General features: G+C 34.7%; 6 protein-coding genes across 11 annotated transcripts; 2 read left to right on the forward strand and 4 right to left on the reverse strand.

Moving 5' to 3' along the window:
• Positions 1-11,331: 11,331 nt before the first annotated feature.
• On the forward strand, positions 11,332-13,258 carry LOC103935568 (extensin-like). The gene is made up of 2 exons (XM_009345336.3): positions 11,332-12,636; positions 12,935-13,258. The coding sequence occupies exon 1, from the start codon at positions 11,355-11,357 to the stop codon at positions 12,606-12,608; it is 1,254 nt and encodes a 417-aa protein (XP_009343611.2). The 5' UTR covers positions 11,332-11,354; the 3' UTR covers positions 12,609-12,636; positions 12,935-13,258.
• Positions 13,259-19,541: 6,283 nt separating this feature from the next.
• Positions 19,542-32,848, reverse strand: LOC103957768 (serine/threonine-protein kinase STY46). Of its 3 annotated transcripts, none has more exons than XM_048580876.1 (16): positions 32,383-32,844; positions 30,949-31,063; positions 29,476-29,594; positions 29,204-29,317; positions 27,414-27,486; positions 26,370-26,480; positions 25,831-25,881; positions 25,616-25,755; positions 25,424-25,531; positions 24,673-24,746; positions 22,571-22,746; positions 21,768-21,863; positions 21,349-21,429; positions 21,194-21,244; positions 20,490-20,630; positions 19,542-20,142 (listed from the first exon to the last, which is right to left on the reverse strand). In XM_048580876.1, exons 1-16 carry the CDS (start codon positions 32,562-32,564, stop codon positions 20,101-20,103), a joined length of 1,674 nt encoding a protein of 557 aa, XP_048436833.1. In that variant the 5' UTR covers positions 32,565-32,844; the 3' UTR covers positions 19,542-20,100. The 3 variants fall into 3 exon arrangements, with proteins under 3 accessions (XP_048436833.1, XP_009368247.2, XP_048436834.1); XM_009369972.2 differs by having other exon boundaries at positions 19,542-20,408; positions 32,383-32,839; XM_048580877.1 differs by lacking the exon at positions 29,204-29,317 and having other exon boundaries at positions 32,383-32,848.
• Positions 32,849-41,472: 8,624 nt separating this feature from the next.
• Positions 41,473-43,380, reverse strand: LOC125475674. Of its 2 annotated transcripts, none has more exons than XR_007257029.1 (2): positions 42,000-43,380; positions 41,473-41,863 (listed from the first exon to the last, which is right to left on the reverse strand). XR_007257029.1 is itself a non-coding variant. In XM_048580670.1 (2 exons), exons 1-2 carry the CDS (start codon positions 42,386-42,388, stop codon positions 41,700-41,702), a joined length of 519 nt encoding a protein of 172 aa, XP_048436627.1. In that variant the 5' UTR covers positions 42,389-43,377; the 3' UTR covers positions 41,473-41,699. The 2 variants fall into 2 exon arrangements, 1 of the variants encoding a protein (XP_048436627.1); XM_048580670.1 differs by having other exon boundaries at positions 41,473-41,829; positions 42,000-43,377.
• A 1,642-nt stretch (positions 43,381-45,022) lies between these two features.
• On the forward strand, positions 45,023-48,725 carry LOC103957765 (SKP1-interacting partner 15-like). The gene is made up of 2 exons (XM_048580878.1): positions 45,023-46,221; positions 48,592-48,725. The coding sequence occupies exon 1, from the start codon at positions 45,093-45,095 to the stop codon at positions 46,176-46,178; it is 1,086 nt and encodes a 361-aa protein (XP_048436835.1). The 5' UTR covers positions 45,023-45,092; the 3' UTR covers positions 46,179-46,221; positions 48,592-48,725.
• LOC103935570 (carbonic anhydrase 2-like) lies at positions 47,294-50,392 on the reverse strand. 3 transcript variants are annotated; one of them, XM_009345339.3, is made up of 9 exons: positions 50,241-50,374; positions 49,532-49,592; positions 48,998-49,138; positions 48,844-48,892; positions 48,642-48,758; positions 48,410-48,463; positions 48,211-48,296; positions 47,867-47,975; positions 47,294-47,691 (listed from the first exon to the last, which is right to left on the reverse strand). In XM_009345339.3, the coding sequence occupies exons 2-9, from the start codon at positions 49,573-49,575 to the stop codon at positions 47,518-47,520; spliced, it is 774 nt and encodes a 257-aa protein (XP_009343614.1). In that variant the 5' UTR covers positions 49,576-49,592; positions 50,241-50,374; the 3' UTR covers positions 47,294-47,517. The 3 variants fall into 3 exon arrangements, with proteins under 3 accessions (XP_009343614.1, XP_048436837.1, XP_048436838.1); XM_048580880.1 differs by having other exon boundaries at positions 50,261-50,344; XM_048580881.1 differs by lacking the exon at positions 49,532-49,592 and having other exon boundaries at positions 50,241-50,392.
• Positions 50,393-55,395: 5,003 nt separating this feature from the next.
• On the reverse strand, positions 55,396-58,374 carry LOC103957766 (carbonic anhydrase 2-like). Its single transcript, XM_048580882.1, has 9 exons — positions 58,226-58,374; positions 57,466-57,526; positions 57,216-57,353; positions 56,905-56,953; positions 56,711-56,827; positions 56,488-56,541; positions 56,287-56,372; positions 55,949-56,054; positions 55,396-55,787 (listed from the first exon to the last, which is right to left on the reverse strand). Exons 2-9 carry the CDS (start codon positions 57,507-57,509, stop codon positions 55,614-55,616), a joined length of 768 nt encoding a protein of 255 aa, XP_048436839.1. The 5' UTR covers positions 57,510-57,526; positions 58,226-58,374; the 3' UTR covers positions 55,396-55,613.
• Between the last annotated feature and the right edge of the window lie 2,574 nt (positions 58,375-60,948).

Genomic DNA, 60,948 nt, shown 5'->3' on the forward strand with positions numbered 1-60,948 from the left:
GTGGTAAAAAATGAGCTAGGGTTTGGTTGGAGAACAAGTTTGAGTGGTATCATCACTTACATTACATGCAATGTGGGCTGGAGGGTTTCATTTGGTGCCATTACTCCTTTTTCTGTTTCTATCATCCTTTTGGAGCTGGAAGAGAAAGTGGAGGGGAAAAGGTAGTTTAGGGAAAAAAGGATATTGAGTTTATAAACCAGAAAAATGTCCAAGCAATTTTTTGGCAATGTGATTGTTATCGGAATATAGAGTAGTTGTGGAAAAAAGAAAAATGAAGGGGGTAATTGTACATACACATTGTACTAAAGTGTAAATTGCCCCACAACTTGTCAAGGGACCAGAGCATTAAGTTGTAGCTGCAAGTGCAAGGAGAAAGTTCTGGATTAGATAGACCATGGATTTGGTTTGGTTTAATTCCAAGTCGTCGTTGGTGTTTCTTCTTCTATGTGGCCCAGCCGCCCAAAACTATAGTCCTTATTTGGTAGGTACTTATTGCAAGGTTAACCATGAGATTGGAGATAGATAAAGGGAGACGGTAAATGGAGAATGGTTTGTTAAGTTTGTTTAGAGTGGATCCAGATCCATGACTGTTGGATCTCTAGTAATTGAATCTTTAGTTATGCTATACATTTGTCCTTACGACTTTCGTTCATTGTGTATCATGTAATATTCTTGACTCTGTTATATGTGACTTCGGCCGACTTCCATCCCCGATATCGTTGTGTAATAACTTGATGAGCTAGCCAATGCTTAGGCCATCTTCTATGGAAAGGCTAAAGGTCCAAAAGTAAAAAAATAGTCTAATTTGTTTAAAAACTCATCTCCAACCAATGTCTGGGTTATAATTCTATAGAACCCACCATGCCATTATTTGGCTGGTGCCCTTTTCTTAGCTCCTTTTTTTTGGCATCTACAATGGAGAGGGCTAAATGTCTAAAACCCAAAAAATGACATGATTTACCCAAAAACTCATCTGCAACCGATGGCTAGGCTATAATTCTATAGATTCAATGACTCGATTTGGACACATCCAATGATAGTATAATTAAATTAACCAATAAATTAAAGTATAAACTTAAAACTAATAAATTATTAAGGAGGCTATGTTTTAGCTAATTTAGTTGGAGATAGTATATGAGTATAGCCTAACACTATTCATTTAAAAATATTTTTTTGTAGGACTATAATTCTAGACGGGGCTATATCTAGCTCTTTTAGTTGTAGATGACCTTACAATAATTAATTTAAATTTAATGACTAGATTTGAAAATATCCAACAAAACATCCAACAATAGTTTGATTAACTGAAAATATGACTTTAGCTCCTGAAACTCTGTTTTCGTTACATAAAACCCGACATAATTTTTTTACTTGATTAAAACCCATTGACTAAGCTCCACACAAACAAATTCATTAACAATGCTTGACTTCACCCTTGTACATTTTTTGAATGCCAAATATACCCTTAATTACATTTTTGACCTATACGATTAATTGTATACGGATTAAAGGTGGATTAATGATTCTTGAAAATAGAAATAAGCATTAATATTCATACTGTGATTCGATCACAATATATATGATGTAATTTAACAAATATGTGGGGAATCAATAAATGTCCCTAATAGTTGTGCTAATATATGGAGAATAATTTACCTAGAACATAAAGAAATGTTATTTGCCTCAAAGTTATTTTACATATAAATATAGGTAAATTATTTTACACACACACATATATAATAATAATAATAATAATAATAATAATAATAATAATAATGTGCTTTATATATATTAATAGATGTAAAATCATTTATCTACAACGTGCAGAAATGTTGTTTTATTCAAAGTTAATGACCTATATTTTACATATAGATATAGGTAAATTACTTTACACAGATATACATATGGTAACAATAAAATGTGCCTAACATATGTACTTCTTTTTTTTATCTTAATTTACCCACAATATTAATTTACCTATATATTACATATAAATATAGGTAAATTATGTCACACACCATAATAATAGTGTTATGTAATGGTTTATCTACAAAATATAAACTAAAAAAACGTCAAGAGGAGTAATTAGAATTTAATGCCCATATTTTGTGGGCATGATTGAAGCCAAAATTGGAGGGTTGTGCATGAGAAAACGTTAGAAGGGTTGTGGCATATGTTGTAAATTATCTAAAGTAATAGGTCATTTAATTTCTAATGTGGCAATATATTTGAATTTTGGGTTTATATTGGATGATTAAAGATAGGTGGGTTTTAATCTAAAAATTATGAGTTGTATAGGTCTATATCTAAAGAATTCTTAAATTAATCAATAAATTTAAGTATAAACTAATAACTAATAAATTATTGAGGGGGTTATGTATAGTTTGAGATGGTAAATGAGTATAATTTGATACTATTTATTAAAAAATAAATTTTTTTTTGGTTATAATTATGAACGAAACTATACTTAGTTATTTCGATTAGAGATTACATAGTATGTAAATTTTGAAATGTGAGTTGTCGTTCACCACGGAAACAAAGATCGAAAGCATTCATGTACCGAGGGTCCCACTCCTTGAATCAGAACAAAAGTGCTTTGAAAAAGTCCCTTTAATTATGTCCAAGTTCGGATATACTTTGTCCATGCATGCACTCCCTAACTCAGACCCGGTCCAAAGATAGGTTCAGAGCGATGTAAAAAAAAAAATGTGCCCTTATTTCATATAAAAAAATTATTTATTTTTACACGTAAAATATCAATAAAATTATATTTAGAAACGCATTTCAAACATATTAATTTAAAAACATAGAAAAACTAATTTATTTTATATCGAGAGATGGAAACCAAAAAACTTCAGGCTCACAAGTAGATAGATTATGAGTTTTGTCTTCCATCTGAACGTTTAACATTTTTTTGTATAAATCGTGAGGTGTTTTTTCTTATTTACTAACTTCGTCAATATAAGACTAAAAAAATAATAATATTTTCGAGTTTTTAAGGATATGTATAAGTAATGAATGAGTACCAAATTAAACATTTTGATGACACGTCATATAATTTGCAAATTTGGTTTAAAAATTTAGTCTACACATTACCTTTTATTGAAGATTAGACTTGAATTGGAACGAATGTTTAGAAATAGCAACCCACATAATTACTAGCTAGTAATTAAAAATAAATTAACAACTAAACAAAAATTCGTAAACATTGAAAAATAAATAAACATGCACATAACAACTTAGGATCTCTCATTAATTTTAAATATAAAAAGCATTGCTTCTAATTAAACTTCTGATCATTTAGCCAAATTTTATAAATTTATACAGTTATGAAATTTTTTTTTGTAAAAATTGGAATTTAAATAAGCACATATGGTGTTTTGAACCCAAGATCTCCTCATTAATATCAAACAACAAAATCACCAGTTCTAATTAAATTTCTTTGTCATTAAACCAAATTTTATAAATTTATACTCTTATGAAAACGTATATAAATATATTACACTAATAATTTTGATGCCTTTAATTTTTTTGAACCCCAGACGGTTACCCTGCCCGTACTGGGCCTGGGCCGCCCTGTCCCTGACTGATCCCGTCGTCTTGAAGGGTAAGAGAGGTAGATTCCAGAATAACCCACGAGGCACTGTATGCAGCATGTCAATTTACATCAACTCATCAAGTTTTCAATCTTTTCATGGCATCTCAAAGCATCTGCCCAACTTGTTTGAAATATGCTCAACATTTAACATTTTGTAATCCAAAAAGAGAGTAAGAGAGAGATGATTGAATTATAAAAGTAAGAGCGAGATGCATGCATTGATAAAAAGGAGAAAGATGCATGGAGAACTGTATTTTTTTTTTTTTTTTTAACAAACAATAATATTAGTGGATGAAGTTATTAGTTTGTTAGGGAAGAGGATGATCAATAAGAATCAAACTAGCAGTAGAATGTATAAGTATAATTGTTTTCTGAAACTACAATAAAACGTCACTTCGCCATAAAAAATGGAAAGAAAAAAAAAACTTATTGTTCCTTGTATGATGAATTGCAATCTCAATATCGTTCTTAATGGAACGGCCACAATTAGTTGTTCAGGACATAAACAATATGTATTGTCTTTATATTTAGGAAATTGGCTCTGTTAGCCTTACTACAAACCCAACAATTGCTCCAAAATTATAATCTCTATTAGCCCTCTTTTCCTTAAATACCACTAACTTAAAAGATGAACTGTTGTTCTATTCTATGTCTCAACGTTGGATCTCGATGGCATCCACAAAGACCACTCAACTTCCTCCCGACTGTATCTCGACTGAATCCCGATGGCATCTCAACGGCACAGAATTGAATTACTCTTATATTTATGAGTTGATCAGACACTCCAATTAAATAAAAATAACTATAATTATGTCAAAATTAAATAGTCGGTGTCACGTATATATAATTAACTCATCAAACACATAAACAAAAAAGCTCTTGTATGTATGCTATACTTTGATTTGTCTCAACATGAAATGACTCACTCATCTTTTTCTCTATGTCCATTACATTTATGGAGGGCAACATATTGAGATCTCAAAAATCTTATTCTCATACAACACACTTTTTTTTTTTTAAACAAATGATATTATCTACACTAAAGGGAAGGGGTGGGCTAAGCCTCATAATAGGCTAGCAATAAAGTGGTTCAAATTCACATTTGGCGAGAATCAAACATAAGACCTCTCACTTACAAGTGAAGAAGAATACCATTAGACCGTAGTCCTAAAAAAATATATAGATCTTATAGTGTTGCAGTGTTTTAGATTAGCTAAAACGTTGGTATCCATATTAACTTACCAAAAAAATATGTTAAATTTGCTACACCTGGAATTTGTAGCAAATTTGTCGTTTTATAAAGGGGTTTTTAACTTTAATTCTTATAAAAAAAAAAACTGAAATTTAATAAAAATCTGGTATTAGATCATATATTAATTATAGTCCTTTGAAGTGTTATTACCTCAAATTAATTAATGTGTAGTTTATTCAATGTCTCTCATTAAATATTTGAATTTATGAAAATGAAAATTATAATAAAATATAATTAATACATCAAAATTAGGAAGAAAAAGAGAAATAATTAAAACATCAAAATATAATTAATAAATAAAGTAATTAATGTATCAAGAGATTAAAATTAGATTTTAATCTTACTCATGTTTTTAATTTAAAAGCTATTTTTATAAATAAAAAATTAGAATGAAGTTTCCTATTTTGTAAATTACAACAATGAAAAATCACGCGTTGCACGTAAGAAACACCATCTATATTTTCTCTTTTGTTTAATATGCCATCAACGCATCCATCACATTTGAAATTTTGTGGAAGTCCCTCTCTCACATTAATAAAGTTTGGTTTGTGTTGGACAGCTGTCCAAGAGACGACCCAATGGCATAAACAAAATTTTCAAATAATGAGATCGTAATATCAACTGAAAAAAAGTTTTATTGGGCCATTTCGTCGAACACTTAATAGATATTTGTCAATTCTTGTCAACAATGCCAAAAGTATATGCTAACATATGTCAACAACTACGACAATTTGTAGAGGCTTGTCGAGAGTGATATAGGATTCTGTGAAGTAATGTTGAGAATTCTCAATGCTTTTCAACTAAAGTATTTCATATAAGTAGAGAGAAAAGAAAAACAAATATGATAGAAGAAAATAGAATAAGTAAGAGGAGAATGTTGTAATTTAGTTTGCATTAGCTGTTTATAATGGTCAAATACAATATATATACAAATATACATGAGGTTTTTAAAGTTATTGAGATCAAGGACAATCAATGATTTCATAGTGGCTCCACCATTGCATGGGCCGGATAGGGATATGGCTAAAATATAAATCTATTAATTGTGTTTTGGGACTTAGTCTAACAACTTGGCTTTCTCTTGACTTGGATGCCATGGATGGCTCGTGAAGTTTACTAAAACTAGTATCGTATAATTTTTCAGAGACTGTAAGTATAATCTATCAGGAAAATTTGATTTCCATGTTTTCCCCTTCACGTCGGTGACTTGGAGATAATATTGTTTCTTGTCCGAAGATGAAATAAAATAAAAAGACTTGCATGATCATACTGCATTATATATATTACACTATATATTCTAAACATCAGGAAATACCCCAACCCTAAACCTAATGGATTTTATGAAGCCACTGATTTGGGTACATTAATCTAACCTAATTGCTCTACCACATTCTAAACACAAAATTTGTTAAAAATAGGATGATTAAATTTATTTTCTCAAGCGGTAGAGTAGTGAACCTCACAGCGACGACAATCTTCCTCCCCCAAATTCGGGTATTTTTGTACTAAAATGGTCTTTTATGTATAAGAACTTTAATATAAGTTTATTAAAATTGGCTCTGTATCTACGGAATCTCAACATCTGTACGTTACAAAATGGATTAGAACTCCTAGGAAATAAAATAGAACATATGATGATCCCTTTAAAGGGCCTTATAATGGGGAAGACTTTTCACAGAATATAAGAAGACGAAGAGGAAAACTAAAACCTTAGAACTTCAAGGAGAAGTGCTGGAGCAGGGAGAATAGTAAAAAACCGGAACCAGAAGACCCGCAACGAAAAAGAAAACACTGTACTTTTCTTGGAAGTTTTGTTTTCACATTTCTTCTCGGCCTTACAGCCAAGTAGCATTTTCCGACCCCAAATAAAGATAGAAGGAAAAAACCAAATTAAGGTAAATAAATTCTATAGCAACTTGGCAAACAAAAACATACTAGAAGAAAACAAGGGAAGTACAAAGAAATTAAGGAAGTATGGGAAACAAAATAAATTTAATACAGGACCAACTACAACGGTGCAAATGTATATTGTTCAGGAAATAAACTTTTAGCGAAAATGTGCTGCAAAATTGACCAATTTTGCTTCATATTCACACTCAAATTTTTTAAGAATTAATATCTGTAGAGTTTAGACCAAAAATAAAATAAAAAACAAAACCAAAATCCTACTGCACTTTCTTAGTACTCAACTCAGCTCTCCACCTCCTTCCATTATTACAAGCTTCTAGATTTAGATTTGTCTCAAATCACATGCCAACTAACCTGTCCAGCTCAATTTTTATTTTTTCTTTGGAAATTCCAGTACGCCTCTACTTCTGGTTTTCTAAATCTTACTTACTCCCATTATAATTGGAATTTTATATATTTATATAGATGCTTTGTCAAGATATGGGAGACATAGTAGTGATTCAAAAAGATCATTAGGAGTCAAAAATATTTATTATTTTAGATTGGTGTGACCACATTGCACATATAGGTAAGTTTTTGAACAGTTAAAAACTTTTTTGGTCATTATGTTTATGTTTAAAATTTATTTTGGTCACTGTATTTTATTTTCTGCTAATTTAGTTATTGTGTTATCACAAGTTAGCAATCCTAGTCCTTCTCAATCCAACGTTACAAAAAAAACACATATGACATGCAAGTGCAGGGGCAACTATGTATTTTCACCTCAATTTCGCACTAGCCTAAAAACTCTAACTAATTTGGTTCATTTCACACAAAGAAGTGAAAATACATCTTTGCCCTGCACGTAACTGTCACATGCATTTTTTTAGTGGTTGACTTGTGATAACATAGTGACCAAATTGACAGAAAATAAAACACAATGACCAAAATAAATTTTAGAAATACACACAGCGACCAAAAACGTTTTAATTTAACCCATTTTTAACAGTCCAGCTAGCTACCCTGAAAGCTACAACATGAAAGCTGACCGTCATATTTCCAAGGGTTTCCAAATGAAAAGGGTTAATTTCACTTTAATTAGGTGATATTAAACTAAAACAAAAGTATTACTGGTTGAGAACCTTCCCTTCATGTTCTGTTCTGCAGACCCTAGTTGCATCTTGCATGCACCTATGCTCTTCAAAACTTACAACGAAAATCTTTTACGAATTTTTAAATCATACACGTCAAAATTTTGTTTAAAAATTCATACACAATAATCGTCATAAGAACGTTCAATAGGCATTTTGAATTCGTAAATGCACTGCATGGTTACCCTTTCCTTTTGTTTTATACAGAGAAACCTTGACAAACAGTCAAAAGTAAAATTTTGTTCTTCGAGTGATATCTGTGTGCTAAAAAGGAAGTACGTAGCTAAATTCAGTCTTCACCTAACACTCCTATTTGCACCTAAAAGATGTGGATAACAGAGAGTTTGACCAAAATCACATTGACAAGTACGTGCCAAAGGATCACTAAAATTATGATTGTAAAAGATATACGTGTTGGGTCTGATCGACGTTAATTAGTTGTTCATATTAATTTAAGAAATTTGATTCAACGAGGAATAACAAATCACAATTGCTAAAATATTAAAATGTATTAACTGCAATATATTGGTTAAATAATTATTGCACGTCGATCAAATATTGACGAGTAATTATGAATTTGTATTTTCATTATTTCAGACATTTTTCTATTTGGCATCAACTTTTGGTGTAAATACACCATATAACCCCCACAACAGAAAAGCATGGTGTACTAGCAGCTAAAAGACATAAAAAAAAAACGTTAATCTCAGTTTACTACTCTAAAATTTCTTAGTTTTCAATACTTGATACAAGAAGTTTTTTTTATCCCAATATGTACATAAAGTTATAATTTTAGAACACTTTCATACATCTGTTAAGATTGTTGTTAAATTTTCCGTTAACTGATAACATGGCATTCACGTGAACAATAATTGGACGTCACGTGAATATTATAAAATAATAAAAACTAAAAAAATTTAAAAAATAAAAATAAAAATTTGGGCGTCGTCTCCCTCACCCCTTCCGACCCCCCTCCCTTCTCTCCTCTGCACCCACCCTTCCCCCTCCCTCTTCGACTCCACCCAACGCTGCACTCCGAGGATTGTTGTCATCCTTTCGAGCCCAATTTCGCCCCCAAATAGGCCCGGGCAGTACTTGGCCATAAACTTCAAGTCGTAGACCCTCTCGAACAAACAACCTGCCATCTTTGCGAACTCAGTGGGGGAGCTGAGGATGGTCTTCCTCGTCACCTGCTTCATTACATAGGCCGAGTCGTAGAGGCCGTGGAAGCTCACCCATACGAGCTGCCCTTAAAATCTCAACGAAACCCTCCACAAAAATATCCGAATCGATGCTGAACTTCCCAAATTTCTCGAGATCCAAGCCATTCGGTTGGAGGAGGGCGATGGATTCTGGAACATGGGGGTCGGTTTCCTCGTCAAAACCCCGAAAGTTGAACTCCTAGGTGCCGCGGACATTGCCGCGGTCGTCGAACACGGTGATACCCAGTTGGATGAGTTTGAGAGAATCGACGTTAAAGGCGAGATCTTGGTAACGGAGGCCCTCGGAAGCGCCTCTGGGGGAGTTGCGGAGAAACCACGGAAATTCGGTGTCGAACGAGATGATTGGCAAACGGCAGAAACACCGATCGACGGAGGGAGGGGGGAAGAGTGGGTGCAAAGGAGAGAAGGGAGTGGGGTCGGAAGGGGTGAGGGAGAAGACGCCCAAAAATTTTATTTTTTTAAAATTTTTTTAGTTTTATTATTTTTTATTATTATTTTTTTAATATCTACATGGCGTTTAGTCATTGTTCACGTGGATATCAAGTCATCAGTTAACGACAAATTTATCAACAGCCTTAACGAATGTATTAAAGTGTCCCAAAATTATAACTTTATGTACCATTCTGGTATGAAAAAAAATTCATATACCAAATGTTGAAAATCAAAAAATTTTAGGGTAAAAGAAACTAAAAGAAAAGGTGAAAGAAAAAATTATTAGTTTGTGCCGTTCTTATGGTAATAGTGGTTTTTTTATTGTGACGATCATGTGTTACATTTTATACATTATTATATGGATGAATGAAGAAGTTATTTACATGATTACATCGCATGTCATAGGGTGAATATTACATTAAAAAATTCTTCGTACTTGTCATTCATCAAATTAATGGTTGTGCATTTGTACGAGGACCTAGATCTGTTTGGAAAATAATTGACTACAGATGATTAGACAAAAAGATAATTAATATTATCTGAACAGCTCACCTTGCATGTTGATTGAAGTAAAGCGGATTTGTTTATTCATTGTCCAGTTCAGACTTGGGGAGCTTTTTCTCGTTCTTGCGGTGATCAGAATAATGTGATTTAAGTCCAGTTAAACATGTTTAATTATACATTTAAGCATCTTAAATTTATTTACTTTCATTCTTTTTCCCTTCTAAATGTGTTGTTATTGTTTGGAACAACTAGTACGACAAATCTAGTCAGTCAGCATTCACTGTATGATGAAAGATTATTCATATTTGGAAATGAATAATTAATTAAAAAAAGAAATTGTTATTAGCACTTCAAAAATCATATTTTACTCTTCAAATTTTCTATATTAGGAAAGAAAAATACACTTGTGAGGGATGTAGAATGAGATTTTTGGAGTGTCAATAACACTTCCCTTAAAAAAAAACTGTATTATTAAGGCAAATGGGCACTTAATATTTGTATCTTAAACCTTCAGAGTTAGATATTCGAGTAAATTAGTTAAAAGCTATGCAAAATGTGAATGTGACAGACTACGTAGTAAAGTTTGGGTTATGAGAGAGAGAGTGAGAGAGAGAATCGCGCAGCCGGCTGGTCCCCATGTACGGGAAGAATAATAGAAAGTTAGGCAACTAGACACATTTTTCAAAGATGTCGATCATGAAAAATATTTGATAACAAATCCAGGGAGGACATCCTGCTTAAATTATTAACCTAGAAATAAAGTTGGATCTCTTGCTAGCTAACCTTTCTGCTACGTACTCTTATTGCATGAAACAAAGCCTTATTAAAGTAAAAATGGTCACACCCTTAGCCCTTTAGGTGATACGCTCAGGGAAATGGTTAATGATTTTTACAAGCTCTTGTTTATTTTTATTTTTTAATATTGTCAGAAATTTTTACAATCTTTTACTGCGCAGTAATAGAGTGTAAAAATCATATCTATGTATTTATTGTTATCTATGTTTACAATGAACCTTCTATTCCATGAAACAAGATATAAAAATAAAAATAAAAAGGACAAGGGCATAAATTAACAAAATTCGGTCAAAGGCCTCATTGGTCCAAACATTAATTGATAATCTATTTAAATAGTCTGGCCCCATTAGCATTATTTTTACAGTAATCATGTTTTTTACTAAGATAATTCATGATTGACAAGTGAAATTTGGCATGAGTACCATGGTGAAGGGTAAAGACCAAGGCTATATAAAGGGTGAGGAGGTTTAGCTTCAGAAGCAGAAAACCAAAAAACCCATTCTTAACGAAGGATGGGAAAAATGGTGCCTTCACAAGTGACCTCTCTTGTGGTCACTCTCCTAGTGGCAATAGTCTCTCTCACATTGCCTTCAGAAACTTCAGCCAACTACCCTTACTCATCTCCACCACCACCGGCCTCTCCTCCCTACCATTACAAGTCACCACCGCCTCCTTCTCCTTCTCCTCCAGTGCACTACTCACCACCTAAGCATCCCTACCACCCTAAGTCACCACCACCTCCTGTGTACTCACCACCTAAGCATCCCTACCACCCCAAGTCACCACCACCATCACCAAAGCCTTACCACTACAAATCCCCACCACCACCTCCTCCTCCAGTGCACTCACCACCCCCACCTAAGGAGCCCTACCACTACAAGTCTCCACCACCACCATCCAAGAAGCCCTACCACTACAAATCTCCCCCACCACCAAAGAAGCCTTACCATTACAAGTCTCCTCCCCCACCAGTGCACTCATCCCCACCACCAAAGAAGCCCTACCATTACAAATCCCCACCACCACCGCCACCACACAAGAAGCCTTATTACCCTGTTCACTCACCACCTCCACCTAAGAAGCCTTACCACTACAAGTCCCCACCACCACCTTCTCCTACTCCTCCTAAATACTCACCACCTAAGCACCCCTACCACTACAAGTCACCACCGCCACCACTACCACCCAAGAAGCCTTACCACTACAAGTCCCCACCACCTCCTTCTCCTACTCCTCCCAAATACTCACCACCTAAGCACCCCTACCACTACAAGTCACCACCGCCACCACTACCACCCAAGAAGCCTTACCACTACAAGTCCCCACCACCTCCTTCTCCTACTCCTCCTAAATACTCACCCCCTAAGCACCCCTACCACTACAAGTCACCACCGCCACCACTACCACCCAAGAAGCCTTACCACTACAAGTCCCCACCACCTCCTTCTCCTACTCCTCCTAAATACTCACCACCTAAGCACCCCTACCACTACAAGTCACCACCGCCACCATTACCACCCAAGAAGCCTTACCACTACAAGTCCCCACCACCTCCACCTCCTCCAGTTCCCACATCATCTCCACCCAAGAAACCTTACCACTACAAGTCTCCCCCACCACCCCCTCCAGTCTACAAGTCTCCTCCACCACCAGTTTACTCACCACCACAACCACCTAAGAAACCTTACAAGCCACCAACTCCTCCAGCAGCTCACCCACCACACGGTTACATCTATTCCTCACCCCCACCTCCTCACCACTACTAGATATTGAAAGCTTAATTGCATCAAGCTGGTAAGCTTCTCCATTCTATGTTATTATTCATTAATTAGTTAGTACTACTGTTGTCAATTTGGAAATCACCATACAACCAAATGCACACTATGACAAAATAACATTTTCCCATAAATTTTTATTGACTAGGGTTTATTTCCTTTTTTGGCTAATAATCCTTATTGGCAAATGCTCAATGTATTTCCAACATATCGTTAATTACTCAACTAATATTTCTTTTTCTTGATATTCAGTAGTCGTGTGTAACAAATAGACCAATGACAGAGACCTAACAAATAACAATAATATGTCTGTGCAGGTAAGGGAAGAAGAAAGGTCAGAATAAAGAAAGGGGCTGTTGAAGTCGAACAGCGCGCCTTATCACCACACAAGGAAGAAGAGAAAGAAAAAACGAGTCTCCACGCAGCTGCTGATGTAACGTGTTTTATATATGCGATATTCGATAGGGTTTCATATTTACCTTTCCGTGCAATATTAGACAGTTGTAGGGCACTCATGTTCCATGTATTTTATTTCCTGTTTCTCAAAAGAGATGGTATATGTATGTTGTTTGTTTCAACCTTCCAATGGAGAGGTGATCATCATAATACTAAAATAAATACATTCCCCAAATTTTACTTAATTTCCCATTTTACTCTCTTAATTAAATTTCCAAATAATGTTATAGAAACCATGTATACCACATTGGTGTACCATTTATTCTCACAAGTAATATATACATGTCACGTCAATTAATCAATTTTATCTTATTGAATATTGATTGACTTGCTTACATTATATGGTAATAATGTGGTGTAAATATGTGGCATCATCGTCCTTAACATCACTCTAAATTTCCTGGTAATAATATATGCGAGTAGTGTTAACAAATCAAAGGATGAGAAAGAAGAAAAACTATTTGCAAATTCTTATTCTTAATATTTCATAAACACAAAATAGAGAAGATTATTAATTGTTAAAATGCCTACTAAGTGATCTATTTTGTCAAATCATCTAGTATTGTATTATTTTCTTCAATTAGGTGACCTATTTTTTTTCAATTTGTTTTCCATATTTCATAGCTTAAATTTGTGATTACTTTTTCAACATAAATGTAAAATACTTTTTCTAAAAGTTAATGTTGTCGATTATTTATCCGTTGCTGGGAAAAAAGTTAAAGTGGTAATCTTATTGATAAAACTTAGTTCACTACACTATATATACAATTGTCTTCCAGTAGACCATCGTGGATAAAAAATCAGAAGGATTATCAAAACTCCAAAAAAATCTCACTTGTAGGAGAAATTTTTAGTTGTGACGGAAACACAGATGGTACACCATGTGTTTCTATGTAAGTGGTGAGAAATTTTATTTTTTATGTTATTAACATTTTAACACACAAATCCACCATTTATATAACGACACGTGATGTACCATCTCATGTGACGATCACACTGAAAAAACTCTCAACTAGTAGAAAGATTGTTCAAATTCTACAATGAACCACAACAAGTCTAACTCACTGGGTCATTGCTGATTGACTATCATTTTATAGTGATCTGAGAGTTTTTTTTTTTTTTTTTTTTCCAAACAAGTCATTACTAGAAGCAACATTTTAAGTTTTAACCTAAATAGGTATCTCGACAACTCTACGGTTTGAGATTAGCATTTTAGGTGACGACAGAGCTCTTTCTTTTCTTTATGTTATCCAAACTCTTTTTCTTTTTTCTTTTTTCTTTTTTATCAGGACACTGTAGGTCTCTCTCAAATTTATGGATTTTGGATTTTAGTTATGTATTCTTAGTGTGGAAATTTGACTATAAAATACATTGACACTTGCCCTTTGAACTAATGCAACCGAACAAACTTGTAGTTAACAATTTCATGAAATCATAACATGGTGGAGTGGGTAAGTGATGAGGAAAGACAATTACGTCGCTCATTCTAAAATTCGAACAGAGTTTGGTTTATATTCAATGCGTGGACAAACCTTCCAATGGATGCAATGGTGGTCACGAATTATGATTTGTGTGTAGGGTTTCGAGTTAAGAATTGACCGTTATGCAAAGTGAGTACGTAGTGTTGGAGTTTTGAGCTCCTTTAGTTCCACATCAAGGAACTCAAGGGAATTTGAGGTCCTTATATTAAGTCAATCACCTTTATTAGCGATTAGGTGTTGTTGTTGGACCATTTGGAATGAGGATTGAGGTTTGGGCAACTAATTGTGTGGATTAGGCTTGATGATTATACCATAATATTAATATAATATTTATATTAATTAATCAAGACAAGGGCCTTGGGGGCCTAAGAATTAAAATTAATCAGATCATTAATTTTAATTTTGAATTAAGTTTTTAATTAAAATTAATTAAAATTTTTTTGATTAATAGACACAACTCTTTCAAAGAGTTGTGTAGCTTCAGATACATCCAAAAGGTATTTAAAGAGGTATGAAATATCCTATATAACTAGAGTCTCAGTTCCATCGTACATCATCCTTTTCTTTTTCCCATCTCTAGCATACAAAACCTTATAGAGAGTAAACACACAAAGCAGTTCGCTAGAATTCTATAATCCAATGTGGGTTGTAAAATTAGATAGTTGTATCCTGGTTGAGCAGACATCGTAGAACCACAAGCACAAGAATGAGACGGAAATACTGTTCGAAGGGCATAGCTTTTGCTCTAGCCTTTATTTGTAATTCAATCAAGTTAGTATCAATTTAAATTCCTGTATTTATTTCTGTAATATTATTCTGTATTGCAAGTATAGTTCATTAATAAAGAATTAGTATTTCAGTTTTTGTTATTTTATTTATTTTCTGAATTGTTCTCCAACAAGGAAAAGAACAATTTTAAAAAATGAGCGAGTTGAATTTGAATTGATAATAATTAGTAAATTATTTAAAGTTTGTTAAATAGAAAATGCTATTGAAAATGAAAAGGTGAAATGAGTAATTAAAATAGTTTTTTTGATACGTTTCATTTGCTAGTTTAACAAAAATTTAGAGTTTGTCCTTGAGATATTCTTAGGTCTGGTTTGGTATTGAGGTAATTCTGAAAAAAGCTGGTATCAAAAAAAGCTGGGAGCTGTTTTTGTGTTTGGTAAACATTCAGCTTCAACTTTTTTTCACAGTTTTGGGTGAAAAAAAGCCAAAAACAAGAAGCTGCAAAACCCAGCTTTGAAAAACTGGCTTTTTTTCACATCTGTTTTACATAAAAGTTTACCAAACATTATAATACTGCTTTTTTTTTTTTTTTCAAAAGCACTTTTACAAAAAAGTTTACCAAGCACTTTGCTGCTTTATTTCACAGCTGCTTATTCTCACAGCACAGCAGAAGTAGTTTTTTTTCAAAGCACAGCAATACCAAACCAGCCTTTACTCCTTTATTTAAAGGACCCGGCTTTTCTATTTAACTGTCGTATTCAACATAGTTGCAATTAATTAACTCAAACCATTTCGTTATGACCCATCATGGACATGTAGATTAGGTAGCTAATTCTGATTTTGACTCGATCACATCAAGGTATCGTAATTAGTGTCGGTTAATTTTATATGCGTGTCCGATCTGATTACATTACCATGGTACGTAAACACGTGTATCCATCTGTAGGACTCAAGATTTATAATTTTGTTTTCTTTACTGTTTTTATGAAGAGATTAATGATTTGATTTGGCACAAGAAATACAGTACACGAATTATGAAGTTCAGCTGAATCTGGCTGGAATGTGGGCGATGTTACGATTGAGATATATGAAGGAAACATAATTCTTCTTTTATAATAAAAATAAAAATTTTAAAAAAATCAGAGCAAAACTGCATCATGGCCAACATTCCAGCCAGATTCAGTTCAACTATAATTTTCGCCATTTTTTCAAAGCTGATGGATGTTAGTAGATTGTGACCTGGTTTGGTACTGAGGTGATTCTGAAAAAAGCTGCTATCAAAAAAAGCTAGGAGCTATTTTTGTGTTTGGTAAACACTCAGCTTCAGCTTTTTTTCACAGTTTTAGGTGAAAAAAAGCCAAAAACAAGAAGCTGCAAAACCCAGCTTTGAAAAACCGACTTTTTTTTCACATTTGTTTTACATAAAAGTTTACCAAACACTTTAATGCTGCTTTTTTTTTTTTTTTTCAAAAGCACTTTTACAAAAAAGTTTACCAAACACTCTGCTGCTTTATTTCACAGCTGCTTATTCTCACAACACAGCAGATGCAGCTTTTTTTCAAAGCACAGCAATACCAAACCAGCCCTGTGTGGGGAACACTGAAAAGGTCAGATTACGAAATACCAGAAAACTATTGACATTTCAATTGCTTAAACCAACCATGATAAAGAGTGCTATGAATTATTTTTCAAAATTTGATTAAATTGTTTCATCCAGATTATAATGAACATAGTTTCATCGAAATTAGTTCATCAAGATTGCTTAACTGGGGTAGCTTTAACACTGTATTAGAATACGAAGAGGCTCTGCTTCGCAAGAACGTTCAAATTGTACACGTAATTTGACTGTCGTACACACTTTTCTTATATCTCTCCAATCAACTTTATTTTTCCTTTTGAATAAATTAAAGATAAAGAAAGAAAACCATTTTGCTTTAAATGGCAAGAGATTGATGAAAATCTACTCTAAAGAAGGGACAGGATATATATAAATTAAAATTCATCATGTGCAAAGTAAGCGTAGGACATTTTCATCATTTTACTTTGTTGTGCCCATAATTCTTTGCTCTGCATATTTTATCTTTGTTGGTGGTCGATGCTTTGGTTGGCTGTCAATCGCGACGGACTGTGGTAAAAATTGTCGGCAACCAACCATGTGTTCTTGCATGCCCGATGTTCTCGCCACCTCACGTGGAAATTGCCAGTTGGAATGGGGGGACCAAATTTCAGTGTTTTATATCAATTTTTTTACGTTAAAATTTTCTTGTGATACAAGTCAATGGTTGAATTTGCAGTAGAAACAAACAAAATAAGTGGACGAATTTGATGAAGTACAAGAAAAAAAAAAAAAAAAAACAAAACTACAACTTAAGTGGGTGACGTGATTATTCACCCGGACAACAAGGAAGAAGACATGAAATCGGAAACATTGGATGACGAAGTACACAAATTAAACTTATCTAATCCATTTTAATAAATCGTGGCTGGTGGTCGGGAATAAATCACAAACTCGCATTCCGGATACCTCACGAGCTCGATTCATGTTACTGACAAATTACACGATAATGACCAAGAGAAGGTTGAAATATCATTGTGAGACGTCTTTCTTACTCCCGAAAGATGAACTACCGTAATGAAACCACCAACTGATCTTTTTAAAAGGAAAGAAAATCTAAGCCGTCCTAATACATGTTGTCACTCATGGGAATTAGAGAAGAAATATTCATTAGCCACTTACAGCCGGATGTTTATTATATTAACTAGTTACAAAGTCAAAGGTTTTTCATTGAATGGAATCATAAGATGTAAACATCTAAGATTAATATTTGGAAAATAATTAAACTCAATCCGACCGCGTAGTTCTGTAACGAGTCTATATGTATAATAAAGTTTATAGATCTAATAGTTAGTTGTGAGTATTCATTCTTACTCTTGAATTTTTTTTTATTGATACTCTCCCTTTAACCATTGCTTGTAATCACTACTAGAATTTGGATTCTTTTAATCCTAGGAGTGCAATACTAATTCTTAATCTTTGTGTTAACCACAATATCATGACTCATATCACCAAATATGATCAGCAACTAGGAGAATGAGAGAAGATGCGTGACCTAAGAAAATAGATGTGATTTTGGATTTTTTTTTTACTTTATACACACCCGCTCTTTAAAAATCAGGTAAAAGATGTGTGGAAGGTGAAAAACGGCCATTTCCAACAAACATAATTCACTTTCTAAATGTGTACTCTCTATTTTTTTTTTTTTCATCAAGCAAGGAAATGGTGAAAAGAAGAATGTAAATTAATCGTATCTTAAGATATATTGTTCTTCTCAAGACAACTAAGAAGTCAAACTTAATGTCCGTATTTTGTGTAAAACATGATCTGGATTTCAAACCCCTAGACTTTTTGTTGTCCTACTCACGCAGCCCATTTCCAAGTTCCAACCCACTCAAGTCCCAACAACCCTATCCAGGAAGGCCAGCCCAGAAGTTAAGGATGTGACCAGGGTTGTAATATCATCTCAAAGGGATAATTCAAATCGTAAATGGAATGTTGCATAATTAAATTTAAAAGTAAAAAAGAAGTTCCCACTAATAGTCTTTTCGGATTCTGAAGGAGTAGATAACTATAGCTTGTCACCACTTACCTTATTTTTCGAAGAAAAACAAATGTCAATCCTATATGGATTAACATATGAGCTTTTGGTATCAAATTTGACATGAAAAATGTGTTGGCAATTAATTCTTTAATTATTTTATTGTGCGGATCCTATTAATGGATCAATTCTAAGCTTAAAAATTATTTTAATTGATTTCTTTTTCAAAATGGACCCTACGGATATTAATTATAAATTTGACATTACCAAGTCAATCATTAAAATTAACATTTGACATTTAGTTTTTGACTTCTCCTTTGGAGATGTTCTAATTAGCTTCAAATGCCTTCGAGTTGAACTCATGTTTGGGTCATTTTAGGCATGTTCAATCTCAACTTGTAAGTAAAAGGAGTCGGGTGCGGACAAAATATTCAGTTTGCTACAAAGAAGAGATAGAATTTTAGTATGTTCAGCTCGTAAAACTCATGAACATCTCGTATCATTTTATATTGGACGTGCAATCATTTGAAAGTATAGAGCTATGCTTAAAGCACAAAGGATATCATTTGAACCAAGCACCTGGTCCTTTGCGCGACTCATCAATGCAGCTCTTGCATTTTGTCCTTCGATTTCTTCAATATAAAACCATAAATAAATAGAAATGTGCAAAATAAGACGAGTCTGATAAAATTTCAATAGAAGTGCTCCATACGAACATTGTGCCAAGCACTTTTCAGCTGTTGGATCGACGGAATTTTACTACTGCTAGGCTAACAATATAATTTCCGTTCGATCTCTTTCATAAACGAAACACTAAAACATGAATCGTTTTATCAATCACCCGATCAACATACTCCAAGAAACAGGAAAACAATCAGTCACAACTTACTCGCAAATCGCAATTAAAACGAAAGAAATTGAGAAATCCGGACTAGGCTACAAGCAAGTCAAGTCAAGATCGGCAAAACATTTAACAAAACCCTAAAATCTGTCATATTTTCTGACCATTCGAGTCCATAACAGAATGACCAAGCTGAAAACCGTAGATGAAATATGCACAAAGGGATACAGCACCAAACGTACCTCCATCGCGAGAAAGATACACTGCGTTTTGTGATCGCATCTACACCAAGCTCTTCGTCCGACGTAACCATCACTATACATGTAGGTATAGAAAATATCTAGCATAGCGTCTTCATCTCATTTCCCAAACAGACAATATTATACAATGACATTCAACTGGGTGTTTGCTTCAGATGAGTTCTACAACAGACAGGAAATCAGATCATCAAGCACTAATCACTAATGACATCGTCTTGAGCAATCTCTCTAATTTTCTCTTTCCTTGAGTGTACAGTATAACCTCTATATCCATATGAGAAACAAACGAAAAACACAAAGCCTCATCCATATCCCAAACGCCTAAAAATGAGCCGGTCAGAATGTTGCAAAAAGAGAAGTTTCGGTTATTTCAGAAATTTTCTGAGTCGTCATAACTCTCAAGTGCCATTGGAGGGTTCCGAAATTTCCTGAGATTTCATGCATTTATTTCAGTGTGGGGCTGAGAGACGAGAGAACCAAACATCAAGAAAGACAGGAGAGTGTCCTACCTGGACTTCTTGGAGGAGAGATTCAAGTTCAGCTGTTATATCGGAGAAGGAAGGCCGATTGGAAGGAACTGAATCCCAGCATCTCTGCATTAATTCCAAAACCTTGGGGTGTCCATTATTCGGAATTTCCGGTCTCAGCCCCTGGGAAATAGAATGTCAAACAAAACATAACTATTTAGGCACAAAAGAATTTGGATAAAATACTACGCTGAGTGAACAGCCAAACCAGTTGGTATGTACCATTGTACATGATTTCAGAGGCATAATTTATACTTATTTATATTATAAGCAACAAAAATGTCATCAGATAATACCGAAATTTGTTATTCACTAAGTTTTACCCTTTTCTTGCGTTTATAAAATATATGCCTGTTTTGTAACAGCTTTTTTTAGTTTGAATGGGAGGATATTCAGACCACAGGGTTACAAACATAAACTCAAGCACGTCATCAATTCAAACTTTAATTCCACATGTAGAATTGTCAACATCTGTAAGATACACACATGGCAGGCAACAGGACGAAACAACATAGAGGAAAATTATAATCAAGTTGCATGAACTGTGGATTAACAGGATTTCTTAAGCAGCAAATACAATGCGGGCTATAGAAAAAATGTCTTCATGCATCAATATTCAATACACAGACGAACAGATATAAATAATACATATGTACTATAAATGGATAAACGAATAAACAATAAACCTGTCTAACTCCCAAGGCAGCTTGCAATGGAGTCATGGTATCATATGGAACCTGCAATACAAAATCATACGAGTTTGAAAATAAATAAATAAAAAGATATTAAGAAGTTAGGTAATGTCCACATCCTAAATTCCTAATACACAGAGGAAGCATACTTTGGCTGTTACTAGCTCCCAAAGTACAATTGCGAAACTGAACACATCTGCTTTCTGATCATATGGTTGATGGTTGATAACCTTGCAAAATACAAGAAACCAATAAGATATTGAAATAAGAATGTAAATCAATGTTGTCGAACTACGGTGCATTTGCTATGGTAATGATGCAGTAACAAAACTAGAATGTTGACATCCGAAATGTGATTAACAAAACAGGAAATTCAATGAACCATATCCCGCTTGCCAAAACAAAGGGATATTAATAATTGTTAATGATAAGCTAATCAATCCATGATCACAACGAAGGACCAATTTGTGAACCAAGTCCAACGGTTTAAGAGTTGACAATAATTTTCGCGAAGAGACAAAGCAGGAAAAAAAAAGCAGAGGAAAATATTGAACCAGAGGAATCAGACCTCAGGTGCCATCCATCGATAGGTTCCAGTCTCTGCTGTCATTACTCCCTCTTGATTCTGAAACCGAGCAACACCAAAATCTGCCACCTTTACAACCTGGAGGCAAACAAGAAAATGATTTTCAACTGTAAAAGAAAAGAAAAACCTATTTGTTTTTCCTAAACAGAAAATAGAATAGCCAGGATATGAGAGGAGATTTCAACCATTTTTACTTGGAAATCTAACCAGGAAACAGTTTACCCATTATCATAAACAAAAAATACTGTGTTTAGCTTTGAACTGTACTTATAGTAATTAGAAAATATAAATATACTTGTCGAAAGTAGAATTGCATTACCCCACATCTTTAAACACAAATCTAACTTCATCATTCATGACATCCTGAAAGTATCAAATTCACCATTGACAAAAACTTAGAAGACATCAATTCCAGTATGTCCATGAGAATTTTGGTAGAATTGAACTTTTGACATGCAGATATACGTCTCCCATAATCAAACTTCATACCTCAAAGCACAACGCACAATTACCCCATATAAAACAATAGACGGTTTGGTTACTCAAGTCCAATAACTACAACTTATATCAACTAAAGCAGCAACAGATCCACTGAAGACATTAGCCCCCTTAAAAAAAATTACAAACAAATCTATTGAACTTTATCGTTTTCCTGTCACCTAAGTAAAGCTATACATGTACAATGACAAATTAAATCAAAATACAGTTATCATGAATATGCGTAGGTTACATTTATGCAGAAAGTGAAGCTGCCAAACAAGCAAACAATAACCTTTAATTCTTACATTGTTAGTGTCCATTAGCAGATTTGCCGTCTTTAGATCCCTATGAATTATGTTATTATGATGCAAATACTCCATTCCTTTACAGACATCAATTGCAAACTTTAGCAGTTCTGAAAGCTTCAAGATGTTTTGATTCTTATGCAAATAATCATAAAGACTTCCACCGGGCATATACTCTGCAAAAAATAAAAAACAAATGAATTTTCATAATTATTAACATAAGAATAGAGAACAAAACGACAGAAGAGTGGAAAAGGGAAGATAAGATGTGTGTACAGTCAAAACAACTTTCAATTGTTAGAAGCAGCAAGGCACTTACTGCTAGAACATGTATCTGTAAGCATTAGACACCAAAAACAAAGGTACTAATATGCATAAGAAACATATGATTAAGAGTGGTAGCCATAATATCGAGGATAAAACCCATAATTTCCAAAGCGCTTTAACATACAGAACTGCCCTAAGCCTTGGTACCATTCTGACTTGTTAAGGTGATCAATGACTAATTTCAACATGATAACTAGGCCAACTCAAGGAGGGAATTGCGTTAAACAACCAGGGATAACGAAGCTTAAACTCCTGAACCAAATAGTCTACAGCAAACAGAAATCTACCCTAGCTCTTGGTGCCATTTTAAGGTAGCCTGATGATGAATGACTACTATTAACACTTGAAACTGGACCAACTTTCTCAAATAAAGTTGATGACCGAGAATCATCATCTGAGCCGTTTTCTTTCTTAATTGGAAGATGATGAACCAACTTCCTTAAATTTAGAACTTTCTAGTTTATCCTCTGAAACGCCGTCCCAGTTCTGTTTACTTTCTTTATGAAGTTGATGTCTTGTGCTACATGGATATACAAAAAACCAAAAAGAAACAAAACAACCAAACAAAGCTGTACTCATGACATAATTTTTGGCATCCATTACAAACAAGACATTTCTGAACAAAAGAAGAAAAACAACAAGTGTTAATAGTACAATACAGCAACAAGTTGGCACTGGACTAATTATACTCATCTAAAACTACAAACAGTAAGGCTTTACATAAGGAAATCAAGATGAAATCAACAATAAAGCTCTACCCATAAAAAGATACCCAGCCAAATACTATCCCAAAACTCTCAAGAAACAACATCCAAAGGTAATCCCAAAACAAAATCTATCCCATGAATGATCTACATCCTTCAACTCCTAACCTACATGAAGCTTCATAATACGCACCAAGTTGCCAAAGGCGGGCTGATTGACAAATTACATATAATAGGGAATTCCCATATGCATGACATCCAAACAGCTTAGAGGAATTTAAAATATATAACACAAGTAAGATCTTCCTAAATGCTGCACACTCAGAGAAGAAGTATTAGCGCATCCAATATTTAAAAGAGTATAAATAAAGTGTAAGTATGTTCCAACAACAACAACAACAAGGCCTTTTCCCACTAAGTGGGGTAGGCTATATGAATCCTAGAACACCATTGCGCTCGGTTCTGTGTCACATCTTCTGTTAGATCCAAGTACTCTTAAGTCTTTTCTTATAATCTCTTCCAAAGTCTTCCTAGGTCTTCCTCTACCCCTTCAGCCCTAAACCTTTGTCCCGTAATCGCATCCAGTGTAAGTATGTTCCAAGAAACATATTTTTAGTTCCATTACTACTTCTCTTGATCCTAATAAAAAATTTCATAAAGATAGAATGAAAACTTTGGTTGGCTACACCTATATCGGTGGAAACCATCTGATGTCGTTGACTTTTTGTAGAATGATATCCTTTGGTCCATAAAAGATATTTAATGAGATCCATTTTGGCGAATGGTAAAAGGGGATAGCTTTTAAGAAGGGAAATGTGAGTGTGTCGGTGTGGATGTGTCTCACTTTTTATGTTCCTTGTAAAGGAATATACTATGCTTCACTAACAAAATTAAAAAGTAAAAAAGAAAAACTATAAACAATCTGATGCTTATTCTTACTTTTCTTAGTTGCACTGCTTCTAAAAACATCTCCACAAGTAAGATTCTGATACAAAATGAACAAAACCACGAAAGAAGCTAACTTAACAAATATAGTAAATGTTGGAGGCAACCAACAGGAGAGTTCCATACCTGTCACTATGCACAAATGTGGAGACTTTGTACATGCACCGATAAAGCGCACAACATTACTATGATGGACCTCTCTGCAATCATAAAACGAATATAATATATATCAGTATTGCTTAATAGCAATATGCATGCCAACTTAACCTATAAAATGGAACAACAGTTTTCTTTTCCCTTGAATAAGAGACAATTTATTATTAAAGAATAAGATACAGAGAAGACACTATGAAAAACTAGAAACAGCAAAAGGTGGAACCTAGCCATGAATTTTAACTGCCTAGATGTGTGAAATGCAGCATGGGCTAGCTGCATTTTACTCAACTATCAGAAAATTCATTCACTTTATGGGTTTCATGAATAGTGACAGCTAATATACCACAAAATGAAAGACCAGCTGCATTAAATGTGATTTTTTAAATGACACAATAAAACAGGTTTCTTGGTTCCATTTGTAATTACATTTGGCATATTCTTCCAAAGCCTCATCAAAATAAAGACCAGCAAATCTGGATATTCAACCAGCAAATACAGAAAACGTGAAGCATTCTCTTGTCATTCCTAGAGATTATAGGAATTGCTCTTGTACAGGCTAGTATAGAAGTTCATTATGGAGGATGTTGGAAAATAATGGGAAAATCTTTAAAAGTTTACAAGTGGAGAAGCTCTCAATAGAAATGATAAGAATGATTTCATATGAAATCCCCAGCAGGGACCAGCCTAGATTAAAAGAAGATAAAGATAGAAAATTATTCACCTCAAAATTGCCACTTCTTGAGCAAACTCATCCTCTAGAGCATCATTCAAATGTTCAGATCTCAAAATCTTAACAGCGACATCTTGACCAAGATAAATTCCGCGATACCTGAGAATGAACAGTAATATAAAGTTAAGCAGCAGAGAAGACTATAAACGAATAAAGGAATGCCAAAAATAAAACATATCTTACAAATCTCCACATGACCCAGATGCAATTCTGTCTCCTATCTTTAATAATCTTCGGTCTATTTCCCAGAGTCCTGTCTTTTCTTTCACCGATAATGCTTTCTCCACAGCCGAATGAGAATGTGAAGATCTTGACCATGACCCCTAAATTACCAAACAACAGATACGTTTTACTATCTTATAATTCTTGGATTATTTTAGCAATGTGACGCAATATACCTCACTTCTAGCAATTGCCTTTTCCATAGCTTCATACAGACCATCTGTATCCTGACCACAACATTGCAAAGTCAGCAACATTTGAACTCAGCACAGTTGTCATAAAATTAATATAATCGCAATTCCCCTTAATGTATTCTGAAGACATTTCCTTGGAGGAACTGTAGCTTTTTCGACTCATCCAATTTGATAAAACCCAATATTTATAACAAACATATTGGGATGCATTAGATCCAATAATTGTAGCAATGCCATATTACAGCCCAGAGATAAACACTGACTAAAAAGCGTTCATCCATGCATAAAAAAAGAAAGCACATAAACAGCTTGCAGTATAGCAAAATCCATAGCCAACAAAAATAAGCATATTGTAGTAGCAATGTACCACATATTTTAAGAAAGGCCATCCAACGTTTCGTGTATTAGAAATTACTCATTTAATAATATAATAACATGCAAAATTTCAAGATACAAAACTCTGACAGTAGAAAGCAATCTGTGAATGACGATAAACACATTATATAGTAAAAGAAAACTACCTCAACAGGCCATCCATCCACCACAAATACATCTAAAGAGTAGCCATCGGTCGTCGAGAAGACATGTGCTTCACGGATGTTAAGTTCTAAATCCGAAAGCAAGGAAGAAAGCTACAAAATAATGACATAAGTTAGAAAGATGCGACCACGGTATGGTTACACTTCTGCAGTTATCTTGGATTCTACAACATAAACAATGCATATACTATGTATCAAATGTACTGAATAGTCAATAGTCTATTGCTACCCTTAAATTCATTTTCCACTTATTTCAGAATTTGAAGGCTATAGATTTATAACTTTATATTAATGAAAGAAATCATAATGACAAAGAACTCTTCCAATACAACGTCTTCTCACAATTATATTTGATACCCAAGCTTACTGCATTGAGGTGCCAGCGTGTGAGGTCTAGACTCTAGAGTTGACACAAAACATCAGATGGAGAACCATAAAACATGAATGACAGACCATCACGGTGTCACATGAAAAAAAAGATAGCTGCTTGAGTTATAAACATTAGGTATTGAACTCACATTCATATTAGTGAGTACCAAGAGAACTGCTTAAGTGGAGACAAAGTATTACAGGATAATGAAGCTATCAAATGATGTCAAATTTCAATACCCTTTAACATTGAAGAAATTCTGTACATGTGGACACTAAAACTACAGAAATAGTATCACTTGATGCTATTCAATCAGATGATCCTTTTGATTATTAATTGAAAAAGGAATGCTGAATCCAACTTCATGATCCAGAATGTAAGTGCAGTATCAGATAAGCTTGTCCACTATCCTATCATACTAATCTTAAATGACCCCTTTGAGATATAACTCGTTGAATAGTTGAACTTAGTTTACCAAATGGACCTTCAGCTTTAACTTGCAAACGCGCAAGGGAACAATCAGCAGATTTTCGGGCTTCAAACTCTGATTTCTTTTCAGATTCTAAGAATATTTTGAAACTGAGATCGAGGTAAAACTCCAGGTGGTAATACCAAACTTGACAACAAACGAATAAATTAAACCTTCTCAGTCATACCTGGCTAAGAAGCTTAGGCTTGTCAATAGTTGAAAATATTACTTCATGAATGGGAACATGTGGTATATCTTGCCTGCGTTATACAGCCCAATGGTCAATATCATTTCTGCATACTTATAAATGTTTTTTTTTGTTTAAATGAGAAACAAAGTTTTACTAAAGAAACTCAAAAACACAGTACAAGACTCTGAACAAACTGGTCCACCAACAAAATGATTCAACTAATGAAAAACAAATCTGAATTACACCTATGACAATGTAATGGAACTTTCAAAATTACCCTATAACAGCTTCCCAATCTAATAAGATGTTAGAAATTGGTAGATCCCTAAAGGATGGAGAAAAACAAGCCGATAAGCATAAATGTGATCTCTCAAATATACGTCCACAGTTCATATAAAAACTGCACAATTAAAATATAAAGTAAATGAAAAAGACTCCGATTTTAGCGGATTCAGTATCTTTAAACAAAACTATACTTTAGGCCAATTGTTGATAAAGCATTAATATCAGCATAAAGAAAAATTATTTTCTATTTTTTATTTTGAAAATAAGACCTTTAGCATATTACTTCATAAATATGTGCATTTACTATTTATGCGTGCATGCATATGTTTGTCTTTATACAATTTCATTATCACATTGTACACTTCTATGTATCATGTCTACCCTTTATGCACATGAAATATCATATACAGTAATTGCTTGTCAACACATTCATTAGAGCTTTACAAATCGTTTATCTAATTTCTGTTTGATAAGATACAACAAATTTATCAGAATAAAATTTTGACAAAAATAGTGCACGTTAAAGCAAGAAGAAAGTAAGTTTTAAACAAGTGTCTTCCAACCTATAGAAAGAGGGCTTCTCAAAATTCCACCTAAAACTTTAATACTGAAAGCCTATAATAAGGCAACATACATTATTCTACCCCTAATTGCTACAAATTCTTGACGCTTGACCCATAGCAATTTTTCGGTGTGTATCTCAATATTAACTTAGTCTTCATCATCCCAAGTCCTCAAAAATGTATACACAAAATATGAGAAGTCAAATGAAGCAAAACAATAACTAACTTCGCTGCACATAACAATCTGCTCCATAACTTAATCAATGCATATGTTCTTCCAAAAGAAAATGATGCATCTATTCACCATTTTTCCTACCGTTAATTCACCATTTACGATATAAAGAAAGGTCTGACTCACCTTCGAAGAAAATTACTAGCGCTAAATTTTTCATAAGCTTTGCCCAAGGTAAAAGTTAACTTTCCTAGGAACCAGTGGATTCCATTAAATCTTTAGGAAAAAAACTGATAGAGTGACAACCAATCAACCTTCAGAATAAAGAGTTCCTACAAAAGAGTTCCTCAAAATAATTAGGGACCAAAGCCATTATGACTTGTTGCTCTTGATATGCCATGGGTTTCTATTGAGCATTTTCATTTTGGGTATTGTTGGTTAGAGACCAAAAGCTTGCGGCTCACTAAGATAAAGTGAACGAGTAAACCAATATATTGGTGGCGATTGAAGTATCAAATGGTAAGCATTAATCCTGCACACTCTTTCGATTTTTTAATATCTTTTTGCTATTCCATCACCTTGTCTTTATTTTAGAGGTGGGCCTTCACCAAGAGCAAACAAATATTAAAAAAATGAAAATGTGTGGGAAGTAACATGGGGTGTGAGAAAATCACCACCCATGTGAAAAAATTAAAAATCTTTTTATAATGAACCCAGTAGTGCTTATTCTAGAACAGAAAACAAGCCAACAAACTTTGGTTGAGTACCTTTTGGGAGAATTCTTGGTCAGATGTTTTCCGTCCATGTCCTTAGCATTCTTTCTAACATCCAAATTTAGGTCCCCGAGCTTAGAGCAAGGTTCAAAGTCAGCCGCACAATTCCTAGTTTTACTCAGAGAAATGATATAAATAAATGACAACCAAAAAAGGTCCACAGATCAATATCCACACAATCACCGAAACCCTCGTTGGGAAAAACTACGGCAAAAAGTTTAAGCACTCAGAGACAGAGTACAGCACAGATATAATACGGTTATTACCTATCATGTGACAGAGTAGCTCCTTCACTAGTTTCATCACATGATGAACTTGGGGTTGAAACAACACTTGTACATTGTTGAACATCATCATCTTCGTCGTCTGTCCCCATAGAAGTATTCTGATCATAAGTACATAAAAGAACCATAAAATGATTAACATAAGAGGAACTTAATGACAAATAAAATAGAAGGGGAAAAAAGAACTAATGTCACATTGGAACACCACACCACCATAGTTTCTCATGCTTTACAAGATTCTGTAAGATCTTATTTTCAAGTGTAGTCTAGGCTTCTTTAGGTAAAGTGACAGTCAGTACATGCAACAGGATTCATACATTACTACACATCGTGATTGATCCAGATCCTGGTCAACAACATCATGATATCACAAGTCCAACTTTTTTTCCCAGAACCCAACAATGTTTCCAATAAAACAGCCAGTAAGAAAATTCGTATCAGGCTAAACGAAGGTATAGTTGAAATGCTAATTAATGATAAAAACACGTAAATGTCTATCTGACGTAATGCCTTTTAATTTTATTCTAAGAGACTAACCATGTGGAGAATCTTATTGAAAGAAACTTGTAATGACTTATAATTTCATTCTGAGAGACTAACCATGTGGAGAATCTTGTTGAAAGAAACTTGTATCATTAATTTATCAAAGCAGTATTATTTCTGAGGTTAAGACTAAGGGCCTAGGTAAGGGAACTTTTGTTGAGTACTAACATAATGACTATCACAAGCAAAACTAGTGCGACAAACAGTCACCAATTGGAGATAAATTTTTTAAATGAACCTACAAGAGTTTACAGTGAATGTGCTCTAAAAAGGTTACATTAGAATTTGGTTTTTAAGAACTAATTACTGTCTCGTACACTTATGATGTAGACTCAAGTTTTCAAACCCAAAGCGCACAAGTTTGCATTAGTAGGCAAGGAATTTATAGTACTACCATATTGGAACTTGATATCATGCACCAACTTTATCTTCTTCTTCTCGACTGAAGCCCTTTACTTAGTGCAAGCCAGAGACAAAATAAAGTAGTAGTACTGAACCATTTGTGTTACTTATAACCTTCTTCCTCTCCGTCGAAACCACTGCTCTATACCTTTTAAGGATAACATTTTCCCAATTATTCCATCATTTCTCAAAGCTAACCATGGTTAGGGACATTATGAGTCAGAGTCATTATCAAGGAAATCATTGATGCCCCATCTTTCTATGCCACTCGCGATTACTACATATATGAACCTTCTGTGGCTTTAAAATGAAATATAGTATTCATCCAAATAATTTAAATTTTTTCTGGAAAATAATGATTATGTGAATGCAAGTTGTTGCAAACAATCTAAAACGTGGCTTTTTATAACAACAGGAAATAAACTAATACTTGGTTTAGCACTGGGACTCAAACGCTAGTTCAGAACAAGATTCCAAACATAAAATACTGAAGCAAATGATGCGGAATACCTCCATGAAACGGATATGATACACGGGCCGCTTCTCTGGGTCTTTTGCCAATGCAAGAAGCTTTTGATGTAACAAGACATCTTCCACTCTATCCAAGTTAACATCAAGTCCGTAACTGTGCAGAAAACAAAATTAGTAAAATAAATAAATAACGTAGAATTCATAGAATTAGGTTCATCATCCTCCACATCTAAAGAAAAATGAAACATTCATGCTATGGCTCTTATGAAGTTTTACAGTGGAAAATATCTTGGAAAATATAGTGAATACTTTTCCCAGTAAGGTTTTAAACAAAGCTTCAACATAACATAAGGTCTGGAAAGGTTTGCCTTGAAATAACATTTCTTGACAGAGACAGACCTAAGGAAAATTTTGTGCCTCCTGGAAAGGTACTTCCAAAAAGAATTGACTGCAAAGTGTGGAACTAATTTCAGTCCATAGACTCCTTACACACATTGCAAAGTTTCAATTGTAAACCTTTACACTAGTCACATGGTCAAACCGACCAACTCTTACAGAAATAATAGGCAAGAAAACAACACTCAAACAACACTTCCAGCTCAAAAAATAATCATGTCCATACAGAACAAATATTAGATCACAAAACCAATTTGACATTCAAACATATGCACAAACTTATTCGTGCTCAAACATTAAAAACTTCACTGATACCACTCCGAAAGCATATTAACTCAAGAAATCAATCATGTTGGGATCATCATTTGAGACTCTAAGAGCTTCACAAGGATTCGTACTTCAATAATACTATTCATACCATACTTCACCAATCCCAAAACTACCGAGCACCAGTTAACTAAATATCTTCATAGACCTACTGAAACGTTCATGTTGAGACACCCCTGTCTAAGAAAATGAGTTTCTCTCCAGCTAGGAGATCAATCACAACGCAGCACGTGTCAACACCAGAATAAAGCTTCTAGAGTCCCACATCGACCACGAACGAAAACAGGCGATGCTCCTCAACTATAAAAGGAGATCGTTCTCCCACAATTGTTCCTTGATGATCTTATTCTACTTAATCCATTATTAGAACTCACTAAATGATGATTCTGTCTAAATCCTTGTATCATGTAAACACTCTCTACATTATTTATGAGAACTCCTCTATCCTATGGACGTAGCCCAAATTAAGGTGAACCACGTACATCTTGTGATTGCTTCCCTTTTATCTCTTAACTCTGTACATACTCTCATCACTAGGTGACCGAAGCAACATAGCAAGGATCACATCTTGACACTTTACGTTATTCCAAAGTCAACCCAGTTTTGTGCATCAACAAATACAATAATGTTTTGTTCTGAAAAAGACTAATTCCAGAAATAAATCAATGGCGGAAGTTCGTTAAAACTAAAGAATAAAAAGAAATGAAATGAAAAACAATCTTATAGAGGAAAGCGATCGAAGGGGAATACCTAGCCGGCAAGCGGTTGAAGTGACCGTCCAACTGTTCACGGAACTCGGGTAGAGTCAGAGCGTCTTCATGGCCGCTCTCCACCAAGCGGTTGTAGACGTCGTTTCGGACATCGTAGTTACTGAAGCTGACGAAGCTTCTCGGCGGCGACGAGCTCTCTCCGACGCCCTCGGTCAAATCCATAGGGGAAGCTCAAGTCAGCAGGTTTTCCATGAAAACACAGAAGAGAAGGAGGAGAAAGCGAGCTCGGAGAGTTGTCAAAGACAAGCAGAGGATCTTTGACTGTTGGTGGAATCCGGGAAGAAGACGAGGATCTGTTGGGGATTTCGGGTGGAAAGCAGAGGGCAATTTCGTCATACAAAATCACTGTAGCATCATGAAGTTTCTAGAGAGAGAAGGCTAATTCGAAGGAGGGAATGTCATGGTTAGAGTGTGTAGAGATAGAAAAAAACAAGACCTCCGTCTCAGCAAGAGAGAACTTTTTCCATTTTTTAATTTCCTTTCTTTATATATTATGTATCAAATAATGTGGATTGGATATGGTTGAAAATGTGGGGCAATATAATAATGTTTTGTAGTTAAGAAGAGGCCTCGGGTTTTGCTAGATTCTTTTCGATGTTATCGTAAATATGAAACGATATGTTATATGTTGTTATTCAAGTAAATGAAATTTTTATTTTAAATTTATTCTCTTAACTTTTATAATAATCTATGATGTATGTAACCGTGTTCCGAATATATTAACAACCCACTCTTAGATTTTTGGGCACAATTTCTTGTGAGTCACATCATGTTGTACAGAAGAACATATGGCCTGCTGTCATAAAAAAAGCTCATACCATAATTATGACGCAATTGTATTTTTACTCTTTTGTCAAATAATGGACTCTCATTTTGTAGAGAGGGAAATGCTAAGGAGACTTGTGACATCCCACATCGCCCATGGGACTGATCCTTAAATGTATATTCTCATCCCTACCTAGCACGAGGCCTTTTGGGAGCTCACTGGCTTCGGGTTCCATGGGAACTCCAAAGTTAAGCGAGTAGCGCACGAGAGCAATCCCAGGATGGGTGACCCACTGGGAAGTTGCTCGTGAGTTCCCAAAAACAAAACCGTGAGGGAATGGTAAGCCCAAAGCGGACAATATCGTGCTACGGTGGTGGATCGGGCCCGGGAAGTGGTCCCACCCGGGCCGGGATGTGACAAGACTCTTAGTTTTTTAGGATTGTGTTATTTACACACTCTGTTTATCTTTTACACATCCTTCTTAGTTTTCATCGTCGGATCAAAATAATTGAAAAAAATTTAAATAACAAAAATTAGTAAAAGGTGTGTCGAAAGTAAAAATAAAATGTGGATAACACATCCCTTTTTCCTATTGTGAGTAGCATATCCAATCACTAGAAGCATTAGATGTATCTTATGGAAGTTGAAAGCAAGTGTTCTGTTTATAAGTGCTTACAAAATTATTTTTTATTTATTTAATACTAAAAAGAGATTACAAAGTAGAAGTGCATAGAGAATAACACAACAAAAACGATCAAAAAGCATCTAGCACATATAAAGGTACCATTATTCCACAACTGAGAAACTTGAAACTTTATGTCCAAGATTAGCCATTGCGTCCTCCGCTACAAAATTGACTTCCTCGAAGAAAGAAATGAGAGTCCGAATGTCTTTTGAGTAAAGTAGTGAGTGTCCATGGAAGTTGAATATTGTGTCACCAACAATCATGACATCCCCTGCAACTTTTGACATCTCTTCACCCTCAATTAAGAGCAAAGGATATAGACACGTTCTGATCCAGATATCTAAGTGGATACTAAAATTAAAACATGTTGATTGACATTTAGAAGTCGACGAAGTCATAACATGCAAATGACGTGTAGATTGTACGAATAAATTAAAGATTGAAAATAAAACAAAAATATAGTATGCAAGAGTGCGATAAAGCTTTAATAAATGCATGTAATGAAAAGCAGAGCATCTAATTATACACAGCCAATATTCAAAACATATAGGTATGTACACGCAATTTGAAAAAAAAAAAAGATTAATAACATTCAAATTAAAACATTTATAAGTTCATGAAAATATGCTGACTCGAGCTTCCCCTATGGACATGGAAGATACGTCTGGTGATGCATTAGAATGTGATCCGCATACATCTTTGCATATAAATTGGCCAAGATAGGAACTCTTTGACGGATTATGCGGTTTACCACAATTGACTTCGAGTTTTAGAAGAGCATCACACTCTCTGTAATGGTATGGTCAATCACCTTCGGGATGGTCGAGTATATGTTGAATGAGTCACTTAATATTGCTTGTTCTTATATTCCTCTATTTTTTTTTTTTTTAAGTCGGGTATGATTTAATTTATGTAATTGTGTGTTTTAACGTAATAGTGTGCTTTTATTTATATTCTCAGTATAACAACAAGTATAAGCACAAAGATAATTATCATTAAGAATATTGACATTAAATTACATAAAAGCATTGAGTAAATAGAAATCATAAAAATATTAACATTACATGAGCATAAAAGAATTGAGTAAATATAATCATAAATGTCATTGTACATGGCAACATGCCGCTAGCTGATGATCCAGTGGTTAAGGATGGATTACGAGACTTCCTTTAAACAAAAAACTAAAGGTCTCAGGTCCGAAACCCGTTGCTGGTGTGGACACCAGACTTGTGGTCAAGGGAGAATAAAATACTTATTTGAGACTTCTTGACCCTTAAAAGATGTAAATAACCGTGGTACTTGTTGTTCTCCTAAAAAAAAAAAAAAAAAAAACTCTATAACCAATGGGGAGCTCTCCGTAGCTCGTCTGACTTAAGCAGTGAATGAATCAAATATCCACGTCGATCTGCTTGAGGTAGCTACATCACCCTACTCTATGGAAGTTTATTATTTCCAAATCTATCTACGACTAACCCCCAATATTTTCAAACATAATAATACTTCAACGAAGTGGAATAAAAATAAATAAAATAAAATTTGAATTTTGCTATAGATACTCGAGGTGTACATATACAGTATGCGGACATATACAAAGATATCAATGTACAAATACCTCGACGAGAAGCTTGAGGCAAATATCATCAGATTGGGTGTAGAGCCCTTGGTCTTTTTGTTCTTATTTCTGGCAACAATATCAACCTCCTATACATCAGTACATACAATATTATTAAGTAACAGGCTCTTTATACAAAGGGATCTATTTTTTGAAAAAAAAAAAAAAAAAAAAAGGATTAGATGTGGGACCTACTCTACATCGAATTTCAACAATCCGAACTATCTATTTTGTAATTCTCGATTCATAGATCATCCTTACAAAAATTTAATTCAATCTGAAATCATTTGTCTATTTAATTATCAAGATCAATTTTCATTGTTTCTTGTCTAACAAAGTATTTGTTTATTTCTTTTGAACCCAATTAGATATCTTGAATATTTCCGATTTGACTAATATTTTGCAATGATGATCTATGAGGTACAATTTAAAAAAATAAATGGTTTGGATCATTAAAGTTCGATGTAGTGTGAACCCCACAACTAATCCTCATTTTTATTTATTAAAAAAAAAAACTAATGAAAATGGTTTGAAAACTTTGAGTTTTAACGATAAGGACAAAATAAAAGGTAAAGTGAATAGTACCATGATTGATTTTTTAGTGTAAAAATGTGGTTTTTCGTTAAAATGAACAGTACCGAGAGTTTTTCGTTAAAATTTTCAAAAAAAAAAGGATATCATTCCTTAAAAGCTTCCTATTAAGTAATGCACATGCAATACAAAAACGAGACAGGGAGGGCGCTTGGAGCTCAGTTGCTCTGGTTGCTGCTAATTGCCGATGAAGCAAAATTTTTAAGAAGCTTTATAGGGTAAAACGAGATACAGTGAAAGTTATATTTTTGAAGGTCTTTTTAATATGCCAACAAATATATTAATTAATATCTCTAAAATTGTTGATTGTGTGATTATTGTAGAGTAAAATTTTGATGCATCTGAAAATTTATCACGTGTTATTATTTCATTCAAAATTATAACAAATGTATTTTCTTTTTTTATTTAATATTTCTAAAAGATTAACATCTCAACTATATCGTCCACTCATATTATAACACTTAAACTTACAAACTTTTATTTAATATTACTAAATGTGTGACATCTCAACCATGTACCAAAACTACGGAAGTTTGTAATTTCGAATATATTGGTGGCTAAATCACTCAACTCTACAACTTCATTGCTTCGACATTCTTTTGGCTAACAAAACGCCAAGCCAAACGACTTCGGACAAATCTTTATCTACCTGCTAACCAATCATTACTACAAACGGGGTATGCATCGCCCCATTAGAAGGAGAGTTTGTTCCGAAAAAGATTTGCAAAAGGTTTTGTTCCAATAAGGATACTACTGTTCAACTCTCCACGAAGTTACACAAAAAAAAATAATAATAATTATTATTATGCACTTGTGAGAAGTGCCAACATTGTGCTACGATCCCACACATTCATGTTAAACCTCTTTGAAGAGCATAGGACCAGGTTGACTTAAGGAACGTTGCTTATCAGGGCGTCTTAAACTACTACGATTCTAGAGTCAACGTCTGCTCTTTAAAACTATGAGACTGGGTGTTGAAGAAGAAAATATCAAATAAAGAAGACTCAATTGTGAGTACATTTGACATGAATTGGGACAGACCATACGAGATCATTGACATATATCGCCCAGGCACATACATACTTAAAGACAACACATGATCATTCATGTAATGTTGATCATCTAAAGTATTACTACAAGTAAACAGTTCAACATACTTAGTGAAGAGTCAATTCAGACAAACTTTGTCTCAACCTGACACCTTAAACAATCGTACTTGGCCAAACTTTAAAACAAACCAACATTATAACTTAAAAAGTTCATCCACACATACCTCCATGAAGTTTAAAACCACCTACAAAAAGGAACATGATTCATAAGAGCATCAACATAGCCATGCATATCCGTCATACAATCATGAGCCAAACTTTAAACTTGATAAAAATTCCACGAAGACTAACCCACAAGGTATCCAAGTCAATGATCAATCATATTTAAGGCCAACATTAGTACATAATTTTTTATTTTTAAAATCAACAAGAGAATACAACCTAAATTTAGGATGCAAGAATCAACATTCTCATAATAAAACTAAGAGACCACAAATTCATTCTCAAAGCAAAGTCAAGATGCAATAATCATCTTACAAAACCATTTTGTTTTTTTTGTTTTTTCAATATATTGAATGATGAGGAGTGGATAGATTAAAGTTGTGGGGCAATATGTTATGAAAGAAGCAGAAGCGAGAATGTCAGCTTGAGTAACGTAAACATTGGGGTGATGGGTTGTCCATTAATTCTCATTTCTTCTATGCGGTGCATGGTAGGTCAACATGGTAGCTCGATATAGAAGAATGTATTTTGCGTTTTAGAAACAATTTTGTGTGAGTCACGTCGAAAAAATGTGGGCTATGAACTGTTGTTTACATGCGATCACAAAAATAAATAAATAAATTCATGCCATGATTATGATGTAGCTCCACAACTATAAGCTTATCTGGGATGAATTCTGATAAGCTGACGAACTAGTGTGCACAATTGTATTTTTATTTGTTCGATTAACTGGACTTGCATTTTGTTTAGTATTATCATGTTTTTGTTTTTGTTTTTTTTACCTTAATTAACATATCTGGTTACTAGAAGCATTACACATATCTATTTTCATGTAACGAGAGTGTGAGGCAAGTGTTTTGTTTAAGAAAATGTTAATAAAAAAAACTTTATTTGGTACGGGAAAGAGATTACAAACGAAAACACCTAGGGCGTAATAAAGGGTGGAACTTGCATGGGAAAATTCTATTCGAACCAAAAAGTTATCAAATATTCTATCGAATTTAAATATGAATCCACGAAGTTTTGAAATCTGAAAAATTAAAAAAAATTGGATAAGACAGGAATACAATGTAACAATCCGTTCTTAATTTTACGATTTTATTAATTTTAAATGTGTGAATTGGTCAAAATGCTCTTAGAGGTTAGATTGTTGACTTTTGTTGACCGTCATTTCGTGACGCGTATAAATTATTATTTTACTATATTCGTGTAGTACTCGTTACTACGAATGTGTATGCACAAGTAGAACGGAATTTAAAATTACAATAAAGATTTTACGAAATTAAGAAATCAGAAGACATTTTAGCAAATGCACTATTCTGGATTTTTTTTCCTTATTATTTTATATTTTTCTGGTGGAATTTTGTGTCTTGTGGGACCCACCCCACTTCTTCCTTGTCCCCATGTCCCATCTTCGCCACAATTCTTGGTCTCTCTCTCGTTTCAATCTCTCTTTTTCCCTTGTCACTCCATCTCTTCTTCTGCCACCTTACTACAGACATGGATCCTCTTCGGATTCAATTGTCCTAATCTTAGAAATCAATAAATCTGGATCATTGAAATTTGATCTAATAGTTAAAATTATTATAACTTTTAGAATGAGTTCCTGTTTGTAGCCGTTGAATTAAATTTTAATGATCCAGATTCATTGATCCCTAGGATTAGGACAATTGGATCCAAAGAGGATCCATGTCTCCTTACTACCACCCACTCTCTCTCTAAAAATCTCTCATCTCTCACTCTCCATTTTTTTTCTCTCGGCAAACACCGAATGGGTGCAATGGCAACACCATCATCGCTGCTAATCTTGTTACCCTGATAAGATTTACGAGTTTTCCAGTCCAGAAACTAGGATCTCATACTGCCAACTCAACCCAGCCATGAACATGCACTGCTAGTGGTCGCTGCATTGTTCACTATGTTCTTTGGCGAGGTTTTCAATTTTTTCGACTAAGGTGAAGATAAGAACTCTCTAATTTGTTCTTTATGGTTATATTAGTTTGATTTATGGATTATTTATGCAATTTGATGATGTCTAGTGCAGTTTCAACCAGGGAAGATTTCCCAAAAAATTGGTGAGGAAAACCGTGGCCATTAAGCCACTTGTAAACGCTTTTTCCTGCCATCTCCGGCCTTTGTCAATCCTTGATTTTGGTATAGACCTGTTCCTTGCATTTTGGCTTTTGAACCATTGAATTCAGTTGAGAATCGAGCTCAAAATGAGCTCTGAAAGTCGGAGAAAAAACTTGCAAAACTGCAGGAACTCACAAGGAAGGCAAGTACAAGCGTACTTGGGGGCATGTGGATGCATGAGGGTGGTTGGGGCACGTGGATGTATAAGGATGGTCGGCGCGTGCGGCGCGTGGCTACCTATGCATCCACCTTGTGGCAACACGTGGCTACCTATGCATCCACCTTGTGTGACACGTGGATGTCTATGCAACACATGGAGGAATCAAAGGTCCCGCCTAAGGTTTCTCAACGTGTAGAATTCGAATCCGTCCTCCGTTTTTCGAAATTTGATCGTTTTAAAATAGTTCTTTTATTAGCCGTACTATGTATGAATACGCGAATTTACATTAGTTCGTTATATTTTTACGTAAATGGTTTCGTTTCTAGGTGAAACGCATCACAAGGATCTTCAATGCCCGCGAGGCAGGTTCGACCCGATGACATGAACTTGTGTGAAATATAGTAAATCATTATTACAAGTGATTGTAGTACTAGACCGTAAATCATTATTACACCCAATCATATTCGTGTCAAAATACCTCTACATGAACTTGTGTGTCAGCATACGTCGATGAGCACTCGATGTGATGTGTTTATTTACCAAATATTGTGAAGTAGTGCATTCTCAGGATATTACGGTTTACGATCAGTATTTTCGTACTATACATAGTATGTTATATTTGGAAACTATACTTATTTTACGGCGAGAGGTTATTACATTTTCGAAAAGGTTTTACAAAGCTTTATTTTGAGGCTTACTCGCCCTTGTTTTTCGCCCTTTCAGGTTTTAGTAGCTGAGCTTTCGTGTCGACGAGAATTCTTGACAAATCTTGGTATAGGTGATTACCTTCGATGGTATAAATCTCATTCTACCTTTACTATATTTTACTTATACTCTGACATCACGTGTGAAATGAGTTCATTCCTGCTCACATGCGCACTCTTGCATTTAGGCACTTTTAAGCTTAAATTCATTCATATTTTCCACCTCACCACACTTTATATCATATCGTGCCCCGGGCCCCCACCACATCCAGGGCTCGACTCCACCATAGCATGATATTGTACGCTTTAGGCCTCGACCACGCCCTCACAATTTTGTTCTGGGAACTCACACGAGAACTTCCCAGTAGGGTCACCCATCATGGGAGTGCTCTCGCACGCTACTCGCTTAACTTCGGAGTTCCCATGGAACCCGAAGCCAGTGAGCTCCCAAAAGGTCTCGTGCTGATGGGAATATACATATAAAGCTTACAGGATCCACTCCCCTGGGCGATGTGAGATGTTACACTTTATAGCTTCGTCACCTTCCGGATATTGGCCAGCATAGCTCAATTTAGAGTCCAGATGGACATTCCAAGTTGGGGTGTGTAAATTTAAATATTCAAAAATATTGAAAAAAAAGAATGTATTTGAATATTTTGGTTCAATCTGAAACTTGCCTAAATATGTTACATACACTTAATTATATACTTGGTTTTATTTTAGGAAAATTTTATTTGAACTCATACAATCTCTAACTACATCCAACTTACTCTCTACACCCATACTAATTTTAATTCAAGACTCAATATTTTTTTAAATCCAAATTTACAAACTAAAATACCCTCATGAACTCAATTTAATATGTAAATTTGACTTTACTCCTATTTGAAAAATAAAACCCCAAAATCAAACATTTGTTGTGTAGGTCATTAAAGTTAGAATATTAAATTGTAATTCCTTGAGACAAACCAAATATTGAGCCTTATACATTTGGAAAGATCTAGATGTCTAGTTTACGGAGAATTTTACGGTTCATGATTCCGATTTTTCTAGGAGATGTTATTACCATTTTAGTGCAGACATTACCAAATCAAAGATTTGTTGTGCAGATCAGTGAAGTTTGAATAATTAAACTGTAATTCCTCGAGATGAACCAAATATTGAGCCTTATATGCTTGGAAAGATCTGGATGTCCAGTTTATAGATAATTTTACAGTCCGTGATTCCAATTTTTCTAAGAGATGCTATTTTAGTGCAGACAACACAAAATGATTATTTCCTACGAATTTGCGAATATTGTTGAGATTTTAGAAATTTAGTTGCGTCCAAATCAGAAAGCCAAAGAGTGTTGTTTCCTTGATCATTGTGCCCCAAATCAATGCCCAGTAGAGCAGGCAATCTTTACGCATGCACACAACACGATTGCCCAATAAATGTCTTTGTAGGCATATTCAGCTAGTAAAGAACCAAAGCACTTGGTAACACAAGATACAGATGTATAATCCCTAAAGACAAAGTTGATGTAGGCATACTGTCAAACTAACCAGGAGTGCATGTTCCAAAAAAGAGCTCATTAATATTAGCATAAACATAAAACCAAGAACAAGTAATATGAATTACTGTGATCAAAACACAAATCATAGCTCATAAACCAATGTATAGAGAAGTACAATACCTGCAGATGAACTCGAAGAAGCAGCCATGTCCGATTTTTGGTGGTTGTTGGTTTTTCCCTCCATCAGATCCTAGTACCCGATGGTGGAGGAGTTGAGCTCGATGTAGAGCAGGCATGCTCCGCATTGTGCTATCTAGGAGGCCGAGCCCAATGTTTAGAATCCCCTGTGGGCGGCTGGAGGGGAGGCGGAGCTGGATCGCCATAAAGCACATTTTCGACTTGTTCTGCAAATTGGTCACCACCACTGCGGCGGTGAGATGAGGGTTGTAAAGGAGAGAAGGGAGAAGGGAGGGTACGGGTTGTAGAGGAAAGAAGGGAGGGAGAGGGTTGGGGGCATGTAGAAGATGGGTGGGTTTTTTTTTTTTTTTTTGAATTTTGAATTTCCACATTGACCCTTTAATGGCACATAGCACCTAGTCATTGTCCATATGGCGCCCCACACCATTTGTTAACGGGGGACTTAACAGCCAAACAGATGTATGAGATTGTCCGAAAATTAACACTTTAAGTATGACTCTGGGACGAAAAAAACTTTATGTACCAAATGTTGAAAACCACGAAACTTGATGGTAGTAAACTAAGATTTACCCTTAAATAAAATACGATTCTAAAAATTATTTAAAATGAGACAAGTTGGTTTTGTTTGGTATTTTTGCAGACACATTCTGCATACACATTTTTTTTCATAAAAAAAATGAGACAAAATCAAAAATCTAATATGATTAAAATTTTTACACATGCCCTCCTAAATTCTTTACATTTTTTTTAATTAAAAATTTGTTTCTTTATCTAATATAATTTAATTTTTCAAACATCATGTTTATGCTGTTAGTTTTGATTAAGTAAAGGTATTTTTTAAATTAATGAAAATTTTGAAAAATGGGTTTGGGCTTTTTATGTATTGACCTTAAGCTTTTTTGTTGAACTATATAGATGCCTTTTTTTTATTTTTTTATTTTTTATTTTTTATATATACATAAAGTCTTATTGTTTATAGTTGAATTGACTTTTTTTTTTTTTTTTTTTCCATATGAAAAACAATTCTTATTTAAAAATTTTCTCATTTGTTTTGATAAAATTCTTACTTTATACCTCAACTTACAGTCAACAGAAATATCATAAGTGCAATACATGACATAAATCGAGAACATTAGCAACTATTATTAGAGTTCAGGAACGAAAATCAAACTGACTAATGCTACAATTTAACTCAAATATTATTACTCTAAACTTTTTTATTTGATACAACGATATATTTACATTATGGCGGTGCGAGTATAAATTGGTTGCGAACTCTTCGTTTCCAAGATTTGAACCTAAGACTTATTAATTATAAGTGAAAAAGAATGCTATTAGACCATATTACTAAATGTCTACTACTGCTCCAAACTTTACTAATTAAAATATGCAAGTTCGAACCTCTAATTTTGTAGTGGATGCTTTAGCTAATTTTAGCAACTCCCTCCCTTCTGAAAGTATTTGGTTCAATAGTGTTTAGATTGGTGTGAGAAATGCCTTATATTTTGATAATTTTTGTACAGGTTGCCCTAGGTGCTATGTAATTAATCCTTTGCCTTCTCAAAATATAAAGTTCGAACGTAAAACATAATGATTTGAAGAACGAAAGCCTTTTTCATCATGACAATTCACCTGTTGCCGAGTGTTTATCTAGGAAAGTAATTTTCACACCAGACCATTAGATCGAATAAATCAAACAAATTTAAGATGTGTGCAAGTGATTAAAAATAATGCTTGAAAATCAGTTTCTTTTATTTATTTAATTATTTTTGGAGTAACACTACACATACCACTTAGTTGTACCATTATTTGTATTATCTATCTAATAGAAATAAAATCCGCCAACGCATATAGTCCCATTCTCTATTTAGAGAAATAGTACAAATGATGGTACAACTACGTGGTAAGAATAACATGTTTGTTATTTTTGTGTCGAGTGAAGTGTCAATTTAGTTCTTGAAGTATCATCTTAGTGGAAATTAGGCTCTGAATTATTTTTTTGGGTAAAGTAAGTTCCTAAATTCATTAAAAATTGCTAATTTCATCCCTACTATTAAATTCAAAGCTATTTTATCAAATTCGTCAATTTAAGTCACTTGACACACCTTAGAATGTATTATCATCCTTATTACACCTATAAACCCTTAACATTTTATATAGGTTGCAAATCTAATGTCTAGTTTAATCTCCAAAATTAACTTTGTCACATCCCTGCCCTCCCTCGCAGTGATATTGTCCGCTTTGGCATTCCCCCTCTGGACTAGGTCGCAGCAGAGGGCTACCGCACGGTTTTGTCTTTGCAAGCCGCAGCTCCAAAAGGCCTCACTGAAAGGTACATGCAGGCAATGGATATATAAGGCCCAAAGACCACGCCCTCACGGGCGATGTGGGATACTACAATCCACCCCCCTTAGGGAGTCCGACGTCCTCGTCGGCACACCACGACCGTGAGTCTGGCTCTGATACCAAATTGTCACATCCCTGCCCTCCCTCGCAGTGATATTGTCCGCTTTGGCATTCCCCCTCTGGACTAGGTCGCAGCAGAGGGCTACCGCACGGTTTTGTCTTTGCAAGCCGCAGCTCCAAAAGGCCTCACTGAAAGGTACATGCAGGCAATGGATATATAAGGCCCAAAGACCACGCCCTCACGGGCGATGTGGGATACTACAAACTTCATACACTATTTCTTGATAAAAAATTACCAATCCACATTTCAATATGTATCATAGGCAAGTAACGTGACTTAAATTGATGAAAAATTAAAAATAGTAACTTCGAATCTAATATTAGAGATGTAATTAACATATTTTTATAATTAAGGAACTAATTATTCTAAAAAAATAATTTAAAAAACTAATTTTCATTCAGATAATAATTTAAGTACTAAATTGACAGTTCACCGTGTTTGCTGAAGCACCAAACACTAGCAAGTCTCTTATTACGACAACCAATACGTGCGTCTGTCTCCCACGCAGGCCCAGTCCATCCTTTGAATCAACTGCGTCTCTCTGTTTTCACTCTTCAATCTGTGCATTTCTTCTGGTTACAGTACTCCGCCGGCCCACCGCGGAAACCATGGACGCTCTCCCGCAGGACACGCTCCACCAGATCTTCTCGAGCCTTCCCCTCCGGCAGATCATGATCTGCCGCTCACTCTCCAAGTTCTTCAACCAACTCCTCACCTCACCCTCCTTTGTCCACATCATCTCCAACCAATCTCCGCCCCTCAACCTCCTCGCCCTCCGCCCTCCCCACCACCACCACCAGCGCCACGTGTCCTCCTCATCCTGCCTCCACGTCTTCGACCCCGACCTCAACCAATGGCTCAGATTCGCCCTCGATTTCCTCCCCTTCCGCTCACCACACCCCGTCGCCTCCTCTCTCGGCCTCGTCTACCTCTGGGGCGACTCGCCCGACCCGCCCGAGTCAACCAAGTCCCTCGTCGTCTGCAACCCTCTGACTCGTCAGTTCCGGGTCCTCCCTCAGCTCGGCTCGGCCTGGTCGCGCCACGGCTCGGTCCTCGTTGACTCCCAAACTCGAGTCATGGTCCTCACCGAGCTCGCCGCGCTCTACTTCTCCGGTTCTAACCAGTGGCTCAAGTTCTCATCGAACCTCCCGTCAAAACCCAGAAGCCCAATCTTGGTGTTCGACTCGGTTTATGCCCTCTGCGATGTGGGTTCGCCGTGGAGGAGTGAATGGAAGCTGTTCCACTGCACAATTTCGAAGCTCAAGACCTCGCAGACTTGGACTCGGCTCGAAAAGCACGAGTGGGGGGACGTCTTCGACATCCTGAAAAGACCCCGTTTAGTTCGCGGAAATGGGAACAAGGTGCTGATGGTTGGTGGGTTGAAGTCGTCTTTCTCGCTGAACGCTTCGTGTTCGACGATTCTGATTCTGAGGCTGGACTTGGATAGCTTGGAATGGGACGAGGCGGGCCGAATGCCGGTGGAGATGTTCAAGTGCTTTCAAGAGTCGAGCAAGTTCAAGGTGTTTGGTGGCGGCGATAGGGTCTGTTTTTCGGCAAAGAGAATTGGGAGATTGGCTTTGTGGGACCGTTGTTCTGAGAAAGCTGAGTGGCGGTGGATTGATGGGGTGCCTGGCAGCGGCGATGGGCTTTCCCGGGGTTTCGTTTTTGAGGCCACGCTCACTGCATTTCCTTGATGGGGTTCAACACAGATATCAGAGCTTTTGATGCCGAGTAGAGGTTGGTATTTATCCATTAATGAATCCCAATGTTGTTGTATTAGCGTTGAATTCGTAGAATTTCTTGTGTTGAATGAATTTCTGAATACAAATCAATAGAATTTTATGTTCCAACTAATGCATTGGAATTGCTTTGTTCACTACGTATTCAGTCTCACCCACTACTTGTATGATGCATACAGAGCAGCCGAAAAAAATACAACTAAAAGAATACATTTTGTTGTTTTTAAAGTATCGTGCAATGGATTATGATTAAGGATAAAGTTATGCCTCTACATATAACATCTTTGCTGCCACCACCATTTTATCCAGAGTCACACTGCTGACCATCAACTATCCGTTGTCACACCGCCACCACCTACCACCATTACTACCAACACCACTCTCGTCACATTCACCATCTCTACCACCACCGCCACCATCTTAATAATATTTGGAAAACATTACTACCAAACATGAAATTATAATACGTTTCCAATGTTTTCATTCTCAAAAGTCATTCTAGGGTTAAACTACCAGACGCACTTTCAATCATAAAAATGCATAATCCTATTTGCCGTTTTCGTTTTACAAAACATTTTCAAAATTCGTTTTGTAAAACGTTACCGGACGAACCCTAAATTACTGGGGAACTACTGCAACCATTAAATTCTCACTTTCACGTGCTTCAGAATTTGAAGACCATGGATTTAAAATTTTATATCACTAGAACGAAATCATAACGACAAAGAACTTTTCCCATACAAAGGTTTCTCCATAACCTAACTAAAGCACTTGAACAAAACACTTTTACTCCATAACTTAACCAATTCATATATTATTCCAATAGCAAATTATGCATCTACTCCCCATTCTCTTTCAATTATGGAATGACTAGAAATTTAGATCTCGCGTAACCCTACAAAATCACTATACATACTATTTGTTAGCAGCCTCCAACAATGGCACGCCTGCAATCATTCTCTCTCTCTCTCTCTCAAGCCTTCTCTTAACACTTAAACCGAAAGAAACACTCTATATCCCATTTTTGCACCAACAGAAATAAACAAATCATGTAGAGGGCAACAAAAAGCAACATAAAATAGGCAGCAACACAATTGCTGCAATTTATTACCATATTTGCTTTAAAGGCACATAGAGTGCACAGCACAACTTAACAAAACAGCAACGTTATGTTTTCGTCGTGGTAGAAACCCAACATACACAATAAAATTAAAGAAGTGCCACCAGGTGGTCATCTGGTTTATTTATAATACTTGGACTCCAAGCAAACGAGCACGCAACAAGGTAAATACAGTTAAGGTGCTGGTACGATGATGGGAGGTGAAATGTGCGACTCAACGTCCCATAGCTCCAAGACCCCATGAACAAAGTCATAGTAACCACCCCTGAGCGCTAGGTTTTTCTCCGCGAGCGCCTTTTGAACGTAAGGGTAAGTTTGTAGGTTTGTCAGCGACAAATTTACTGCTTCCTGCGTAAAAATTATCATTCAAGAAGGTGTTTAAGTGAGATTAATGTCATAACTCATGGAAGCGCACGCACACACCTCAGCTGGTCACTAAAAATTATTGCATTTGCAAAAAGTGAATCGAGCGTAAATGGCCTTCCAAATATTTCAACAATCCAAGATCGAATTAATATCTTACCCTCGCACAATCCTCACATTGTTCCTCAAAAGTGGTGCCACCTTGTCCATTTGCTATAACCTTAGCCTTGGCGGGTAAACCAATTTTGACCCATTCATCTATGAAGTCACTGCATATTCCAGTCAAATGGTTAAGGATGCAAAACTATATACCATTAGCAAGTTCTAATGATCTCAGTTCATTGCTAAAAAAATGATTAGGCTGGGCTTTTTGCTATATACTCTTTGACCATCCTAAAAATGCTAACAAATATCCAAATTAACAGGTCTTATATTGCATCCTCGTAAACGATTATGATTAATCATCTTCCATTATCTACAACTTTTGTGTGTAAAAAGCCTTACAAGGGAACAGAGTTATCCTCAGGGTGACTCATAAGCCTCTGTATCCCACCACAACGACTGTGTCCAATTACCAAAATATTTGTCACCTGTTCAATTTCCTTCTTGTTAGCATTCAATTCACACTATTTTAGTAACAAGTGAAGAGAAAAGGACTAGGAGTTATTAATTCAATAAATTAAAAGACTTTTGGAATGTTTACCTGGAGTTGTGTAATAGCATATTCTATAACTGCTCCAACTCCTGCGTATTTCAGCTGTAAAGATATAAAAAAAAAATTTATTTTCGTAGTCGGAAGCATGACTATTATGTGATTTATGAGAAATTATTTTCTCAAAGTTCAATATTATTTTGAACGCGAAACTGACACACTTGCTCATACAGTTTCTGATACAGGTGTGCGTTACTGTTATATAATGTAGAGAGTAGTGGACCTGATTGAATGCAGGAACCATGTTTGCAATGTTGCGAGCCATGAAGGCCTCCCCAGGCTGGAAGCTAAGGATATGTGAGGGGCTCACTCGGGAGTCCGAGCATGCAAATACCAGAAACTGCGTTGGGAATTAGCAACAAAAAGATTAATTAAACATTTCTTGGTCTATTTATTCTAATTAAGATGTTACAGCCAAATATTACCTTGGGGCTTTGTCCATTGGCAAGCTCCTTGTAGTAATCTGGGTATTTTCTGTAAGATCAGCAGACATTATGATTTCGAATCTATTAGATATATAGCAAATATTTACAATAATTAATTATTTTCATATAATAATAAAGAAAATAGTGAAATTACTCGAATTTGTTGACCCTGAAGTTGATGAAGCCATCTACAATCCTTTGAACTGGGTCGAAATGACCATTAGCAGGTCTTTGCAACTCAGCCATCAACTTCTCAATTTTGGCAGCAGCCACATCGTCCAGCTCTTCCTTCTCACTGCAACCATGCCAACCAAGATTATCATTAATTTCATCGTTCCATGCATATATTTTAAGCCACCAACAACCTTTTGTAGCCTTTAACAAAAACAAATTGAAGACTAAATTTTTTCTTGTTAGATATATAGTTTATATGTTAAAGTTTGGAATTGGTCCATGAACTTTCACCCTAGTTTATATTTAGTCCCTACACTAAAAATTCGTTAATTTAATTTGGTTCTTAAATTTAACAAAAATATGCACGGTTTTGAGTTCACAGACGGAATCTAAAATAGGATCAATTCTAAATTTTTACTTTTACATGTTATATTGTCAAACGTCAATATCTAATATTTTCATAAAGTGGATGGTTAGACCAAAGATCATGGATGAAGTCAATAAGTAGGCAAACCTGAGGAGATTTTTCAGGCGTTGAATAGCTAATTGGCTTGCCATTTTGTCTACTTTCTTTCCTGCAAATTCAAGAATCCCGACCTTAATAGTTTACATTGAAATGTACTATATGTGTTTCTCCTTAATCTCGACGGCACAAAAAAAAAAAATGTAAATAAGAAACTGAGATAGTCCCAAGCGGTGGAAAAGAAGCCAAAATTAACCCTGAACAAAATTCAAAACAAAACAAGACCAGGCAAACCATTTTTTTCCCTTCTTGGCACCTATATTTATTTTTGTTTTTTTATTTTCTTTTAATTTATTCAACTCAAAGGCCAAATTAATAAGGATTGTATATTTGAGTTGTTCCTCTAAGCATTAACTAGGTTTTTAGTTTTATAAGCTGTATTGAATCAAACTCGAAATCCCGAGTGCAAGAGTTAAATTTCTATAACCAGTAATTTTTATCTTCAATTAAATAAGAATTTTCCTCGGAAGTACGTTAATTAAACTGGTTTGAGCACTAAGGAAAGAATTAGAACTAATTATCCATATATGTAAATTCTGCCAGAGTTTACAGTACTAAGCACGCTCATACACTTACACATGATAATATAGTTTGAGTAGAAACATAGAAATTAATATTAATCTCTTGCATACGCGAAATAATTAGAACATGATTTATTCTACCCAAACAAAAACACACACACACACACAACCGTACGTACGTTCAAGATATTTTCCAAACCTAGCAATGGAACTTAAGGAGATGAAGTTGCTTCACACATGCACATGCAACAAATACAAAACGCAGGCACACATTTGCAGTGAGGGTTGGAGCTTCTATTTATACACCGAGTTACCGAGACTAACTCCTTTTTCTTTCTTTCTATTTCATTTTTGGGTTGGACTAACTATTTAATCGACATTTTTTAATTACTCTCTGAAATATTGATATTGATTGATTGGACAACTACGAAAACATTGGACCACATGTATATCGTGGTTCGTGACACCATAGTAAAAAACGAAAATGACCTCTCAACTCCTAGCAACCATCCACTATACTATCTTTAGCCGTTTGAGTAATACTATTCATACCATATTTTTATAACATTTTAGATGACATTTGATGTGGACAGCCACATTATTTGAATTAATTAAATTTTTAAATTTAGATCATTATTTAATAAACTAATAATTAAGAAAAACTAGCTAATTAAATGATGATTGTGTTAAACGAGGAGTATTTCTCCTTCATTTCTTTGGGTTTTGCAAAATTTTCAAATGATATAGATGTCCACATTAGATGTCACCTAAGGTGGTATAGAAATGTAGTATAAAATCATAGTATGAATAACATTACTCTAGTTGTTTTGTATCTATGAATTCGTTTAACAGGGTAAAATGTATATTTAAGGTGGCGGCATCCAATTTTGAATGTTTCCCAATTTCTTGTTTTCTTTGTTACATATGACTTATAAGTTGCACGTTGTAAGTGATTAATAAAAAAAAGTTTGTGCAATGCGAAGAAGTTAGTGATTATGTAGGGTTACTAGTAAGACAAAATGTGTAATTAGTCGTCTTAGGAAAATTTTTAATCTTAAAACTCATGATTATGCCCGCAAGAAAAAACGCATTTCTACTTCTTTATAGTGTCGCGTAATGGCTATCATACATCTATAATTTCCACTCCTACACGCAAGCGCACAAGCTGGCTGCAGGCTAGCTGACTGAGTACGTAACTCTGAGTAACGCTGTATTAACCATAATTTTTCAGGATCTGGAAGATTTTTAGAATCTGTAAATCGTATTCGTTTATCGTATATTGTGTGATTAAAAATTACTTTAAATATTTTATTTAAAATTAAACACAAACGGTACCTAATAAAAATTGATCGCATGATGTAAGATGAATGAACATGATTTACAGATCCCCAAGATCCTCGCCAAAAGGATCCGGAGAGGATCCTATTGGATTTTTTCATACTACGTTTGTATCATATTTCTAATAGAGTAGGAGCCATCAACATATGTGAGTTTCATCTTTATTAGAAATATGCTACAAATGTAGTATAAAAATATGGTAAGAATAATATTTTTGTATTCAAAGTGTTGATTTAAGAAATTGATGAATTTTTCAGCTATAAAAATAAATTTAATACGCAATTTTTTTTTTTTATAGTAGTCTTTTTAGTATGAAAATAGTACCAATGACATTGAATGAATTGTTACCCGGAAAATTAAGAAAATAAAATATAATAAATGAGTGTATGGTTTCATTTTTAATAAACACCAATACCCTTTGTAATAAAAGTCAACACCTATCAATAATTGGTTAAGTTAGAAAAATATCGGTATGGTTAGAAGTGGTTCAGTGTCCCGTCTATATAAATATGTGACAAAAAATATATATAAAAAATAACTTTTCTCTTTGTTGATTAAACCTCGTATTTTAATAAATATTTCTTCTGTTTTATACATAGATAAAGATCAACGAGTGGGTAAAGATCAAGAAGTGCATGTACCCATTGAAGCTTTTTCTTATTTTCTTAGGTGAAATGGAATTTATTTTATTTTTTTTCAGTTGTATTATAACATAGGCCGTATCTCGTATTTTGTAGGTGAAAAAACTCATTCTATCTCATTTTCCTACATTGCTTACAACCAAAAATTTCTCAAGCTTTATAACACCTAGTTCTTCTTACAAAGTAATTGGAAAGATAAATTATGGAGAGCAAAATTGGATTTGAACTTAGAGTTTGGGTTTTAGGATGTGTTAACTATATATATAAAATTAAGGGTAAAGTACAAAAACCTACCTCAACTATTGCGGTCATGACAGTTTCATACCTCATCTTTTAAAATTGACAATGTCATACCACGTCTTACGAATTTGTGACAATGTCATACCTCCGTCAATTTTTCTGTTAAATGCTGATGTGGCAATAGACGGGGACCACTTTCTATTAAAAAATTAATAAAATATTATTAAAAACTAAAAAAAAATATTTAATATTTTTTAAATATTAAAATAATAAATAAAAGTAAAATTAAAAAAAAAGGATAAAGTACAAAAAACTACCTCAACTATTAGGGTCACGACAGTTTCATACCTCATCTTTTAAAATTGACAATGTCATACTGCATCTTACAAATTTGTGACAATGTCATACCTCTGTCAATTTTTCTGTTAGTTTTTCTGTTAAGTTCTGACGTGGCTTGATTCGGGACATACTTTCTATTAAAAACTAAAAAACAATTATTTAATATCTTTTAAATATTAAAATAATAATAAAAGCAGAGAAAAAAAAACCATTAGTTTGTCCCTTCCCTCCCCCTCCCCCTTCCTCTCTCTTCTCCCCATCTTCATTTTCTTCCCCCCACCTGCAAACCCAAAAAAATAAAAAAAATAAAAAATTTTGAAAACCCAACAACCCCCTGCAGAAGAACAAGAAGGGGAAGGAGGAGGAGGAGAAGGAGGAGGAGGAAGAAGAAGAAGAAGAAGAGGACAAAAAAGGAGGAAGGAAAAAAAAAAAAAATTCCCCCTATCAGCGCGGAAGAAGAAGGGAGAAGGAGAAGGAAAAAGAAGAAGAGGAAGAAAAGGAGGAGGAAGAAGGAGAAGAGGAAGAAAAAATAAAAAAACAAATATGAAAACCCATCAACACCACCCCCCTACCCCGCGCGGAAGAAGAAGAAGGAGAAGGAGAAGGAGAAGGAGGAAGAAGAAGAAGAAGAAGAAGAGGAAAAAAAGGAGGAAGGAATTTTTTTTTTTTTTTTAAACCATCAACTCCCTTGCGGAAGAAGAAGGAAGAAAAAGAAGAAGGAAAAAAAAATTATTTTTTTGAAAACCCATCAAACCCCAAATCCACCACTTTCATCCATTCTCCACATCCTCTTCCGCACCCATCCTCCACCTTCTTTGTGCACCCATCTTCCCACCGACGAGATTTGGGGTTTTTTTTTTTTTTTTTTTTTTTTTTTTTTTTCTGGGTTGCAGGAGGGAGAAGAGTGTGGGTGTGGGTGTGGGGAAATTGAGTGCGAGTGTGGGGGGAAGACAAATTGGATTGTTTTTTTTTTTTTTTGGCCTTTTATTATTATTTTAATATTTAAAAAATATTAAATAATTATTTTTTAGTTTTTAATACTTTTTTAATAGAAAGTAGGTCATGAATCAAGCCACGTCAGCACTTAACAGAAAAATTGACGGAGGTATGACATTATCACAAATTCGTAAGATGCAGTACGACATTGTCAATTTTAAAAGATGATGTATGAAACTGTCGTGACTCCAATAGTTGAGGTAGTATTTTGTACTTTACCTTTTTTTTTTTAATTTTACTTTTATTTATTATTTTAATATTTAAAAAATATTAAATATTTTTTTTAGTTTTTAATAATATTTTAATAATATTTTAATAGAAAGTGGTCACCGTCTATTGCCACGTCAGCATTTAACAGAAAAACTAACAGAAAAATTGACAGAGGTATGACATTGTCACAAATTCGTAAGATGCGGTATGACATTGTCAATTGTAAAAGATGAGGTATGAAACTGGCATGACCGCAATAGTTAAGGTAGTTTTTTGTACTTTACTCTAAAATTAAACTATATTTAACCATGAAAAGATGGGCCTTGGGGCTCGGGCATTAATATTAAATCAAATAATTAATATTTTAATTTCATGTTTTGTTTTTTTAACGTTTTGATTTCAACAAACTCATCCTTTCGGATGAAGTCTGAGAAGGTTTGAGAAAACGATGAAGCCACACATCCCTTTTAATGCGACAAATATACAAATTATAAATACATGCAAATGCATCTCATTCAAAACACAAAAAAATCATTTTCATACTGCTGAAAGAACCACATAGAAATTCGCTAGAAACCAAATTTTCTAGTGCTCAAATATTATTTTGATTATTGAATCCTGATGAAGTAGAAACTCACCGAATTACAAGCACAAAGTAGAAGCGAAATTCTTTTTCAAGAATATTACGGTACGCAAGCCTCGATGGTTATTTTGTTTGTTTGATATTAGTTTTGTTTAATTCGAATTGTATCAATATACATAGTTGTAATTTATTTAATGATTAGCATATATACATATGTATCTCGAATTTATTTCTGCAATGTATTTATATTTGTGATTGATTGTTGATTTTTAACCAAAATTATATAAGGAGCTGAGTGTGTGTGTGTGTGTATTCTTTAAAGAAAGGATCCCCGTTTTTTTCTGAAAAATCTTCAATCATCCTAATCGTTTATTTTTTTATTTACACCTCATAATCATCCCTGTAAAATATTAGCCAAATTGAAAATATTTGAGACATCTAATTGAGTTCAAGGAAATTGAAAAATACTATGTTATAAGAAACCTTGAAATTTCATTGTGACAATTAAATGGTCAAATGGTTTCGGATTGAATTGAATTTTTCCATTAATGATCTATGAATTGAGATTAATAAAATAGACAATTCAGATCGTTGAAGTTCGATGTGGAATGACTTCCACAACTAATTCTCATTTAAAAAAAAAAATTCATTTTTTGAAAAAAATGAAGGTCGGTTTCCTTAAAGAAACATATATATAATATCTGGCTCATCCTTTTCGTCACCGTGTCTTCTTATAATCCATGCAAAAGAGTCTATGGTCCTAACTCCTAAGGTATGGTCCTTATTGACGATGAATGTGATGATAGAGATGATAAAAATGATAGCCACACCATTCCAAATTTCAATTTTGTTCTATACATCTCACATGTTAATTTACTTAACCTATTAGTGTTCATATTATGAGAAAAGTTCGCCTTATATATAACTGAAGACTTATCTTCTTATATTTATAATACCCATTATGTAATTTGACGTTACTGTAAACAGTTAATTCAATCGCTAATTTAGTACCATATTTGTTTTAAAGGTGCATAGAGTGTACAGTACAACTTAACAAAAGATACAATGTCATACTTTCATCGAGGTAAAAAACCCAACATACGCAAGCAAATTAAAGAAAGGCCACCAGGTGTTCATCTACTTTATTTATAATCACCCTTGTTGACATGCATATACACCTCGACTGCAAGCAAACGAACATGCAGTTAAGGTGTTGGTACGATGATGGGAGGTGAAATGTGCGACCCAACCTCCCATAGCTCCAAAACCCCATGAATAAAGTCATAGTAACCACCCCTGAGTGCTAGGTTTTTGTCCGAGAGTGCCTTTTGAACGTAAGGGTAACTTTGTAGGTTTACCAGTGACAAATTTACTGCTTCCTGCATCATTCAAGAAGATGTTAAGTGAGATTTAATGTCATAACTATGGAAGCGCGCGCACGCACCTTAGCTAGTCACTGGCAATTATTTCATTTGCAAAAAGTGAATCAAGCGTAAATGGCCTTTCAAATATTTCATCAATCTAAGATCAAATGTCTTACCCTTGCACAATCCTCGCATTGTTCTTCAATATCGGCGTCCCCTTCCTTTGCTATAACCTTTGCCTTGGCGGGTAAACCGATTTTGACCCATTCGTCTATGAAGTCACTGCATATTCCAATGACATGGTTAATGGATTCAAAATTATATAACATTAGCAAGTTCTAATGATCTCAGTTCATTGCTTAAATGACTACGTACGGTGGGTTTTTTGCTATACTTTTCGACCATCCTAAAAATGCTAACAAATATCCAAATTAACAGGTCTTAAGTTGCATCGTAAACGATTATGATTAATTATTTTCCATAATCTACAACTTTTGTGTGTAAAAAGACTTACAAGGGAACAGAGTTATCCTCAGGGTGAGTCATAAGCCTCTTTATCCCACCACAATGACTGTGTCCGATTACCAAAATATTTGTTACCTGTTCAATTTTCCTCTTGTTAGCATTCGATTCATAAATATTTTAGTAACACGTGATCAAGAGAAAAGAACTAAGAGTTATTAATTTAACAAATTAAAAGATTTGGAATGTTCACCCCCAATACTGTAATAGCATATTCTATGACTGCTCCAACTCCTGCATATTTCAGCTGTAAAGATATAAAAATTATTTTTCGTAGTCGGATGCATCACTATTATGTGATAAGTTATCAGAAATGAAGTTCAACATTATTTTGGACACGAAAATGACACACTTGCTCACGTATAGTTTCTAATACAGGTGTGCGTTACTATTATATAATGTAGAGAGTAATAGACCTGATTGAATGCAGGAACCATGTTCGCAATGTTGCGAACCATGAAGGCCTCCCCAGGTTGGAAACTAAGGATATGTGAGGGGCTCACTCGGGAGTCCGAGCATGCAAATACCAGAAACTGCATTGGAAATTAGCAACAAAAAGATTAAACATTTCTTGGTCTACTTATTTTAAGATGTTACAGCCAAATAGTACCTTGGGGTTTTGTCCTTTGGCAAGCTCGTTGTAGTAATCTGGGTATTTTCTGTAAGATCAGAAAGAAAATTAATTAAAAAGGAAAAAAATGTACAACAAATTATTTGAGTTTGCTCTCCCGCAAATTATGAGTTTTAAATTTCCAAAAATTGGTCTAAGGCATACATTGCTTGCATAAACTCAATTATACATCCTTAAACACGGTTTTTAAAATTTAGAAGATATTATGGTTTCGAATCTATTAGATATATAGCAAATATGTACAACAGTTAATTATTTTCATAAAATAATAAAGAAAATAGTCAAGTTACTCGAATTTGTTGATCCTGAAGTTGATGAAGCCATCTACAATCCTTTGAACTGGGTCAAAATGATCATCCGGTCTTTGCAGTTCAGCCATCAACTTCTCAATTTTGGCCGCAACCACATTGTCAAGCTCTTCCTTCTCACTGCAACCATGGCAACCAAGATTATGATTAATTTCATCATCCCATGATATTTTCATAAGGTGGATGGTTAGACCAAAGATCATGCATGAAGTCACCAAGTAGCTAGGCAAACCTGAGGAGATTTTTCAGGCGTTGAATAGCTAATTGGCTTGCCATTTTGTCTACTTTCGTTCCTGCAAATTCAAAAATCACGACCTTATTAGTTTACATGGAAATGTATTATATGTGTTTCTCCTTAATCTCGAGGGCACCAAAAAAAAAATCTGTAAATAAGAAAATGAGAGAGTGCCAAACTGCTAACCGGTGGAAAAGAAACCAATTTTTTTTCTTCCAAAAATTAACCCCGAACAAAAATCAAAACAAAACAAGACTAGGCAAACAATTTTTTTTCCATCTTCGCAGTTCTCACCCATATTTATTTCTGTTTTTATTTTATTTTTTATCTTCTTTTAATTTATTCAACTGAAAGGCCAAATGATAAAGGATGTGTAGGAAGAGAAAATGCATGTGCATGTATCTCTTCTTTAAAAAAAAAAAAAAAAAAAAAAAAGGCATTGTGCGAAGTGAGACAACACAAAATTGGCAAGGAAATATTGAATATATATATATATATATATAGTTGTATATTTCAGTTGTTTCTCTAAGCATTAACCGGAAAAATAATATATATAGTTGTATATTTGAGTTGTTCCTGTTTGAAATGCAGAAGTGCATCCAGTTCATAAAAACAAAACTGTAATATGATAATATAGTATGAGTAGAAACGTAGATATTCATATTAATCTCTTGAAATATAAAGCCGAAATAATCAGAACATGATTATTCTACCCAAACGAAAACACACACACACTCATTAACCAAACCGTACGTACGTTTTCGAGAATATTTTCTAAAGCTAGGAATGGATCTTAATTAAGGAGATCAAATTGCTTCACACATGCACAAGTAACAAATACAAACGCAGGCACATATTTGCAGCGAGGGATGGAGCTTCTATTTATACACCGAGACTAGCTCCTTTTTTTTTCTTTCTTTCTTTTACTTTTTGGGGTTAACACTAAACTTTTTAATCGACATGTTTTAATTATTCTCTGAGACACGGATATTAATTAATTGGACAAGAATAATATATATGGACCATATTTAAATCGTGATTCGTGACAATATAGTAAAAAACAACCAGGAGCTCTCAACTCGGAGCTGCCGTCCAATACCATCTCTTTAGCATTGTTTCGATGAACTCGTTAAATAGTGTAAACTGTATATTCCCATGTGACAAGTGGCGCCATCCAGCTTTGAATGTTCCTTAAATTCTTGTTTCCTTTTCCTTTGTTAACTAGTCATTATGCAGGGTGACTAGCTGGTAAGATAAAAAGCATAATTAGCCGTCTCAGAAATTTTTAATCTTAAAACTCACGAATGCATTTCTACTTCTTTGTATGTATATAATAGTGACTAGTGTCACATAAAGAGAATCCTACAGCTATACTTTCCACTCTTACACGCAGGCGCACATGCAAGCTGGCTGGCTAGCTAACCACAGCCAATAAAGGCATAGGATGGTCACTCGACCCTTCTCAGTTCTCACCTTTAATTTTGTGTTATTTATTTTGTTTTTTATATCAAAATCCGTAAGCCTTTGACCCTTCTATTCATTTAAGACTTAAAAGTATGATTTTTTTTTTTAATTTTGTAAGTGATAGGTTTTAGATTCGAATCTCGTAGATGATGAATTCGATACTAAATTGGACTGCTCATTGTGTGGCTTAGCCGAACTTCCTCTCCCCTTAATGTAAAAATATTGATGTACTCAAAAAATAAAAAATAAAATATTTAGCTCACATCATTAGCGATATAAACAAAACAAGTTAGTCTCCCAAACTTGCCTCCAAAGTCCTCAACAAATCTAAGTGCCGAAAGTAGAATATAGAGAAAAAAATGCTCGACATAAGGAGAGGGAGTATTTATATTGTTTTTTGTTTTGTTTTTTTATGAAATCTTGGAGGTCATGTTTCATGGCATACATCATTGAATTCAAAGGAACCAATAGTGATGAAACACACATGATAAATGCATTGAATAACACTTAGATCGATCCAATGTCAAATGGTCCATATGCATGTAGTTTAAGTGTATATGAGATATGATTGAAGACTTGGAAGTCCCTTTCCGTCTCCCTGTCCCTCTCTGATTCATTAATCATGTGGGAAACAAAATAAATACATTTTAGAACGGAAGAATGGGAAAGTATTGAGATTCAGACGTATTTTACTTAAAACGCAAGAATAAAAGGGTGGAGTAAAAAATAATTCAAAAAATATTTGAGCTGATACGTGAATTTTATTCATTATTGATGAGAATGCTCTCATTATATTGGCGAGACCACATCTATTCACACGCAATTCAACCAGCAAGGAACCTTGAGCTGATGACTACAATTTCTTCAAGCTTCGCTGCCCATGGCAATAAGATAAGGCAAGAAAATTAAAGGTAGAATTAATAACTAATCTATACCCTTTAGCTCAAGGAAACACAACTAATTCCAATCAAGGATTTTCCAAAATAATTCTTAGATATTATTATTATTATTTATTTAATAATATCTCTAAGGCTTATTCTCAAGCATTTTAAGATATTTCAACATTTTAAAGATACTTTCTTACTTCATCAAACAGACGACACACTTCGACAAATCGAAGCCAACACATGGCATGGAAACTCTACACATGTGGTCGGCTCTATGCTTTATAAATACCTCATTCTACATAGTCGTTAAGTAAGTTGATTCTGCACAATTCAACACTAAATCACTTGCACTCTTTCTACAGAGTTTCTGACTTACGCATCGAATGTTCATTGGCCAAATCCCACTCTTGGCTCATGCCTTTGGTCATTGACCTAAGGTATCTCTTTGTTGCGTAGGTACAATTTCGTCAAATTCAAAGACAGCGGAAATTTGCTACAACAAATTGGTACTTTCATTGACATCTTGATTCAAATCTTACAGGAGCTCCCGCAATGTACGAGGCTTTACCAGTAAGCCTTTGACTGACAAAAGATTTAGTTATGAAGAAGTTTGCAATTCATTTAGATTCTCATCTAATCACCAACCAAGCCTCATGGGAGTATGTGACGAAGCATCCAAGGATGATGCAATACTCGCATAAGTCCGGGAGCTACTCAAAGTGCGCGTTCCACACTTACACCCTTAAGCAAGTTCCACGAGTAGAGAACGCTCACCCAAACTTGTTGGCAAGTCTAGGCTAGCTGCTTTCTTCTTTCCAAATTTGCTGAAAGCAGGCTTAACTACAGGGATCGTAGCTCTAGGCGGAAGTCCACCTTCCTCTCTGTAGAGGATTGAGCAGTCAGCGGCATTCACAATACTTAGTTGAAATACCCAAGGCAATTTGCACCTTCTTCATATCAAGCTTAGCCCCTGGAGTTGAGATAAATTCTGAATTTGCAATAGGAAAAAATATTATATATTCAGTAATCTGAAATTAGAGAAACTCGTAACCGGATTTGGGCTGCAGAATGATAAAGCAGTTCGCTTACCTTTGATAAACTTTGATGGGGACACGGAATTAGTACGTGG

The sequence above is a fragment of a genome, unplaced genomic scaffold (genome assembly GCF_019419815.1).
Source record: "Pyrus x bretschneideri cultivar Hongxiangsu unplaced genomic scaffold, Pyrus_bretschneideri_v1 Contig16, whole genome shotgun sequence".
Taxonomy (NCBI): Eukaryota; Viridiplantae; Streptophyta; class Magnoliopsida; order Rosales; family Rosaceae; genus Pyrus; species Pyrus x bretschneideri.

Excerpts from the sequence above, each read along its gene's own strand:
- LOC103957765 (XM_048580878.1), top strand. The coding sequence starts at position 45,093 with ATGGACGCTCTCCCGCAGGACACGCTCCACCAGATCTTCTCGAGCCTT.
- LOC103957768 (XM_048580876.1), bottom strand. The coding sequence starts at position 32,564 with ATGGATTTGACCGAGGGCGTCGGAGAGAGCTCGTCGCCGCCGAGAAGC. Across the intron at positions 26,481-27,413 it reads AGCCTAAGCTTCTTAGCCAG|CTTTCTTCCTTGCTTTCGGA; the intron begins GTATGACTGAGA and ends ATTATTTTGTAG. Across the intron at positions 21,430-21,767 it reads ATCGATGGATGGCACCTGAG|GTTATCAACCATCAACCATA; the intron begins GTCTGATTCCTC and ends GTATTTTGCAAG.
- LOC103935570 (XM_009345339.3), bottom strand. The coding sequence starts at position 49,575 with ATGGCAAGCCAATTAGCTATTCAACGCCTGAAAAATCTCCTCAG. Across the intron at positions 48,464-48,641 it reads TGGTTCCTGCATTCAATCAG|CTGAAATACGCAGGAGTTGG; the intron begins GTCCACTACTCT and ends ATATCTTTACAG. Across the intron at positions 47,976-48,210 it reads GAGGATAACTCTGTTCCCTT|TGACTTCATAGATGAATGGG; the intron begins GTAAGGCTTTTT and ends TGGAATATGCAG.
- LOC125475674 (XM_048580670.1), bottom strand. The coding sequence starts at position 42,388 with ATGTGGAAATTCAAAATTCAAAAAAAAAAAAAAAAACCCACCCATCTT. Across the intron at positions 41,830-41,999 it reads TTCTTCGAGTTCATCTGCAG|GGATTATACATCTGTATCTT; the intron begins GTATTGTACTTC and ends CTTTGTCTTTAG.
- LOC103935568 (XM_009345336.3), top strand. The coding sequence starts at position 11,355 with ATGGGAAAAATGGTGCCTTCACAAGTGACCTCTCTTGTGGTCACTCTC.
- LOC103957766 (XM_048580882.1), bottom strand. The coding sequence starts at position 57,509 with ATGGCAAGCCAATTAGCTATTCAACGCCTGAAAAATCTCCTCAG. Across the intron at positions 56,954-57,215 it reads TTCAGGATCAACAAATTCGA|AAAATACCCAGATTACTACA; the intron begins GTAACTTGACTA and ends CTGATCTTACAG. Across the intron at positions 56,055-56,286 it reads GAGGATAACTCTGTTCCCTT|TGACTTCATAGACGAATGGG; the intron begins GTAAGTCTTTTT and ends TGGAATATGCAG.